The sequence below is a fragment of the Cicer arietinum genome, chromosome 6 (assembly GCF_000331145.2).
Source record: "Cicer arietinum cultivar CDC Frontier isolate Library 1 chromosome 6, Cicar.CDCFrontier_v2.0, whole genome shotgun sequence".
Classification (NCBI taxonomy): Eukaryota; Viridiplantae; Streptophyta; class Magnoliopsida; order Fabales; family Fabaceae; genus Cicer; species Cicer arietinum.
Genome location: NC_021165.2, coordinates 55,900,453 through 55,969,007, shown reverse-complemented (window position 1 = coordinate 55,969,007; position 68,555 = coordinate 55,900,453). Strand labels below are relative to the sequence as shown.

General features: G+C 31.3%; 4 protein-coding genes across 7 annotated transcripts in view; 2 read left to right on the top strand and 2 right to left on the bottom strand.

Moving 5' to 3' along the window:
• The window catches only part of LOC140920787 (protein FAR-RED ELONGATED HYPOCOTYL 3-like), a 10,718-nt gene extending 4,967 nt beyond the window's left edge, over positions 1-5,751 (bottom strand). The window contains exons 1-5 of the mRNA XM_073369618.1: positions 5,644-5,751; positions 4,387-5,555; positions 4,123-4,293; positions 3,941-3,993; positions 3,342-3,454 (exon numbers count right to left, since the gene is read on the bottom strand). Coding sequence (XP_073225719.1) covers positions 3,342-3,454; positions 3,941-3,993; positions 4,123-4,293; positions 4,387-5,201 — 1,152 coding nt within the window. The 5' untranslated portion in view covers positions 5,202-5,555; positions 5,644-5,751. The remainder of the gene's footprint in view (positions 1-3,341; positions 3,455-3,940; positions 3,994-4,122; positions 4,294-4,386; positions 5,556-5,643) is intronic.
• Positions 5,752-32,618: 26,867 nt separating this feature from the next.
• Positions 32,619-36,823, top strand: LOC101506830 (autophagy-related protein 3). Of its 3 annotated transcripts, none has more exons than XM_004514462.4 (10): positions 32,619-32,901; positions 33,240-33,310; positions 33,439-33,555; positions 33,646-33,812; positions 34,790-34,863; positions 34,944-34,995; positions 35,386-35,451; positions 35,560-35,687; positions 35,942-36,043; positions 36,476-36,823. In XM_004514462.4, exons 1-9 carry the CDS (start codon positions 32,741-32,743, stop codon positions 36,036-36,038), a joined length of 933 nt encoding a protein of 310 aa, XP_004514519.1. In that variant the 5' UTR covers positions 32,619-32,740; the 3' UTR covers positions 36,039-36,043; positions 36,476-36,823. The 3 variants fall into 3 exon arrangements, with proteins under 3 accessions (XP_004514519.1, XP_073226501.1, XP_004514520.1); XM_004514463.4 differs by having other exon boundaries at positions 32,637-32,901; positions 36,479-36,823; XM_073370400.1 differs by lacking the exons at positions 34,790-34,863; positions 34,944-34,995 and having other exon boundaries at positions 32,635-32,901.
• Positions 36,824-44,854: 8,031 nt separating this feature from the next.
• Positions 44,855-48,334, top strand: LOC101506285 (splicing factor-like protein 1). Of its 2 annotated transcripts, none has more exons than XM_073369718.1 (2): positions 44,855-47,396; positions 47,985-48,334. In XM_073369718.1, the coding sequence occupies exon 1, from the start codon at positions 44,996-44,998 to the stop codon at positions 47,345-47,347; it is 2,352 nt and encodes a 783-aa protein (XP_073225819.1). In that variant the 5' UTR covers positions 44,855-44,995; the 3' UTR covers positions 47,348-47,396; positions 47,985-48,334. The 2 variants fall into 2 exon arrangements, with proteins under 2 accessions (XP_073225819.1, XP_004514517.1); XM_004514460.4 differs by having other exon boundaries at positions 44,856-47,385.
• Positions 48,335-56,984: 8,650 nt separating this feature from the next.
• Positions 56,985-57,470, bottom strand: LOC105852984 (uncharacterized). The gene has a single exon (XM_012719926.1). The coding sequence runs from the start codon at positions 57,468-57,470 to the stop codon at positions 56,985-56,987; it is 486 nt and encodes a 161-aa protein (XP_012575380.1).
• Positions 57,471-68,555: the final 11,085 nt, after the last annotated feature.

The window sequence follows — 68,555 nt, the reverse complement described above, 5'->3', positions numbered from 1 at the left end:
AGAAACTTTCGAAAGTTTCTTGAATTGAAATCTTCGAAATGCAAGGCCAGGGGAAACTTTCGAAATGTTCTGGGAAAGTTTCGAAACACAGGTTCGAAAGTTTGGATCTGGGAAAGGTTCGAAACCCAGTTTCGAAGGTTTGGATGGGAAAGGTTCGAAACGTACGTTTATATATTATTTTTAATTTTTTGAAACGAAATTGGACATATTATTTATATATTATTACATTTATATATTATTAATATATTATTTATATATTGTTACATTGATTTTTTATTGTTTATAATTTTTTTTAATATTTATATATTTATATGTTGCAGTGCCTAGGATGAGAGGTGCTTTCGGCCAAATTATTCGCAATATTGTAGGTGGTGATAGAGGTGGTGATGGTGTTGAGAGAATTCCACCAACATCATCAAATAGACGACGAAACGAAGCAAATCGTCAAATTAGGCATCATCGTCGAAGACAAGACATCCATGATGATGTCCCTGAGCCTCAGATGGAGGAGGATGTCCGCGAGCCTCAGATGGAGTAGGATGTCCCTGAGCCTCAGATGGAGGAGGATGTCCCTGAGCTTCAGTTGGAGGAGGATGTCCCTGAGCCTCAGATGGAACATGCTGATGATGCTGGATTCCCCGGATGACCGATGTTGAGACATGTGTTGACACAATATGAGCACCACGTGGCTCGGAAGCTATGGGAAGGAGAGGTATATTTCAATTTGAGGCATTTTAAGTCTATTTAATTCAAGTGTTTATTGAAATATATTTATTCATTAATTTGTTGTTTATTTAAATTTATTTATTCAATTATTAATTTAAGGTTATTTAATTAAGTTTATTTAATTTGTTGTTTATTTAAATTTATTTATTCAATTATTAATTTAAGGTTATTTAATTAAGTTTATTTAATTTGTTGTTTATTTAAATTTATTTATTCAATTATTTGTTTAAGTTGATTTAATTATTTGTTTATTTAAATATATTTATTGAATTATTTATTTATTTAATTAATTGTTTATTTAAATTTATTTATTCAATTATTAATTTAAGGTTATTTAATTAAGTTTATTTAATTTGTTGTTTATTTAAATTTATTTATTCAATTATTTGTTTAAGGTTATTTAATTAAGTTTATTTAATTTGTTGTTTATTTAAATTTATTTATTCAATTATTAATTTAAGGTTATTTAATTAAGTTTATTTAATTTGTTGTTTATTTAAATTTATTTATTCAATTATTAATTTAAGGTTATTTAATTAAGTTTATTTAATTTGTTGTTTATTTAAATTTATTTATTCAATTATTAATTTAAGGTTATTTAATTAAGTTTATTTAATTTGTTGTTTATTTAAATTTATTTATTCAATTATTAATTTAAGGTTATTTAATTAAGTTTATTTAATTTGTTGTTTATTTAAATTTATTTATTCAATTATTAATTTAAGGTTATTTAATTAAGTTTATTTAATTTGTTGTTTATTTAAATTTATTTATTCAATTATTAATTTAAGGTTATTTAATTAAGTTTATTTAATTTGTTGTTTATTTAAATTTATTTATTCAATTATTAATTTAAGGTTATTTAATTAAGTTTATTTAATTTGTTGTTTATTTAAATTTATTTATTCAATTATTAATTTAAGGTTATTTAATTAAGTTTATTTAATTTGTTGTTTATTTAAATTTATTTATTCAATTATTAATTTAAGGTTATTTAATTAAGTTTATTTAATTTGTTGTTTATTTAAATTTATTTATTCAATTATTAATTTAAGGTTATTTAATTAAGTTTATTTAATTTGTTGTTTATTTAAATTTATTTATTCAATTATTAATTTAAGGTTATTTAATTAAGTTTATTTAATTTGTTGTTTATTTAAATTTATTTATTCAATTATTAATTTAAGGTTATTTAATTAAGTTTATTTAATTTGTTGTTTATTTAAATTTATTTATTCAATTATTAATTTAAGGTTATTTAATTAAGTTTATTTAATTTGTTGTTTATTTAAATTTATTTATTCAATTATTAATTTAAGGTTATTTAATTAAGTTTATTTAATTTGTTGTTTATTTAAATTTATTTATTCAATTATTAATTTAAGGTTATTTAATTAAGTTTATTTAATTTGTTGTTTATTTAAATTTATTTATTCAATTATTAATTTAAGGTTATTTAATTAAGTTTATTTAATTTGTTGTTTATTTAAATTTATTTATTCAATTATTAATTTAAGGTTATTTAATTAAGTTTATTTAATTTGTTGTTTATTTAAATTTATTTATTCAATTATTAATTTAAGGTTATTTAATTAAGTTTATTTAATTTGTTGTTTATTTAAATTTATTTATTCAATTATTAATTTAAGGTTATTTAATTAAGTTTATTTAATTTGTTGTTTATTTAAATTTATTTATTCAATTATTAATTTAAGGTTATTTAATTAAGTTTATTTAATTTGTTGTTTATTTAAATTTATTTATTCAATTATTAATTTAAGGTTATTTAATTAAGTTTATTTAATTTGTTGTTTATTTAAATTTATTTATTCAATTATTAATTTAAGGTTATTTAATTAAGTTTATTTAATTTGTTGTTTATTTAAATTTATTTATTCAATTATTAATTTAAGGTTATTTAATTAAGTTTATTTAATTTGTTGTTTATTTAAATTTATTTATTCAATTATTAATTTAAGGTTATTTAATTAAGTTTATTTAATTTGTTGTTTATTTAAATTTATTTATTCAATTATTAATTTAAGGTTATTTAATTAAGTTTATTTAATTTGTTGTTTATTTAAATTTATTTATTCAATTATTAATTTAAGGTTATTTAATTAAGTTTATTTAATTTGTTGTTTATTTAAATTTATTTATTCAATTATTAATTTAAGGTTATTTAATTAAGTTTATTTAATTTGTTGTTTATTTAAATTTATTTATTCAATTATTAATTTAAGGTTATTTAATTAAGTTTATTTAATTTGTTGTTTATTTAAATTTATTTATTCAATTATTAATTTAAGGTTATTTAATTAAGTTTATTTAATTTGTTGTTTATTTAAATCATTAATTTAATAAACAACATTAAGCATTAATTTTACCTGTACCCAATGATTCTCGTTAACAAATCCAATTGCTAGTAAAGACTGCCCAAAGGTCTCTTTCGATGGTGATTTGTTTAGCGGGAAAAATGTCATATTCAGATTACGAGACAACGACACCAATATGACATTATATAGTGTTGCTATCACGTAACCCAAGTCTGGTAAAGACATCCACTTATCTTTTCCTTGAGCACCCAATTTTGATATTTTCAATGAGTTCCGCACTGATTCAACATTGTCATCAAAAACATTAGAATAAACATCTTTATGTAGACCAATCTCTTTATCCAATTGTGATCGAACTAAAGCCCAAGATTCTTCGGTCCAACCTAGCAATGCTGCAATTGCACGAAACCCACAATTTCCATCAGCCACAACATCTACTATGTCCTCAATATACGGACGTATATAAGTAGGAAATTGTGTCTTAAAAGAATGTTGAGATGATTGAGATTGTTGCCTTGCAGAACGTTGAGATGATTGAGATGGTTGCCTTGCCTTTGCAGATTCTTGAGAGGCATCAACATACTCCCAATATGAAGGATCACGAGGAGTATCAAATTCTTTTTTCTTTTTACCAGCTCCTTTGGTTCTCACTTTCTCTGGTGGTGCAAGTATTGATGTGGTATGTGGAAATACAACTTCACGCACCTTTGCCTTGAATATCCTTTGACTTATAATATCGTGTTTCTTCATGTACGCTTTCATTGCTTCCAACTCTTCAGAAAAGTCATAATCTGATAAAGATTCTTCATCCTCTAATTCATGTGCAATGCTTAACTGTTTCCAAAAATCATGAATGCTATCTAAAGGGATAGCATTACCATTTATCTGCAACTTAGCCAACTCACAAGCACATGGTAATCCATGAGTTGTTCTAATTGAACAACCACATTCTGTTTTGTTAGTACCTACAATCTTCACCCTTTCCAACTGTTTATCAATTAATTTCATACATTTTCTTGATACACAGTGATGTAGATTTTGAAAAAATTGTGAATTATACCCGTGCTCAACATCCTTGATGGTTTTCTGAAAAGGAGACTTTTTCTGAAAAGAAGACTGAATGATACATATTTGGTTCTTCAACATCATATTCACTGCATCCCAACTTTTACACAAATCACCAAAACTAGTTTGAAGCATGTTTTTCAATCTCCAATGAGCAGACTCAACTCTACAAATAAATTAAATAACACAAATTAAAACAAATCACATAAACTAGTAAATCATGTTTGCTAAAACAACACAATTCATATTTTAAAAATACCTGTTAGATGTTGTGTTCCCCAAATGCATCACTCTATTGGTCCAAACGTTGACAAACCTTTCTTTGTAAGGTGTTAACCATGAATCTTTCACATAATCAACAAAAAGAATAATATCGGCACACAATAGCTCAAATTGTTGCAAATGATGATCATACTCTTCCACACTAGTCGAATAGACAATCTTTTTCCATAAATCCATTACTTCTTCTTGTCTATCATTTTTGACATATTGTTTGCATCTTGCCCCAACATTTTTTTCAATATGAAAACGACATAGCAAATGTATTGATGTAGGAAACACAACACTAATCGCATTCATCATGGCAAGATCTCTATCAGTCACAATAACTTTAGAAATCAAAGACTCGGATTTGAACAACATTCGTACCTTTTCAAATGCCCAAATGAAGTTATCTTGTCGCTCTTTTTCCAAATAAGCAAACCCAACTGAAAATGTCAAACTAGTAGAAGTGACACCGACTATTTCAAGTAATGGTAACCGATATCTGTTTGTTTTGTATGTGCTATCACATATCAAAACAAAATGAAATGTGTTTAACAACTTTATACAATCAGGATGCGTCCAAAAAATATCTCTCAAAATATCAGAATTTTCCCGTCTTCTTGTCCAATGCACATAATTTTCTTGTTGTATTAACTTCAACAGATGCTGCATTTCTGTGTACGGACCTCTCAATGATGATCGATAAGTACTCCTTGCTTTATATATTTGATTAGGAATAGTGACATTGGTTTCATTTCTCACTTTCAAAACATTTAGAATGAATATGGGTGCAAGCTTATACTTTATCATATCATTGACAAATTTCCTCTCTTCTTCGTTTAAACACCCCAAATAGGAATGAGTGGTTACAATATCAAGTAATTCATGATTGTGTGTCCCACAACGAACACTAATTTTCCATCCTTCACCGACACTTAATGGTACACATCTGAGAGTAAATGGACAGTTTTCCTTATGAGAGCAAGTTACTGATTTTTTTTATTCTGATTTATATCTTCCACCTCTTTCGCATCCCAAAATCAATTTGTCTTTTCTTCCCCTAATTCCGTTTGCTTTATCTGATCGAATGGTAACAATTAAAATTCCATTTTGTCTTCCAATGGCTTTTGCCCATTCAAATACAGCTTCTCGAGAAGAAAATACCTACAAAATACGTTTCAAATAAAACATTAATTATATAGCTATAAGAAAAATTTAATTGGTGATGAATCATCAGTAGTTATAATAATACCTGATCAGTGGTGAATTTTTCTGTAGAATCTATAACATTTTTTGAAGCAGAAACATCAACTCTACTCATACCTAATTTCAAAATTAGTAACAAATTTAATTAAATATAATATTTTAAATATTTAATTTAAAAAAAAATTAAAAATAATTTCTAACATAAATATTGAATTTAAAAAAAAATAAAATACATTTCGAAACTTTGACTTATTGAAAAAGTTTGAAACTTAAAATACATTTCGAAAGTCTTAAACATTCGAATAAAACATTCGAAACTTTTGTGAAAATCCAAACTTTCGAAGCCCAAATTGCATTTCAAAATTTTGAAAAATTCGAACTCCATTTCGAAAGTTTCGTGAAATGCCAAATGTTCGAAGCATTAGTGTATTTCGAAACTTTCAAATGCAAGCAAATATTCAAATACTGTCCATTTCGAAAATTTGGTGTTTATCCAAAGTTTCGAAAATTTGAAATTTTTTGAAAGAAATTGCATTTCGAAGGTTTTAAAATAACAAAAGGTTCGAGTAACTTACTAAAATTCATTTCGAAACTTTTAAACTTTCGAATCCAACATTTTTTTTCTAAATTTTCGAAAGTGGTGGGGTGTGAAATCAGAATGGTAATTTTTGGAATGATGTTATACATTTTTACAGAGGGGTATATTAGTCTTTAAAAAATACTGGGGGGTGGCAGGTAAAATTGGGGGGGGTGCCTGGTACAAAACCCCAACCCAACCCATAAACCCCAACCAAAAATACCAAAAATCTCACCCAGACAAAACCCATAACCAGCAACAACAAAAAAGTAAAAAGAAAACATATAAAGTGTGGTACCCCAATTTTGTTCAACTAATTAAAAATAAATAAAAAAAAGTAATATTATTCATTTTATTATAATATATCAAATTTTATATTTATCATTATTTTACTTTTCTCTATGAAAAATTTAAGAAAACATAATAAATATATAAAGATGTATATATTTCTACCTTCATAATCATTAATACAATAAGTAAAAAATATATTAAAAAAAATAAAAATAATATAACTAAAATAATAAGGGATGCTCATTTTGTCTCATCATTTCTTAAAACCATAATTATAATAATAATACACAATGATACAATAAAATAAAAATTCCTATTGTTCTCTCTGGTTGTTATGATGCAGAGAGAAGAAGACAAAACTTTGAGTTTAAGTATGAACACAATATTCTACAAAATTAGAGACATATAAAGAAACATTAGCTCATCCAAAACCTACTTTATTTCTCAAACATAAACAAATAATTAACACACTCAGATAAAAACAATTTAAAAAAAAAAAACGTGAATGCATCAGATATGCAGAAGAACTCATATTATGAGCAAAAAAAAAACATAAAGTAGGAAATTAATAGGGAGCACAAAGGCGGAGCATGAAAGCAAGTAAACAAGTGAAAACTCTATAAATACATTTTCATTTGTTTTTAAAAGGGAGATAGACGGAAAAATCTGATACAAACAAAAAACGAAAGAAAAAATAAAACAGAAAAGAAAACTATCCTGATGTTTCTATCGAGCTGCACACCAGCTTCTCTATCCTCACTATGGCTTTTGGTATTTGGAAAGGCATGTACTTTCTCCCTTCTTCATATTTGGTTTTTTTTTCTTTCAAACTTTATGTTACTTAAAAATGTAAACTTGATTCTATTGGAAACAAAAAATTTAAACTAGAGTTTGATTGATTCAAAAGTAAAAGCTTTTGTTTTTCTGTCATCGGTGCTTGTTGTCTGGAGTGTGGTATGGATGTGCTTTGCTTAAAATCTTTTTTATTTGGCTTTTTATTTTGTTTTTTATTTTGTAAAGATATGATACAAGCTGTATACCTACTTATTGTCGTTAGTTAGTAAGTAGCACATATCTTTATAATGCTATCATATAAATACTTTATATCATTTAGCATAAATAATTGTGTTTCATGGATACAACCAACTACTAATTAATAGATACAGCTAACTATTAATTAGCCTCCTTTATTTTCATCCGTAAGAAATTTTAATAAATTTTCTTTTAATTTTGTTTTGTGTTATTTAATATTAAGATAAATTTTATTTCCATTATTTAATTAAAATTGGTGGAGATGTGTATCTTTAGTTTTAAAATGAGTTTTGTTTCTATCACTTTTTTAACTAAAAAGTGTATTAACATAAGCTCCCACTTGTATTTAAAATTTTTGGTTCTATTATTTAATTAAAATTTGTTTTGTTTATTTAATAGATCAAGCTACAAGTTCATATATTTCTTTCGCTGCTATGTTTTTTTATTACTGATTTTTTTTTATAGAATTATTTAAATTTATTTATTATTCAACCTCAAATTTTAATTATCAAAAAGAAAACAAAGTTAAAATATAATCAAATATTAAAAGAATGTAACTTTCTTTTAATTTTTCTGAGTTGTTAGGACACAAGTTGTGACAGATTGGTAATCCTAAAACTCATTTTGGTAAACAAATTAATCAATAAAATTCTTTTTAAATGATTAGTTAGATGTGACATCTTTTTAATCTTTGAGTTGTTAAGACACAAGTTCTATAGCTTGATGGTTTTAAACTCATATCTAAACCGAAAATAATTATTTAAATCAAACAAACTCATTTTTTTTTTTATTTCTCGTCAAAATAACTCATTTTTTTTTATCAACAACAAAATATTTTTGTTTTTCTTCTTTAAAAGCAATCAACGCATCCGCATTTTCTAATCAAGAACTATGTAACTTTGATTTCTCCATCGCACCGGAAGATATGTAGGAGCCAGATCACATTCTTGTCAAGCACATTAATAAAAATTTCTTTTTTTGTCCTTTAGTTCTTAAGCACACATTTATTCCAAAATCATATAAAATAAATAAATAATTGATATTCATATTTAATAATAAGAAGAAATTAATGAATAGATAATTGATATTCATATTTAATAAATAAATAATTGATATTCATATTTAATATTAATAATGCACAATTAATTATAGGTAACCGTATTTTAACGGATGTAGTAGGATGTTAATACATTCCCTACGCATAATCGACTCTTGAACTCAAAATTTAGTTTCAAAGACAATTTTTTTATTTTTTTCTAATTTGAAGTGTTTCCCAAAAAAATTTCTATTTTAAAATAAATTTTGGTGGCGACTCTATTGAATTCATTAGGGACATCTGATGACTCCACTAGGGACTTTTTGGAGAGTCAAGCCTAACATAATTAATTATGCATAATTTTTAACTTTTTTTTATATTTGTTTATTTTTCATTTTCTTTTACTTTATGTGTATATTTTTTCTTAAAAAGTATTAGCTTATAGTATAATACTCATTTAAACTAGTAGATCATTTTTATTTATTTATTTATTTTGTATATGTATATATGTTTTGTAGTATTATGGAGCTATTGAATTATACTTATTTCACACCCTACACTTTTACTAAGACACATACTTATGAGTGGAACCTTATACTCGGGTTTGAACAAAAAGTTTCGAGGTTGCATAGTGGTAGCCTTATGGATGTACATCCTATTTGGTTAGCATGAAGATCTCACCTAGAGTTTGATCTTGTTGAGGGAATTGTCACTCTAAATAGTTTACCTATTGTTGTTGACAATATTCTAAAATAGGATTACTGGCTCTAGGAATCGTGTTTAGAACTATAGCCACCATTGTGTGAGTTTCACTGTATAACCCAATAGTCCCTTTCATAATAAGAATATCCATATTAGCAAAAAAATACCTCATACATTCATTCAAAACTTTATATATTCACAACAATCATTCTACATAATTGCATTCATATCTCATGACATTGTTTCTTTTGAAAAATTAATTGACATTTTGCATCAATTTTCAGGATTGTTGGGGAATCATAAGGACCTTAGTCACATATTAAATTAAAGTGGACAATGGGATTGGAAAAAGAAAAAAAATACTTTTAAAGTTCAAGCAACCTTATTTGAAAAGTTTAAGAGACATAAACAATCAAATGAAAATCATACAACGTGAGAGTTTCTTTCACAGATATGGGAAGATCCTAAATCTCTTGGCAGTGAATGTGCAAACAGGGGCCCTCACGACATTAGCTCATTATTACGACTCTCTCTTAAGATGTTTCACCTTTCAAGACTTTCAGTTGGCCCCGACATTAGAGGAATTTGAACGAATATTGGGTTACTCCATAGAGAAAGGAAACCTTTATCGATATACTGGACAACCACTGAGTTTGAATGCAATTGTTGAAGTGTTGGAAATCGACATAAGAGAGTTGACAAGTAAAAAAGAGGAAAAAGAAGATATTCATGGTTTTTCAAGAAAATATCTAGAGCAAAAGTGCCAGAATTTAGCCGTTAAAAAGGAATGAGGTACTTTTATAGATGTCTTCTTAGCTTTTAGCAAAAATAAACAAAGTCTAGTTCCTGCGGTTCTTGCTGATGTATACTACTCTCTACATATACGACACAAGAAGAAAAGGGGAACAATTTTGTGTTGTGTTCCAATGTTGCATATTTGGTTCATGTCTCACATGTTCAAGAAAGAGTATCATGTTAGAGTTAAAAGTAATAGTGAATGGGCTCAAAGTATTGCTAGTCTTACTGGGGACACAATTTCATGGTATCATAGAGAACATAGGGTGGAGGAAGTAATATGCCAATGTGAAGATTTCCCAAATGTACCTCTCATGGGAACCAAAGGATGTATTAATTACAATCCAACAATATCTCTAAGATAGCTTGGCTACCCTATGTTGGAGAAACCAGATGATAAGCTGTTGGAGGCTTTTGTTTTGCACAATATGGGTACAGTAGACCCACCGATGTTGCGAAGGATAAGTCGAGCTGGAGAAATAATCATTAGAAAAGGAATAGTACTCGGATGCAGAAGTTGTAGTACAAAAGAACCTTATCAACAATGGAAAAAAGAATGCGTCTAAGAAATCAAGTTGCCTTTCCACAGTACACCATCGAGTGAACAAGAAATACTTGAACCTACCCTTGTTACCAATGAAGAAATAGAAGAAATCAAAGCATCATTGTTAAAATCTGAAGAAGAGAAAAAAGAGCTACAAGCGAAGTTAGAAAAAGTATCCCAAGAGAACGAGAACTTACGATCAGAAAACACATGTAAGAGTCAGCTTATTGACAGAAACAACAAGAGGTTGAAAATTGAAAAAGAAAATAAACTTGACATACAAGATTGTTTGAGAGGTGCAAATAAAGAGTTAGATGTGCAAAAGCAAGAAAGTAATGCAACTATTGAAGAAGCCTATATGTGGAAGCAATTGTGGACAAAATCAGCAAGCTCTGAGAGGAACATAAAGAGTTTGAAGATTTAAAGAAACAACTAAAAGAAATGGTAGCTGAGTACGAGAGTCAAGTAAGGAATAAGAGGCAACACAAAGAAGAAATTGAAGAGGAATCAGTTGTGCTAAAATTTACAAAGTCCTATTAAAAGTCTACAAGTTCGTTGAATATTACAAAAATTTGGTAGAAGAAATGGAGGAGAAGATTGGTTGTCCTATTAAAAGAGAAGATTGAAGTACCATAGTCAATGTAGTTTTCTATTTAAATGTGATGTACTCTTTTTCTCATCAATGAAGGGTTTGCTGTTTTGATTTTCGATCCCCATATTTTCTTTACTAATAATTCATCTTCATAATTAACTAATTGATTTCATCTTCATTACATTTATATTTTAATGCGTACTCATAAAAAATTTATTTTTTATTTAAAAAAAGAGAAGAAAAAAATCAATAAAGATGTTTCCCCGACACCCTTATCGGACTCATGCAAACTCCAAGATCATGGATGCACTTGAGCAAAACCAAGAAGTGATAAGAGCGGATGTTAACCAATTGAAGGACAAGGTTGATCGAATTCTAGAAGCTATACAGGCTTTGGTAAGGAAGGAGAATACATATGGGGATACTCCAACTGCAAATGAAGAACACTAAACCGCTCCTTCTCACCCATCGGGCTTTACCCCGACTACCTAACAATTTTATACAATAGCTATACAATTTCCTATGTATGGTCTCCCACCTGGTTATACTTTGTCTATAGTCATCAACCCCATGGACAATAACCAAAACCACTCAACTATCAACCCCGAAAACCTAAACCAATCACAAATCCCATCTCATATGGGTTACGTACCACACCAAAACACTATACCTTTAGAAAATATTCCATATAGTGCACCCCAAGTACCCCATTTTGATGCTAACAGAAATTGGCAACAACCTCACGTTGGGGATGATACACAATCGAAAAAGAAAGTCCATGTTTTAGAAGAGCGAATTAAAGTAATTAAGAGGAATAATGTTTATGGTCTCGAAGCTTTTGATATGTGTTTGGTTCTCGATGTGACTATCCCTTCAAAGTTTAAGGTTCTTGAGTTTGAAAAATACAAAGGCGTCGTATGTCCTAAAAACCATCTGACTATGTATTGTAGAAAAATGGTTTCTCATTCTCATAATGGCAAACTTCTAAGTTGGTATATGCATCTCGAGCGAAATCGAATTTGTTTATGGAAAGACTTGGTTGATGCCTTCTTGAAACAATACAGGTACAACATTGACATGACCACTGATAGGATGCAATTGCAAAATTCAGTGGAAAAGGACAACCAAACTTTCAAAGAATACGAATAATGGTGGAGATATGTGGCATCACAAGTAGAACCTCCTTTATCTGAAAGAGAAATGGTTGGTATGTTTATGGATACTCTTCAATCGCCTTTTTATGATAAGATAATTGGGAGTATGTCATCAAACTTTTCTGACATGGTCATGATAAGAGAAAGGATAGAAAATGGGATGAGGAGTGGCAAGAACGTATGTGCAACAATTGGCGTGAATAGACCCCATACGACATTCACAAAAAATAAAGAAGGGGATGCTAACGCTGTAATGGTAAACACACGAGTCTCTCATATTATCCATTTATGAATTCTTATCGACCCTCAAATTTCCAGCCCCCGATACCCCCAACTCCATACATTCCATATCCATATGTGGTTGCAACCTCACAAGCTTCATACCCTCAATATCACCATTCAAGACCACCTTTTATCAACCACCTCTGGTCAATTCACCACCTGTCGCATTTCCCCCAACAAAATCAACAGAACCAAAATCCAAACCTGAATCAATACAAACCACATGTTAATCGAGAAAAAAAGATAACCCATTTTGACCCAATTTGTGTGACATACAGCCAATTGTTGCCTCACCTACTCCAGAATTCAATGATAGTCCCAAGACCAATGAAACCTCTAGAACCACGATTCCTAAAATGGTATAACCCTAATGCCAAATGTGAATACCATGCATGAGCTGTAGGGCATTCCATCGAAGATTGCTAAGCCATAAAATCTAAAGTACAAGAACTAATTAATGCAAAATGGCCTAACTTCAGGGAAGACGGTCATAACGTAGGGAGTAATCCCTTACCGGGCCACATGGATACCTTTGTCAATGTCATTGAAGATGAGATAGACCAATGTGCAAAAGATGATCATGTGTTGACTATAAAGCCGTATATGGGAAATAATAGATCTTTCCAAAGACCATTGGAAATCCTTTACATGAAAGAAAATATTAAGCTAACTCTTAGAAGGCCAAATGCAATAATTGTCCAAGCACCAACCCCTTCTCCTTACAAAAATACCAAGGCAGTTCCATGGAATTATGAAGTTACCTCCCACTTGCCCAATCATCAATCAAGTGATAATAGTGAATCTAAAGGAACTGATGTCACCAATATTTCAGGGATTGGTGGGATGACTCGGAGTGGTCGAGTATATCCCCTTGGACAACCTAAGGAAAAGGAAGGCCATGGGGAAAAGGAAAATAATTTATGAATCATTGATAGCGTTTCAGCAAGTGTACTGAATCGTTGCAAGTAATAATAAAACGGTAGTACCAAGTGTCGAACTCAAGGATTGCGTTTTACTATTGAATTATATTTAGTTACTAAAATTGAACAAAAAGTTCCCAAGTTGATTGAAATAATATTTAAAATTGACAACAGTAGTAAAAATAAGGGTTTCATCTTGTTACACTCATCTCTAACAAATATAGTTTAGTTACTCATGACAGAGATAAAAGAGATAGAGATTAGAGAAGAATTACAAGAAGGATTCATGAATAATTCTTGATAAAACTGCTCCAATGATGTTAGAAACGGCCGTCTTTGAGTTTCTATACTAGGGCACAAGTCTCCCAACTTCCCAAAATTCAAAAATATCCCTAAAACAGTGAAAATTTGTGTTTTTATGGTTGCTGATGCGCGTCGCGCGCCCCAGGCGTAGGAAACGCGCTCCAGGCGCGCTTGTACAGTGTTGAATGGCTGGAAACGCGCCCCAGGCGCAAAAAACGCGCTTCAGGCCCGCCTGGACAGTGCCGAATGGCTGGAAACGCGCCTCAGGCGCGTCTGGCGCGCTTCAAGCGCTCAACATATGTTGTCCGACATATATTGCATTTTTCTCCTCTTTCGAATCTGTATTTGGTTCCGATGTCTACCTGGAAGTTGTAGCTATGGAGCTTAGCTTGCATTTGCACTTGGTTTGACTCCAATTGGACATCTACAACTCCAGATATGGATAAATTACTCTACATAGGTCATGTTGATTTCTCACCAAAATTCAGCACTGCACTAAAACAAAGTAACAACACAAAACTCCGAAAAATCCCTACTTAATCAAGAAAATAATAACATAAATATTTCATTAAATCAAAGAGCTAAAATCAACAAAATATATCAAATAACTCCTTAAATTAAGTAATGATTAAAGATAAATAAGACTAAAAACAATGAAAAATATGCATATGATGAAGAGTCATCATAACCCCAAAATTAATCTATTGCTTGTTCCCAAGCAACAATTTATTTCAGATTTTGTGCAGTTAAAAGCAAATTTAAATTCAATTTCTCAAATCACATCAATCTCAATTTTCAAAGTTTCAGCTACTACAAAACATTCATCATGATCCATGGTTGCTTACAAAAAAACGACACAATTTGTACACTTTAGCATTCATTCATCAAGTTCAACTCTCTCTTCACACAATGTCACCAAAATTTCTCTCAAGTGTTTAGAAAGGGTTACAAGTTTATCACTCAAATCTGAGAACATACATGACGTTACCATAGGCTTGAAAAAATTCTAGTTAGCAATCATAATGCAACAAACATATACATTTTTGGAGGACTTTCGGGTTGTAATGGGGTTTAGGTAAGGGTCGGACATTTTGGGATAGTAGGCTTTACTACTTGGAGTTCGGCATACATTTCCAAATTATTCTATATTCTTTTTTTCTTCACCTTTTCATTCTGGAGATTCCCGAACATTGACAAAAGAACCAAGAAGATATTATTTACCAAAGTACACAAACTGAATTTTGTTTTTCTTCTTTCTTCTTTCTTTTTCTTCTTTTTTTTTTGTGAGAATCACCACCCCAAACTTAAAATGTTGTTATCCCATGAGCAACCCCAAACTTAGAAATCTCCAATGTTGTCTTCATGGGTGAATGATTTTCCTTAAAAGAACCAAAGTCGTCTACTACATCATTAAAGTCTACCAAATCGATGTTGGAAGGAAGAGTTTTTGTTAAATTGAGAAAATTGTTAGATATACCCAAAAATAACGATAGGTATGGGTTGGTATATGTACCTACTAAAGTTGACAAAGAAAAGGCTGTGAAGGAAAAAGTGAAAAGCAGGATGGCTCGTTTAGAAAATCAGACACTGGATTCATAGAAGATTCCTATTTGTGACATTTGTCAAACCTTTCAGAGCGCTGGAATAATATATGTTAACCAGGTGGTTGTTGCGGAAGAAGAGCATGTTGGTGATGATACTCTCCAATTAGTGTACCCTTGTCTTCTGAATACTAATCTCAACAATTGGAAGATCATCAAGTTTTCCGTGTTTGTTAACTCATGTTCAAAGTGATTTTGCATTTTGGCTCCTTTTGTTCTGCCCAAGGCTATAAGGATAACTAATAGGGCACATGTATTTCAATTCCATACTTATAATCAATAAATGCATTTTTGAATTCTCCAACTATTTTTGTCTTTCTCTTTTCTTTTTTTTAGCAATCTTTATCCATATTTTTTTTTCCTTTTCCTCTTAATTTAAACAATGCAGACTCATTGTTGGTCATCCATAAGACAAAAGGAGAGTGGGAAACTCTAGATTCCAAATTGATTATGTATCATACACATATCAAAGAATTGACTGTACATTTCGAGAAAATCACTTTTCATCATATTCCTCGAGAGGGGAACCAAATGGCCGATGCCCTTGCCACATTATCGTCACTTTTCAAAATAAGCATTGGTCAGGATGTGCCGGTCATAAAAAATCAACAAAGGGATAAACCTGCATATTGCTTACCAATAGAAAAAGAGCCTGATACCATGCCATGGTTTTATGGTATCGAATCCTATGTTAAGAACAGAGAATATCCATCGGGTATTTCAAAGAATGACAAAAGTGTTTTGAGGAGGTTGTCAATGAACTTCTTCTTAAATGGTGATGTGCTTTATAAGAGGAATCATGATATGGTTCTCCTCATATGTGTAGATAAAGCGGAAGTAGTAAAAAACCTTCAAGAGGTTGTTCTTTTGGAACCTATGCAAATGGGCATACAATGGCAAGAAAATTTTTGAGGGTTGGCTACTATTGGTTGACCATGGAGTCTGATTGCTTTAGTTACGTAAAGAAATGTCATAAATATCAAATCTATGTTGATAAAGTACATTAACCGCCCACCTTTTTGAATGTTTTAACATCACTATGGTCGTTTTCAATGTGGGGGATGGAGGTTATTGGACTCATCGAGCCTAAAGCTTCAAATGGTCACTGGTTTATCCTAGTAGCTATTGATTATTTCACAAAATGGGTTAAAGTTATTTCTTATCCCAATGTGACGAGAAGTGTGGTTGTTAGATTCATCAAAAGTGAATTGATTTGTCGATATGGCTTGTCAAATAAGATAATCACTGATAACGCGATCAATCTGAATAATAAAATGATGAAGAAGTTGCGTGATAATTTCAAAATTCAACACCATACTTCTTCCACATATCATCCAAAAATGAATGGGGCTGTAGAAACAACAAATAAGAATATGAAGAAGATCATACAAAAGATGATGGAGACATATAAGGATTGACATGAAATGCTTCTCTTTGCATTACAACGCTACAGAACCTCGGTTCGCACCTCAACAGGGGTAACTCCTTTCTTACTAGTGTATGGAATAGAAGCAGTACTTCCCATTGAAGTTGAAATTCTCTCGATCAGAATCTTGATGGAAACAAAACTAGAAGAGGCAGAGTAGGTTCAATCACGATATGACCAATGTAGTGAATGTACTTTTTTCAATGTTGTCATTCAATGTTGTCATTCAATGTTGTATGATACACTTTTTTTTAAACTAATTCAGTTTCATGTTTGATTGTTAGAGTATTTTGAAATGTTGTTTTATGATAATAAATGTTAGAAGTTGAAATATGTGAAAATATAAAAATACTTTAAATTTTTTGACACTTGGAAAATATATACCGGAAACTTGATATATTCTCAACATGTGTGAGCGCATATAAGAAAATGAAGAATAATCATTTTAAAATAGTTTTTATCTTTATTCATCCATTGAATCTTGTGGGCGTAGAAGATAATAAGAATCAAGAATCAAAGAAATGAACAAGAATTTATGCATAACACACAAAAACCATGCATCTTACCTTCATAACTTACTCAAATGAACTTTACGTCTTTATTCAACAACCTTGTTTTTATATCTTACATCTTACATTCATATCTTATATCTTACATTCATACCTTATTTTTATACTCAACAACCTTCAAAATTAGTTTTCTTCATTTCTATTAAGCTACGCATCGGTAACCAATCTGAAGACGATTATTTTGTTTTTCATCCATGTTGATCTATGCATTGGTAATCAATCCGAAGACGATATTCTTTCATTCCTGTTGGATCTATGCATCGGTAATCAATCCGAAGATGACCATTCTTTCATTCCTGTCGATCTACACATCGATAATAAATCCAAAAACAATCATCACTTACACTCTTGTCGATCTACGCATCGTTAAGCAATCTGAAGACGATCATTCTTTCATTACAATCATTTTATAAAATATTTTGTCGATCTACGAACAGTTGGAGAAGATCATATTTGCGCATTAGCAATTTATCAGTCTACTCGCCTTTGTCTTTTTCTACTCGTTTTCACAGACAAAATTTGGATCCTTATATTTAATTATATTTTACAGCGATAATATTCAGATTTTCAAGTAAAAATATAATTAAATAGGGGCAACTGTAGTACCCCAATTTTGTCCAACTAATTAAAAAAAAAGTAATAATATCCATTTTATTATGATATATCAAATTTTATATTTGTCATTATTTTACTTTTTCACTATGAAATTTTTAAGAAAAAAATAATAAATATATAAAGATGTATATATTTCTGCCTTCATAATCATTAATTCAAAAAAGTAAAAAAATATATAAAAAAGAAATAAAAATAATATAACTAAAATAATAAGGGATGCTCATTTTGTCTGATCATTTCTTAAAACCATAATTATAATAATATTAGAATAATAATACACAATAATACAATAAAATAAAAATTCATATTGTCATCTCTGGTTGTTATGATACAGAGAGAAGAAGACAAAATCTACTTTATTTCTCAAACATAAACAGATAATTAACACACTCAGATAAAATCTACTTTATTTCTCAAACATAAACAGAGAATTAACACACTCAGATAAAATCTACTTTATTATGCAGACAAAATCACGATGAAGACAATATTATGCAGAATCAGAGACATATAGAGAAGCATTAGCTCATCCAAAATCTACTTTATTTCTCAAACATAAACAGAGAATTAACACACTCAGATAAAAACAATTTAAAAAAAAAAAACGTGAATGCATCAGACAAACAGAAGAACTCAGATTATGAGCAAAGAAAATAAAACATAAAGAAGGAAATTAATGGGGAGCACAAAGGCAGAACATGAAAGCAACTAAACCAGTGAAAAATTCTATAAATACATTTTCATATGTTTTCAAAAGGGAGATTGAGGGAAAGATCTTATACAAACAAAAAAATGAAAGAAAAAATAAAACAGAGAAGAAAACTATTCTGACGTTTCTATCGAGCTGCACACCACTGTGCATCGGCGCCTCTATCCTCATCGTGGCCTTTGGTATCTGGAAAGACATGTACTTTCTCCCTTCTTCGTGTTTTTTTTTTCTTTCAAACTTTATGTTACTAAAAAATGTGAACTTCATTCTATTGGAAACAAAATATTAAAACTAGAGTTTGATTGATTCAAAAATAGAAGTTTTTGTTTTTCTGTTATAAGTGCTTCTTGTCTGAAGTGTGGTATGGATGTGCTTTGCTTAAATTCTTTTTTATTTGGCTCTTTTTTGTTTTGTTTTTGTAAAGACCTGTATATGCTATATTCCTATTTTTTTCTCAGGATTTTTTCATGTAGATGTAATTGCGCTGCTCTTCATATACATATAGTGCTATCATATAAATACTTCATACCATTTAACATAAATAATTGTGTTTCATGTATATAGCTAACTACTAATTAATGGATATAGAGCCTCATTTATTTTCTTCGGTAAGAAATTTTAGTCATTTTTTTTTGTGTTATTTAATATTAAAATGTGTTTTGTTTTCATTATTTAATTAAAATTGGTGGAGTTGTGTATCTTTAGTATTAAAATGGGTTTAGTTTCTATCACTTGTTTAACTAAAAGGTGTATTAAAATAAGCTTCCACTTGTATATAATATTTTTTGTTCAATTATTTGATTAAAATCTGTTTTTATTTATTTTATTTAATAGATCAAGCTACAAGTTTATATATTTCTTCCGTTGCTATTTTTATTTTTATTTTTTATTACTCATTTTATTTCATAGAATTATTTAAATTTATTTATTATTCAGCATCAAATTTTAATTCTCAAAAAGAAAACAAAGTTAAAATATAATCAAATATTAAAAGAATGTGACAGCTTGGTAGTTCTAAAACTCATTTTGGTAAGCAAATTAATCAATAGAATTCTTTTTAAATGGTTAGATGTGACATCTTTAATCTTTGAGTTGTTAAGATACAAGTTGTACCGCTTGATGGTTTTAAACTCATATCTAAATCAAAAATAATAATTTAATTCAAACAAACTTTTTTTTTTTTTTTTTTTTGCTTCTTGTCACAATAACTCTTTTTTTTTATCAACAACAAAATAAGTTTTTTTTTCTTCTTCTTTAAAAGCAACCAATGCATCCACATTTTCTAATCAAGAACAACATAGCTTTGATTTATCCATCGCACCTGGAGATACGTAAGAGTAAGATCACATTCTTGTCAAACACAATAATAAAAATTTCTTTTTTTGTCCTTTAGTTCTTAAGCACACATTTATCCCAAAATTGTATAAAAATAATAATAATTGTTATTCATATTTAATAATAAGGAGAAATAAATATACTTAAGTAAATAATAATCTTGCACAATTAATTATAGGTAATTGTATTTTAACGGATGTTGTATGGTGTAAATACTTTCCCTATGCATAATCGAATCCCGAACTCAAAATTTGGTTTCAAAGACCATTTTTTTTTAATATTTTCTATTTTGTAGGGTTTTCCAATATTTTTCCTATTTTAAAATAAATTTTGGTGGCAACTCCATTGAATTCGAGTAACACTCTAAATTTTAAGCCGCGGTCAAAAGATAAAAAAATTGTGTAAACTACAAGTTTTTGATGATGACAAAGATCAACCATTATGGTCAAAGCAACAACCTTAAAAAGAAGTTCAAATATCTTCATTGATAAAGCTTCAAATCCAAATATTAAATGTTAAAATGTAAAGGTATATGATGCAAACCAATACTTCAATTACATGAGAACAAGTCATATTTACATATGCATATAAAGTATTTTCAAAAGTCAAAATAGCATTAACAAAGTCTTAAAACTAATATTTTTTGACAAAATACATAAGTGTATCCGAATACAGCATCCTGTATTCGAATACAAAGCAAGTCAGAAGCAAAAGACTCAAAGTTGTATTCGACTACACATAGTGTAGTCGAATACACATCAAGTCAATGGCCAAAATCGTTATATTTGTATTCGACTACAGCCTTCTGTAGTCAAATACAAAGTAAAGTCAGTGGCAAATTTTTATTAATCTGTATTCGACTATACACATGTATATTCGAATACAAGGTGTAATTTTTGAATATTTTTGAACGTTTCAAAGAGGTGTATTCGAATACACACATCCTGTATTCGAATACAACTGGAAGCAATACAATTTTTCAGATCTGGAATGGCTCCAAATCATTGTATTATTTCATCAAACCTCTTGGGTCAATGGCCACAAATCTGAAGAGATGTTTATGGAGTATAAATACCCCATAACTTCAGATCAATACCCTGAACAATTTTGAACAAAATTCTGATTTTTTACAAAGTACTTGCATTTCATTTTCATATCATTCAAAAAGATTCTCAAGTACTTGAATTGTTATTGGATTGTTTATCAATATATCTCTCCTTATTCTTATTCAAATCATATTGTATCACTTGTAAAAGAAAGTAATACTTTCTTAAAAATAGCTTAATCTAAGATAGTGGTGTGCTATCTTAGAAGTGTTGTTAGAAGTTTGTAGCAAGAATCTCAGGGTGGAAGTTGTACATTTTCTGACAATTAGTGGATCAATCTCTTGTGGTGTGCAAGAAGACTGGACGTACCCTTGGTTATAAGGGGAACTAGGATAAATCTATTGTGTTCATTTATTTACTGCACCTTACTATTAGTAGACATTATATTAACTCAGAAAATTCAACTACCTTATCACTGAAAACAAGAAAATTTACTAACACCTAATTCTTGTTATAAAGGATCCATTTTATTACTGTTATTAATTTTAAATATTATTTCAATCAACTTGGGAACTTTTTGTTCAATTTTAGTAATTAAATATAATGCGATAGTAAAACGCAATCCTTGAGTTCGACACTCGGTACTACTGTTTTATTATTACTTGCAACGATTCAGTACAGTTGTTGAAACGCTACCAAGTTTTTGGCGTCGTTGATGGGGATTGCTATATCACTATTGAATTTAATTTATTTACTTAATTGAAATATTTTGCTCTGCAATAAAATTTTTGCTTTTATTTTTAATTTTGAAAAAAAAAATTGTTTTAAAACTCTTTAATTTCTACATAATTATTTATCTTTCTTTATTTTAAAATTGTTCATTACTCTAAATTTGTCTAACCATGTATGTCAGACCAATCCTCAACTGAAATTTTCTTAAAAAAAAAAAAAAAAAAAAAAAAAAAAAAAAAAAAAACTGCAAAAGCAAATCGAAAAGAGGTTCGAGAAAGGAGACAAAGAGAAATACAATTATTAGTGGAAGAAGAGGATTTGGGGGATTTCTCCATATTTGGAGAAATTGTTGAGCCATTACCACCTGAACGTACCCTCGGCGACCATGGGAATCGAAATAGAAACCGTGCTTGATTGGCTCCATAACATACCGGTTAAAGTTAACAAGTTTGAAGCGAGCCTCTCTCTATTCCAAGAGTTGAAGGAGATTCATTTTTCCGGTAAACATAACGAAGACACCAATAAACATCTCACAAACTTCTTTGAACTATGTGAAACAGTGAAGGTGGATGGTTGTTCTAAAGAAGACAAGATGTTGAGACTATTTCCATTTTCATTGAAAGATGATGCTAAAGAGTGGCTTAATTCCTTTTCTGCCGGTAGCATCACCACATATGGGATGACTTTGAAGATAAGTTATTGGAACAATACTTTCCCCCAGCTATGTTCGTTAGAAAAAGGCAAGAGATTTCCATTTACAAACAGAAAGAAGGAGAATCTCTATGTGACACTTACAGGAGGTTCAAGAGTTTACTAGCAGGATGCCCCAATCATGCTTATGACGACACTGCCCAAATACAAATATTTTGTAATGGTTTAAAGCCTAGCACTAGAATTATGTTGGATTCTATAGCAGGTGGTTCTTTGAATTACAAGACCACGTCAGAAGCATGCATAACTATCGAGATCATGGTGTCAAATGAACAAATGATATTGTATGATACAGGTGGTGGGTCAAAAAGTGGTATGTTAGAATTGAATGTTCTGGATGTTGGGTTGGCTCAATGGAAGCTTCTCTCAAAAAAATATAAGATGTTATCGCCTCTGAGATAAAGAAGGGGATGATAGCTCTAAATATACAACCCCAAATGGCCCCTGTCAAATTATTGAAACATACTGGTTGTGACTTTTGTGGGGGAGCACATAAAAATGGAGCTTGTGATGCACTGTATGAAAATGACATAGAAGAACTAGAAGAGGTGAATTTTATGGGTAACAATGGGAAGCAGAATAATCCCTACTCTAGTACGTACAATTCAGGTTGGAGAAATCATCCAAATTTTTCATGAAAAGATCAACATAGTGGATCTCAAGGTCAACAAGAGCTCAACCAAATCAAGCTCCACCTCAAAAAGCTGTTTGGGAGGGTGATATTGAGAAGTTAGTAACAAACACAAGTTCTTTCATTGAAGAGTCAAGAGTCATCTGGAAAAATAACTCTACATCAATAAAGAATCTGGAGACCCAATTGGGTCAACTTGCTCAACAAATGGCACAAAGAGCATTTGGAAATTTTCCTACTAAGATAGTTCTGAATCCGCAAAATAATATCAATGCAGTGACAACGATGAGTGGCAAGATAAGTGAACAAGTACCACCTAAAGCCAAATAGAGTGGAAGTACTTCAACTTCAACCCACTCGGAGGAAATGGTCACCCCGACATCAATTGAGGAGCAAATCGTTTTGAAAAGGAGGAAGAACATGTGGTACATAAAAATAAGCGCCTGTCAAAGCCTAAAATTCGGCTTCGATTCCCTCAAAGATTAAGAAAGGAAGAAATTGAAAAACAATTTGGTAAGTTTCTTGATGTTTTTAAAAAATTAGAAATTAATATTCCTTTTGCATAAGCACTAGAGCAGAGGTCGACTAATGTCAAGTTCATGAAGGAGATCCTATCAAAGAAAAGAAAAATGGGCGGTGAAATAGTGATGCTTACCGAATAGTGCAGTGGTATTCTACAGAAGAAGCTACCACATTTGGGAAATCCCTGTGTGATCTTGGGGCTAGTGTAAGTCTTATGCCATTTTCCATATACAAAAGGTTAGGCATTGGAAGAGTCAAAGATACACAACTGATGTTACAGTTTGCCGATCAATCAATGAAACACCTATATGGAGCGGTAGAAGATGTGCTAGTCAAAGTGGATAAGTTCATTTTTTCAGTGGATTTCGTGGAACTAGACATCGAGGAGGGCAATGACATTCCTTTGATTTTGGGGAGATCGTTCTTAGCAACAGGGCGAGTTATGATTGATGTAGCGGATGGCACCTTAACCTTTAAGGTAAATGAGGAAACAATTACATTCAATATTTTAAAAGCCATAGAGCATTCAAAAGAAAGAGAAGGATGCAACCGAATTGATATTTTCAATTCGATAGTCGATGAAGAAGTTGAACATCAAGGACCCATTCTGCCGTTAGAAAGAGTGTTATGCATACCCCAAGATGTTATTAAAGATAGTGAAGACCCAAAAGTGAAAAAAGTTTTATCCATGTTAGAAGCATCACAATCTCACTCCCTCCACTTCCATACTAGATGAGAGGAGTTGAAAGGGAATGAAGACGAGTATGTAGAGAAAGAGACACCACTGGTGGGCTCAAACAATTTCCACCTCACCTGAAATATGTATTCCTTGGTAAGAAAGATGATGTGTTCTTTCTGTCATATATGCCACCTTAACAATGGTTGAAGCGTCAAGCTAATGAACATAAAGAAGCGCTCCGTGGAAGGAAATCCACAGGTAGAGATAACTTTTACTTTTTGCAATCTTATTTTTGTTATTTGAATTTTTTCTTTCTAATTGTGTGTAAATGTGCACTATGATGAAAAAGTATTAACAACTTGCATTTGGTCTTAAGTTTTTTGTTTCGGATTTTGAAATTTAAACTCTATTTCTTTGCTCATATCATTGCTCAATTCGATAAGTTTCACTAATGCATGCATTGTTGATTAATGATTGGTTGTCGAAGTTTCACTTGCCATTTTTTTAAAATAAATAAATAAATTTTGTAGTAGCATGTTTGGCATCATTTAGATAGTTCATACTCTTTCTTAATATCCTAGATGTGAGCTTTTGAGCCTAAACACTTTAATTCTTTGTTGTGTGATTATCCAGACATGTGTTATCCCTTCAAAACTTGTACTAATTCTGACTTGTATCACTTGTAATTTATGCATACACTAAGACAATTTTGTTTGGTCGTTTGAGTCTTTCTAACTACCGTATGAAAATTTTATCATTTGCTAGCTCCTTTGAACCTTGCCCTTTTATTTCGGTTACTAGCCACATTACAAGTCAAAGACCTAACTTTAATTAAATCACCTAACTTGGAGTTAGGTAGAAAAAAATTTTTATTGTCTTGATAAAATTCTAAGTTTGGGGTGGTGATTCTCACGAAAAAAAAAAAAAGAATAAAAAGAAAAAATAAAAAAAAAAGAAGAAAAAAATTCAATTTGTGTACTTTGATAAATAATATCTTCTTGGTTCTTTTGCCAATATTTGAGAATCTCCACAATGAAAAAGTGAAGAAAAATAAAAAGTGGTAGAATAATTTGAAAATGTATGCCTAACTCCAAGTAATAAAGCCTATTATCCCAAAATGTCATATTTTTACCTAAGCCCCATCACAACCTGAAAGTCCTCCAAAAGTGTATGTGTTTGTGCATTATGATTGCTAACTATAAATTTTTTCAAGCCTATGGTAGTGTGATGCAAGTTCTAGGGTTTGAGTGATAAATTCATAACCCTTGCTAAACACTTGAGAGAAATTTTGGTGAGATTGTGTGAAGAGAGAGTTGACTTGATGAATGAATGCTAAAGTGTACAAATTGTGTTGTTTTTTTATAAGCAACCATGGAGCATGATGAATATTTTGTAGTAGCTGGAACTTTGAGAATTGAGTTTGATTTTATTTGAGAAGTTGAGTTTAAGTTTGATTTTAACGGTACCAAATCTGAAATTAATTGTTGTTTGGGGACAAACAATAGATTAAGTTTGGGGTTGTAATGACTCTTCATCATATGCATATTTTTCATTGTTTTTAGTCTTAGTTATCTTTTATTCATGAGTTAATTTAAGGAGTTATTATATATTTTGTTAATTTTATTTATCTGCTTTAATGAAATATTTATGTTCTTATTTCCTTGATTAAGTAGAGATTTTTTTAGAGTTTTGCGTTGTTACTTTGTTTTAACGCAGTGTTGAATTTTGGTGAGAAATCAACATGACCTATGTTGTGTATTTTAGCTATATCTGGAGTTTTATATGTCCAATTGGAGTCAAACAAAATGCAAATGACAACTATGATCCATAGCTACAATTTTCATGAAGACACCAAAACAAAATGCGTACTCAAAAGAGGAGAACATGCACTAAACTACAAACATAAGATATTGTGCGCTTCAAGCGCGCCCTATGCGTGCCCCAAGCGCATTTCACGCTGATGTTACTGTCGATCCGCTCCTCGGGAGCACCCCAAGCACATTTTGCGCTGATGTTATTGTCATTCACGCCTCAAGCGCGCGACACGCAGCAGAACACATTAAAACTGATTTTTCTCACTTTTTAGGGATCTTTTTTACTATTGAAAAGTTGGGAGACTCGTGCCCTAGCATAGAAACTCAAAGACAGACGTTTCTAACACCATTGAAGCAGTTTTATCAAGAATCATTCATGAATCCTTCTTGTAATTCTTCTCTAATCTCTATCTTTTCTATCTCTGCCATGAGTAACAAAATCCTATTTGTTAGGGATGAGTGTAACAAGATAAAACCCTTATTTTTCTAATTTGAGTTCTAGTTATATGAATGAGTTATTGAATTATTTTTTTCATCTTTTTGCTTAATGCTTTTTATTGCTTGATCAACATTAAAATGTTCTACGATTCGTATTTTGAAATGGAAGTGGACTTTACGAATGCTTGAGATGAGATATTCATGAATTTGTAGTCTAGACATAGATGCAGGTCATGAAACCAATTAAATTAGTTGCAAAGGCAATAGTTTAACAAGAGAATTCCTATACTGTAAGGCTTAATTCTAATCTTAAATCTACTAAGGAATTAGGGGTTACTTTGGAATTAAAGGTTCTGTCACTAAGACATTTGGGCAAGAATAATAAAGAGAATTCAGTAATAATTCAATAAAGGAATTCAGTAACTAGGATCAAATTAGATACCAAAGTTGGATTCGAAGTGAAACTCATCCCTGACATTTTTCTTATTATAAAGGATCAATTTTATTACTGTTATTATTTTTAAATATTATTTCAATCAACTTGGGAACTTTTTGTTCAATTTTTGTGGTTGATGTTTTTTGAGATAATATAAGAAAAAAAATGAGGTTGGAGAAAGAGTTGTTTATAGAAAAAATTGGGTTATGTGAAGTATGAAAAATGAAGGAAAAAATATTGAGTTGGGTGAAGGAAAATATGAATTGTTGGGTTGATGAAGATGACGATGAAACACATTTTTTGGATTTATGATTGATGAATACGATTTAGATAAAAAATAAAAATAAGTATATAATTATTTTAATATTTAAATTAATATTCTAATTGACGTGCTACGATTGATCCACGTTTTTCTCTGTTTGTCGGTTCACGTTTTTCTAACGTTGACTTAACATTAAGGATTAAAAGTAATGTTTTTTTATATTACATAGATGAAATCTAAACAAAAAAATTTACAAGGACTAAAATTGAAAACTACTATATTTACGAGGACCGAAAATATATTTAAACCTTTATTGTATTTTGCAATGACTAATTGAATACACAAGCTTAAAGTCAATTTTTTTACTGTTCCCTTAAAAAAAAACTAATGATGTTAGGCATTAAGAATTAAAACAAAAATATTTATATTTTACAGAGACTAAAATCATTTTTTTTTTTACATTTTGCAGTGACTAATTGCATATTTAAGCTTATATGAACATTGGTATTCTCTTTTTAGGCTAATATTTATTTTGATTCACACAATATAGGTTGGATTATGTTTTAGTCCCTATAATAAATAAAAAATTAAATTTCACCAATATAATATCAAATTATCCACTTTTGGTCCCTTATTCAACTTTAACCTTTAAAATATATTAATGTGGCATGATAAGTTGTCTTTTTTTAATATATTTTTAATTAAATAAATTAAAGTTGTATGTGAAAATGAAGGAACAAAATTTATAGGTTTAACAAGATGAAACCCAATGGCACCATATTCTTTCGCTGTCTTCTTAACATTCAACCATATATAATTGTTAAGTATGACTCATATCAAGTGAGCAGTGTGCCCCAACTATTTGTTGTGGGGGCAAGTTAGGGTCAGGAGGCAATAGTTCCTCACAGTATGGTTCGAGAATATTGTAATTTGAACCTTATTATTACTATTTAAGAACAATTTGTACTCTGTAAACTCTAATTCGTTCATCTATTAAAAATGAATTACATTTTCTCTATAGTCGAAGACGTATGACATCATTGGCCAAACTTTGCTACCAAATATCTTGCATTTCTATTTGCAATTTATCTCTTTATTCTTTTAATACCATGTTGTTCTTCTAACAATTGATATCAGATGATGAGTAACTCTAGTGAGAAATTTGAGGTGACAATGTTCAACGGAAAGGAAAACTTCACATTATGACAAAGAAGAGTTAATGATATGTTGGCACAACAAAATCTTCAAAAGGCGTTGCGTGAGGCGAAATCGACAGATATGACAGATCGATTGGACATAGATGAAGGATAATGTCACATGGATGATTCGTATGTGTGTATCAGATGAGGTGATGTATCATATTCTAGACCTAACATCTCTAAAGGAGATATGAGAGAAATTGGAAAATCAATTTATGTGCAAAACGCGCATGAACAAACTATTCGCGAAACAACAATTGTATAGGTTGAAGATGTAGAACTCAAAACCACAAAGCAAATCTCCCAAACAAATAAAACAAAAAGATCTATAAAACTTTTTTCGGGAGAATCGAAGTCATAGAGATGAAAATCACTAATTCCGAAATAAGTGGACAAAAAAAATCAGCAAAACAAAACTAGAGAGATGCAAAGTAAACAAAAAACTAACTAAAGACAAAGACAAAGATGAGCCACGATGATGGTTCCGCATAGAACAAAGAGAGTTTCGTTGTGGATTCTCACTATATGTGAACTTCTTCTTCTTCATTGTGAAAGAAAAAATATTTTAGGAAAAATATTCAGAAAGTATATTTTAGGAAAAAATATCGTAGATAAACTAAAGGAAAAAAGGAATTTCTTTTGATGGTGAAGCTATGTATATCAATAGGTTATATCATTTTTTTAATAAGTTGGTATATTTTTATATTTAGTTACTCTAATAATATATTTAGCTATTCCAAATAAATTTATTTATAAAAAAAATTAGTTGAAATAAGACAATAAAAAAGATATCACTCGATTGCTAAATTTATCCGTTTTATTTTGATATTTCTAGTCTCTATTGCAAATACAGAGAGATGTTGTCAACAATGAAAATTGTCAAGATAAAACTCATAATAAAATGGACATGAGTTTCTTGTGAATTACTTGATTGTTTATAATGAAAAAGACATTATTAGTCTTTAGTATAACACCGATTAAAAATAAATTTGACTATTTGAAGCGTTCTCGGATTCAATATTTTTAGAAGCTATTTTATATTTTTCATTTTTTTATACGACTTTAATTTGCATTTATATCAAAATATTATAAATTTATTTGTTTACGAATAAATAAATTTATACATTAATTTTAAAAATATTTTTTTTCTTTATATTTGACCCTCCTAAAATTAATTATAGCTTTACCATTGGTTTTTTTTTTTGTTTTCTACATTCAGAAGATTTTTTTTCTGCTTGCAATTGATTGATAGGTCAATGCTCAATAACCTTTTGTATGCATTGATTTTTTGTTTGTTTATTGTGATTCTTTTTTTCTAAAGTTTTTAAGAGGTTTGGAGGCTAAAACATACATAGGACTATAGGAGTAGCAGTAGTGGATATGTGAGAAAATAAAACTGAATTTGATTTTCTTGAAGATTATTTTTAGCGAGAACTTGTTCATGAATAATGTTTTTAACCTTTCCTCCAATCTTAAATACAATTTTAATTTATTTAACTAGTAAGAGATTTGTGGATTCCTACGGATTTAATTTCTTAATTTAAGACTCGTGTATAATTTTTTGGATAAATTATTATTTTATTATCTGAAAATATTGAACATTGTTATTTTGATCTATACTTAGTAAAAAAATTAAACATCGAATTATTAAAATAGTGGAAAGATACAAATTACATTCATAAAGAGCTTTGAAAGATTAAATTTACGGTTAAAATAATTTATGATCGTTATAATGTCAGATACTATACTAACTGATATTTTGATGATTCGATAACTAATTTGATTTTTTTTGAGTTGGGGACCAAAATATAGTGCCATATACTTTTAGGGACTAAAATAATTGTTTACTATAGTTTTTTTATTTATATATTGAGTTATTATAATTATTATGATTTTTATGTAGATAATATTAAAAAGACATTAATTTTAGATAATTTTTTAAAGACAAATATTTATATCGTGTCTGATTTTAATAATAAATTATAATTTATATATTGTAATTATTCTCAATTTTATTTAGAAGATATTAATAAAAATCAAATATGTGTAATTTGTTACATGTTTTTGTTATAGTTTTCGGTGATAAATATTTATCTCATAGTTTTTTTATATTGATCAGTGCCCAATATTTGTTCCAATTTTTTTTTGTATATCAGTGACAAGTAGTTGTCCCGTATTACTTTATATTTATTAATAATAAATATTTATTCTTTATGATTTTTTAACATTTATCAGTAACAAATATTTGTTTGTATAATTTTTTTAATATTTATTCACATATTTTTTTAATATTTTATCAATGATAAATATTTTTCTCATATATTTTTATATTTATTACTGAGAAATATTTGTCGTGTAAAGTTTTGATGTATCAATGACATATTTTTTTGGGGTTTTTTATATTTATTAGTGACATATATGAATCATATATTTTTATGCATCAAAATTCATATATTTTTTTTGTGTGTTTTATTTATCAGTGACAAATATATATCACATGTTTAATATATCAATTACATATATTTGTCATGTGTAATTTTATATTATCAATAATAAAAATTTATACCATGTTCATCTATATTTAATATTGACCAATATTTATTATGTATTTTATTTATTTATATTTATTATAGACAAATATTTTTCTCGTATTTTTTTGTATGTGTCAATGAAAACATTTGTATCATTATTTTTATTGATGTATGAAACATTATAGTTCTTATTTTCTTTGAAAAAGATTTGTTTCGTGTCTTTTTTAATATTTTTAATGATAAATATTTGTCTAGTACTTTAATTATATTTTATCAGTTACATATATTTTTCCCGTAGTTTTTATATTTATCAATGATAAATATTTGTCTCGTGTTGTTTTTATATATCATGACATATATTTTCTCTATGATTTTTAATATCTATAAGTAAACAATATGTGTTATGTATTTTTTATTTATGTATGTCAAATATTTGTGTCGTATTTTTTTTTTCTTTATATTTATGAGTGATAAATATTAATCTTATAATTTTTTATATTTATCAGAGATAACTATGCATTCCGTATTTTTTTTTTGTACCAATAATATATATTTGTTCGTTTATTTTATATCTATGATAAATATTTATCATTTTTTTATAAAAATTACCAGTGACAAATATGTGACCCATATTTTTTATGTATAAATGATAAATATTTATTTCATATTTTTTATAAGTGATTAATATTTATCGTATGATTTTGATACTTATCAATGATAAATATTTATCATTCACAAATCTATAATTCCATATAAATGACAAAAATGTATCTTTTATTTATTTATTTATATTTAACAGTTATAAATATTTATTTCATGTTTATTTTATTTTTATATTTATCAATATTAAATATTTATCTTAGGTTTTTTTTTAATAAAATTTATTAATAACAAATATATATTCTATAAATAAATATATTAATGACAAATATGTGTCTCATGTATTAATATACAATACAATTGCTTCTTTAGTGACTATTATGATTAAAAAAATGTAATCATCTAAATAAACCTATAGAAATTAAAAATACATTTAAAAATATATTGCATAAGAAAAGTAAAAAAAGAATAAAGAAGACACAAACATATTATTTTGGAAAAGAAAGTAAAAGTACAAAAAGAAAGTATCAAATCAATATAGAATGAGAGAAACAATTAAAAAAATGATTAATTTAACCTCAAAAATTAGAAGTGTAAAAAAAAATAAAAAAGGTAAAGGTAATAAAAGAATTATATAGTATACAACTTTCTATATATATTAGATATTAGATTCAAAAAATATGAAAAAAAGCTAACTCATCATGTCACATCAACATATTTAAAAGATCCAAGTTTAACGAGATATCAAAACTGAATTCAGCTATATTGCAGGAAACCAAATAAGGATTAACTTTTTTTTGTTTTTTGACTAAAACATTGGTATTCTTGGTAAGTTATTACTTAATCATATGAATTAATTAATCACATGCCTTAATGATGATACTAAAAATCGTGGCTTCCGTTATAAAACCTCCGATCTAATCGAAGGTGCTGTTGTATCTATATATTATTATATATATATATATATTGACAAAGAGAGAACAAATAAAACAACACAACACACAACCTCTTCTTTTCCTTTCTCTTAAGATTCTGCCAAAAATCAAAGAGGAAGAAGAGATGGTTCTTTCTCAAAAGCTTCACGAAGCTTTCAAAGGCACTGTTGAGAGAATCACTGGTCCAAGAACCGTTTCTGCTTTTAAAGAAAAAGGAGTTCTTAGTGTCTCCGAATTCATCCTTGCTGGCGATAATCTCGTTGCCAAATGCCCTACCTGGTCATGGTAATTTCAAATTTCCCCCCTTTTCCTAATTAGGGTTCATCGTTTTTCTAATTGGGTATTGGCTATTCTCTATTTCAACTAAAAATCACTTCTATTTTCTTCTGAAAAATCGTAATTTTTTCGTAAGGGGTTTCTAGTTTTGTGGATTTATTTATGTTCAATAATCGTTATACTACAACACTAGGACATGACTTTGATTAGAGATGTCAGTGCTATAGAGATTATTATCTATTTGTACATATAGAAATTTTGTTACTCAGACATGTGAGGTATAAGAATGAGAATATTGAAGATTTTTATTCATGTGGTTGTTTTTTTTTTTTTACTTTGAATGATAGGGAATCGGGTGAGCCAAGCAAGAGGAAGTCATATTTACCATCTGAGAAACAATTTTTGATTACTAGAAATGGTAAGTTTAATGGTTTTAGAGTGAGTGGTTTTTTACATTTTGATTTATGAGTGTTCTCTGTTTCTGTTATTTTCATAAGACCTGTCTTATTTCATGGCTGATTTTTGAAGTTATTTTGTACAAAACAGTGCCTTGTCTGCGGAGAGCTGCATCTATTGAAGAAGAATATGAAGCTGCTGGAGGGGAAGTTCTACTTGATGATGAAGATAATGATGGATGGCTAGCAACTCATGGAAAACCTAAAGGTGCGTATTCAATTGGATCAAAGGCATGGATATTGTGCTGCGCACTTTAATCCTTTGATCTTATTATACCCTTGTAATTTTATTTTTCAGAAACTAAATCTGAGGAAGATGACAATTTACCTTCCATGGAAAGCCTAGAAATCAGCAAGAAGAGTTCTATTAGGAAAGCATCTACGTACATGGAAGGTAAGGAGGATGATGATATTCCTGATATGGCAGAGTTTGAAGAAACTGACAACATTATTGAGATAGATCCTGTAAGTTGATACTTCATCAATTTCAAAGTAATAGTTTCAGTTTTATTGGATCAAATAAAGGGGAATAGAGATATTTATTCTGCTATATGTAGATTGTTGTCTTAGTAAGTTTTGAGTTTATCTTTTCTAGAAATAAATTTTTGGAAAGAAAAGGAAAGAGATCCTGGTACGAAATAGATATTTAGAAAAATAAGTTGGGAAGTAACATCCTAATAGCAGTAATGCTACTGCATATTAGTGTCATTTTAGGGGCCATCACTTTATTATCACAATAACCTTCAAGCATATGATCAAGGGGTTTAAACCCAAATATCTATCTATTTTTTGTATTTGTTTATTACTATGGCATGCTTTTAGAAGGATATATATTTATCTTTCTTATGGCTGAAATCAACAACAATAATCAAAGCCTTTTCTCACAAGGAAGAGTCTGGTTATATGGATCAGACATTGTCATATTTCCTATACTATTTTGTGTCCATTGCGGAGAGGCCAAGATCCATTATTTTTGCCACCATGGCTGCCATTCGATAACACTGAGCCTATCATGAATCATATCCAAATAAAGACCATTTAACTCCAAACCTTTCTAACGGTTGAAATCATTTTTTCAAATTCAGCTGCCATTTACTGTCAAGTACCCATAATAACTGATTCTGTGAAACACAAGCTTCTGGTTTGTTTGCTAACATAGAAATTCTGAACTTGAGACTTGTGTATCTTGTTTTAGCAAGTGACTTTCCAATTAGCCGCAGGGTTTATTCTGAACTCCTCATTCACATATTCACACTTAGAAGTATGTTGATCGAGGCGACCATTTAGGTTAAAAGACTATTTCATCTGAATTTGATCCCCGATTAAATTTGCATTTTAATTTATGATGTTTTTAGATTGCTGCTGTTTGTTTGACACTGATTTGAGAAATGTGATTCATGTCATTTGTTTTTTCCTTGTGCTTATTGGTGGCCACTCTTCAGTCCACATATCTAGTAGCTCATGAACCTGATGATGATAATATTCTACGGACCCGCACCTATGATATCAGCATTACGTAAGATGAGCTTCCATATCAATTTTCATGATTGTCATTTGATTCATGGTACTAAAAGGTGGACTTTGCTTTTTATGCAGGTATGATAAGTATTATCAAACACCTCGGGTGTGGCTTACTGGCTATGATGAGGTTTGTTTTATTCACTTGATCCTTGTAAAAGCTTCATGAGTCACTTTTGACTCGTCTACAAGGCCATGTCAAAGTACTACTAGAACTAGAATTAGCATTATATATTCAAAGTTCAAACTAACATAACCCGGTATATCTAGCTGGAAAAAAAAACCTAATCCTTAACATGAGGATGAATGAAGGTGTGATGTACAGGACAGAATCATTTTCACGGTTTCCCTGTCATCGATTAAGCATGGGGGCTGCAAAAATAAAATAGTGTCTAACATTAGTGCCAAACATAAAATTTTTATGTTTTTTTAATGGTTTGATGCTTTCATTGTTTGAAATTACATACCTTGGAAAACTAGTGTACTTTTCAGTGATTCATTCCATCTCGTCTTGTGACAGTCAAGAATGTTATTGCAACCAGAACATGTCCTTGAAGATGTTAGTCAAGACCATGCACGCAAAACGGTGAGATGTGACATATCAATTGATTATGGACACGCATAAACACATATTCTTATAGAGTTTAGTACAGTTAATGTCAATGTGTTATTTCTAACTTAAAAAATGTTGCAGGTAACAATTGAGGATCACCCTCACTTGCCTGGGAAGCATGCATCTATTCATCCATGTCGACATGGAGCAGTTATGAAGAAAATCATCGATGTGTTGATGTCACGTGGAGTTGAGCCTGAAGTTGACAAGTAAACCCTTTGTTTCTAATGTTGTTGCTTTCAATTCAATATACAAGTGATCCATGTGATGTAAACGGGTATTTTATTTTATCAGACATGACTTCTCATTAACAGTGATTGTATATACCGTTATTTTCACTGTGCTCTTAAATATTGAACACCCCCTGAAGAAAAATGTTCTAGCTTATGACTCTATAGTGCATTTCTGTTCCTAATAACTGCTATATATGAGGTATATAATTGCAGAAACTTTTTTTCTGTAGGTACCTATTTCTTTTCTTGAAATTTATGGCCTCTGTAATTCCAACAATTGAGTATGATTACACCATGGACTTCGATCTTGGTAGCTCCAGCAATTGACTAAGGTAATTCAGATTATTATTTATATTTTATTATCATTTCAATTATGTATTCATTCCTACTATTTAAATGTTTTCTAAGTGATGCTGTAAGTCATGTATATGTGGTGCACTCTACCTATTCAGTGCTCATATATATCTCTCCGCTACTATCGGCAATGTTCTCTTAAGTATTACATGTGTTCTCACTCATAGATGTCAATTATTTATTTTTATGAGTAAGAATGGAACTCAATACCCCAAGATTTGCAACACTCACATACACATATTGTGCAACAACTACTTGCACTAGACCCCATTGGTTATAGAATGAGAATTCATCATGCATCTTGTCTTGTTATCACTATGAGCTGAACTAAATTGTGATGTTATGATATGATTCTATTTTCATGACCAATATAGTCATTTTGATGATATATACTTTTTCTTTTGTTTCAGAAGGTAGCTGCACGTTTGAGTATAACACGGGCATAATCTCTATTACCAACACTTCTTTTTTTATCGCGAATATTGAAACTACATATAATCTATATGAACGTTGCACAGTTATTGTACATGTGTAAAGTCGGTGCAGTTCCTCTCTGGTGAACTGAAATTTCTGGCAGGAAAGAAATTTCTGGTGATTGAAACTTCTAATCATTGGAGAGGATCCGTGTAAATTATGGTCATTTGAATTGTGACTGTCTAGAAGTTGGACAAATTTCCTTTAAATATGTACATAACAAGCCAATGTTGCTCCCAACAATATGAATCAATCATGGCTAATCATTGGCTTGAAGTTCTTTACTCTTCTCCATAGTTAAATTATTTATTGGTTTAATTGCAATTTCACATGTATTGGGGCGGTGCATTTTTGTCTTTTTTTTTTAGCTGTGCATTTGCGTCCCTTGACTTTTACCCTATTTACAATCTGGTCCGTCACCAAACTTTTCTTCCTTTGTTAACCAAAAATTATTGTGGCATTTTTTCTCTTCCCATGTGGCAGAGAATTTGACAGGAATGCAGTGTGGTTTTAGGAACTTAAATAACACAATCACCATACTTTGGAAGATAAAATGTGTAATTGTGTTAAACTAAAAAATGTCACATTTCTAAGTTTGAACCATTGCACTATAGGTTTTAGGCACACACTTGTACCACTAAACTAATGCATATTGATCTACTTTTAACAACCCTATGTGTCTAAAAATTCAATCTTATCTAGAAGTACACATCTTGAGGGGAAATACTAAATAACTCCGTCTGAAATGAATTATTAATAAACAAAAATAGATAAATTACATATATGTTAAAAAATGTCGGTGATCTATTGCTTAAATTGCCTTCATTGATAACAAAATTGGTTATTGAAAGTGTAAAAAGGTATATTAATTAAGGAAGTTTAGATATGTTATCATTACACAGGAGAAAAATTATTGATTTTTGTTTATATTTTATCCCATAAAACATGAACTATATATAGTTTTTAACATATTAATTACTACTAGCATTTATGTTCACATATTTTATTTTACTTTTTCACCTTTAATAGTTTTTTTAGAACTAAAAGTATTATCTTTATTGTATATATCGCTCATCACATTTGAAACTTTTCTTTTATTCTTATAGTGATTTCTGTTACAGTCTTTAAAAATTAATTTAATCAGTTAGATCCGGTTAAACGAGGATTGACCATTTCATTGATTAATTTAATATCACGAGAATTAAGTCACAGTTAAATTGTAATTCATTTAATTAGTTATTATTTCTTATTTTATATTTGTCATTCGGTTAAACTGATTAAACAAGTTGAAGCATGACCCTTGAGATCACCAATTTGATTTTAGATTTGTTTTTTAAAGCATTGTTGTTTATTTGAGAATGGTATTTTACAATTTTATTTTTTATTTTTTATAGCAATTACATATAAATAAATAAAAGTGTTGACTTGGCTCACCTAAATCCTGGCCATAAATACGTATATGAGACTACTCCAAAATATGCATCCAACTAACATCAAATTAATCATCAAAGTGCAACTAATTAAGAAAATAAAATGAAGAATCCCTCCCTTTGCTTCTTTGTCAGATGTGGGAGACTCCAATGTAGTATTTTAATTAACTCTCCAATTCCCTATAATACTAACTTTTAACCTGATTTCATTTGTTTTTGTTGTTTACAATGATAAACATACAAAGAAGAAGGAAGAAGAGAAACAACCCTATCAGAATTTCATAACATAGAATGAACAAAAGTTTGAGGTAATAGAGTTACAATGAGTATACATACAAAAAAATATAAATGTCTAAAATACTCTTATAGTAATATATAGTAATATTATCTAACATATCCCTTCAAACTCACGATGCATTAACATGGAGCGTCGAGAGTTTGTCGACTAAAAAATGAAAATATTTAATGGAAAACATATTTGTGAACAAATCAGCAATCTGTAAGAAAGAATTGATAAACGGTAATGTAATGGTTCCATGCTGAAGATGATGACGAGTAAGATGACAATCAATTTCAAAGTGTTTGGTGCATTAATGAAAGATCGAATTATGAGCAATTTGAATAACATTCTTGTTTGTAGTGCATCAGAGTTAGTTCAGAAAGAGAGATACTCATATCAAACAAAAGTCAATGCAACTAAATTATTTCAGTAGTAGTGAATGACATAGCACGATACTCAACTTCTGTAGAAGAACGAGAGACAATGTTATGTTTCTCACTCTTCCAAAAATAATAAAGCCTCCAAGAAAGATAAAAAAAACTCAGTGGTGGACTTACGATTTGTGGTGTCACCAACCCAATCAACATTAGATAAGCACGTAACTCCAATGAGGACCACGATGAAAAGAGAAGACTTTGAAATCGAGTTCCTCGAAGATAAAAAAGAATACGAAGAACCGTTGTCCAATGTACTGTAGTGGGAGAGACAACAAATTGACTGACAACATGAACATCATAAGCAATTATAGGTATGGTAATCGTAAGATACATCAAATTGCAAACCAAAGTACGGTACAAAATGGAAGCTGGTAAAAGAACACCACATCCTATAGTGCATATTTCACATTCAACTCATGAGGAGTATATGTTGCTCAAGTATCAGAAATATGAGTCTTTTCAAGAATGTGGACAACGTACTTGGATTGAGAAAGAAGGTAGCCTCTAGGAGAGTAGGCAACTTCAATCCACAAGAATCCACAAGAAATAGCGAAGAGTTCTCAAGTCCTTCATCTCAAACTACTTGGCTAACATTATCACTAACATTATCACTTGTAATAATCATATCATCAACATACAAAGAAATTATAATGCGACCATAAGTGGTGGATCTTATAAACAATGCAAAATCATGTTCACTAGAGCGAAAACCAAGAGAAATGACCACAATAGAGAATTTCTCGAACCATGCTCGAGGAGCTAGTTTAAAACCATAGAGCCTTTTTTAACTTACACATTTTCCCCTAATCATGAGAAACTCCTTGTGAAAAGACCATATAGACTTCTTCATAAGCTCACCATTTAAAAAATTATTTTTGACATTCATTTGAGAAATATGCCATTGACGAATAGATGCAACTACAATAATAGTACGAATAATGGTCATCTTGGCTACCAGAGCAAAAGTTTCTTCATAATTCATACCATATTGTTGAGAGAATCCCTTAGCAAAAAGACGTGCTTTGTAGCTCTCAATCGATCCATCAGACTTAGTTTTGATTTTATAAACCCAACGAGACCTAATAGCATGTTTTTTAAGAGGAAAAGGTACTAACTCCCAAGTATTTGTTTTGTGCAATGCAGAAAGTTCTTCTGCGATAGCCTGCTGCTAAAAAGGATCAAGAATAGCCTCTTTATAGGAAGAAGACTCAAACAAATTGTGAATCAAGGTTAAGCAAGAAGCAAAAGAAGCTGAGTAAGTGGAATAGACAAAATCAGGTAACTGAGTAGACTTACGGTGATAGGAAGGGTAATGAAGATGATCAACAATCGTATGAGGCGGTTGGACAACTAAAGGCATAAAAAAGATGTCATCATATGGAGTAGTAGTATTTGTTCTGCAATTCTCAACATTACAGTCACTAGAAGTATTACCATTAGGACCAATATGAGTTAGTTATGAACTTTTAGTAATATGAGAATTAGAGGAAATAGAGTAAAAAGGGATGTGCTTAAGAAAAACAACATTACGAGAAACATAAAGTTTTCTTACATGAGGATCATAACAACGATAACCCTTTTGATCATCCCCATAACCATGAAAAACACACATTGTTGACCGAGAAGACAACTTAGTGCGCTCTACTTGTGGACGAAGAACAAAACAAGTAGAATCAAAGACTTTCAAAGAATAGTAATAAGGGATATAAGCATACAATTTTTCAAAGAGACACAAACCTGATATGATAGATGATGGAGTTCTATTAATAGCATAAACATCATTAAGAACTGTTACTCCCCAAAACTCACTAGAAACTGAAGCAAACAACAAAATGGAACAAGCAGTCTCAATAATATGATGACGTTTCCTTTCAGCAACTCCATTTTGTTGAGGAGTATCAATACAAGATGTCTGGCGGAGGGTGTCATCATAAGAAAGTAATTCAAAGAATTAATGAGAGGTATATTCACCATATAAGTACAATGAAATCACTTTATAACATCATTATATTGAGTCTTGACCATGACACGAAACATATGATAAATGTAAAAAAATTCATACCGATTTTTCATAAAATAAACCCAACAATAACGAGTGCAATCATCAATAAATGAAATATAGTATCTAGATCCACCTTTGGTGAGAATAAGTGATGGACCCCAAACATCAAAGTGAACTAAATCAAAAGGGGCATATGAAACTTAAACACTTTTACGAGAATGCCATAAATAAAAACTTGAAGACGAAGAAATCAAGCGAAAATTAGATAATAAGTCAATAGTGGTTGTTAAGGTTGAAGTATCTGGGACTCACAGGTCATCCAAATCATAAAGTACCCCTTGTATATGGTATGTCCCAATAAGCCTCCTAGAATATGGATTCTGCACACAATAATAAGTGGAAGAAAATATAATTGAATAATTGAAATCACATAGTTGACTAATGAAAGCAAGACTCAAAGTGAGATTAGAAATATTATAAACATCAGAAATAGACAAGCTTGGTGTGGAGATAGAACCAATGCATGCTAATGGCATAAGAGTGTCATCAATAGTCATAACCGATATAGATGAGACATGATTCACAAACACAAAAGATTTATCACCATATGTCTTATGATGAGATGCTCTAGAATCAAGAATCCATATGGAATGAGATATACCTGACATACTAGAATAGTTCAAACCTTTAGTAAAGGAGGCAGACATTGCATGTGATTGAGCGAAAAAAAGTTTTTAAAGTTGTTATGCAATATCAGATATTTGGGAGGTAGTCTTAGATGAGTATACATAACCAATACTAGAGCCAATGGTAGGAGAAGTAGAAACAACAACATTGGACGATGGTCCCTAAAATTATTCTTACGTGTTCTCCCCAATTTCAGACAATGTGCTTTCTAATGACATTTTTCTTTGCAAATAGCACATTTGTCATTACCAAGCTCAACTCTCTGTTGAGCTTTTCCTTTTTGAACAAGAGAAACAAAAATTGGTGGGAGAGTTGAGAGAATTCTCTTATCTAACACAACAGAGTGAGTCTTAAGTCTAATTTCTTATGCAAAAAATTCACTAACTATTGATTCAACAGTAGGGAGAGGAGAACGATGAAAAATCCCCGCACGAAGACCCACAAAATCATCGTGAAGAGCCATTAAAAATCAAACCAGACGTTGCGCCTCTCTCAGATCAATGTATGCTTTGACAGCTTTCAACTCAGTTGATTCCATAAAAAGTCAATTGATCCCACAAGTTAGTCATTGCCGAATAAAATTCTTGAATAATCATATTGTTTTGCTTAAGAGCCTTAATATCGCATTCCAATTGACACCGTTTTACAAAGTTAGACTGAACATACAAACGTTTCAAGTGATCCCAACTTTCTTTAGCAATATCACATTTTGCTAGTTGCACATTTATAGATAGCTCAATAGAATTATTAATCCAAGTAATGATTTTTGAATTACTAACATTCCATGTTTTAAAATCTTTTGCATATTTAGCTTCATTATTTTTTCTTTCTGTAGACTTCATAGAAAGTCCATCAACATAACCTCATGTATCATTTTCAATCAAATTTTTTTTATCACATCTTTAGCACCAGCCATAACAAATAACAACTTGAACAGATTCATCCTTAGCACCAGCCATAACAAATAATGACAGGAAAATACGACGAACACAATCACTGAAACAAAAGAAATTAGGGATAACATGTCAATAGCATTCAATCAGAAATCAAACAAAATCGTGCTGGAATTAGAAGAGAAGAACCACGCCAAAATCAAAAGAGAAGAATCACGTCGAAAACATAGAGGTAGAATCGGGTAAGAAACGGAGAGAGCAAATCTATATCGGTCATAGAACGGAGGAAGAAAAAGAGAAGAAGAAGAAGAAGAAGAAGAAGAAGAAGAAGAAGAAGAAGAAGAAGAAGAAAAACAACTCTACTAAAGTTTCATAACATAAATTGAACAAAAATTTAAAATAATAGAATTACAATTAATATATATATATATATATATATATATAAAAGAGAATAAAATATATAAAACATCTTTATTATTAATATATAATAATATAACACTTGTCACATCAGAGATACAATTTTAATTGCATCAAATGAATTAATTACCATGATCATTTGTTTACTCTTCATTAAGGAAGTATCCAGATGCAATAAGATCTTAATAAAAATAATTAATTGGTCTTCATTAATATGTACAAGAGTTTAATAATACACAAACATTCAATCTTATTTTACTATAGAGAATTATTTTTATTTTTTATATAGAAAATGACAGTTTGAACCACCATACTTTATCCAAGATCTACTGTAAGAACTCCTTTATTTTGACACAGAAAAATGTGACACTGTATTAATCCCATATAAAATAGAACATGAGTATGTGTTGACCAGTTGTTTGAAGAGAGAGACAAAATTCTATTAAAAAAAAATCGTATAAATATACAGAATTGATATTAAATAATGTGTCAACAAAACATTTCTTCTACTACAAATATGATTATCATTCGGTATAAAATAACAGTTTTATGTTAGTAAGTGGTGTAGGTCACTAAAAGATACAGCTATAACCCCATAATATACATGTTTATTCAAACTATAAAAAAAAAATGTTTTCAGTGACAAATTTAGAGGCCAATGAGGTGTCTTTAAATTAAACAAACACTCCCTCTAATTTTTTAGTAGGCAAAAACTTCCCCTAATTTCTTTCAAAATTTATCACTTGACACCGTTTGTTATTCTGTAAAACGGTGGTGTATGACTGTGTTGTGCAACATCTGTGTCTCTATGGTGATTGTGCCACCTCAATTATTACACCAATTAAGGGATTATTAACCTAAAATAATCTATTATTTCTTCTAAAATGTTTCTTGATCAACACTTAACGTAATTATGGGGTTATAATCACTTAATTGATTACTTCTATTTAAATAATCGATTATTACTAATAATATTTCAATATTTAATTGATTAATCAATTATTACAAGTGATCTTGTTGTTAACATTTTATCAATTTTTACTTCATTTAGTCGATTAAGCCGATTGTGTATACTAATTGATTAACTAGTGTGTCAGAATGCAAAATTATCATCATTAACTTAGAAATTATCATCATTAACTTAGAATTATCAACTTTATCATCATCAACTCATAATCAAACGTTTAAATCAATGATAGTATTAACCACACTTGTAAAATATGGTGTGTGTTATTAGTCACATATAAAATATTGTTGGAGGTAATGTGATAACATGGTGGATCAAATAAGTAGTCAAAAGATCGAGTGTAAAAGTATAATATTGAGTTAGGGTAGCAACAACTTACAAATTTAGGAGATGTCAAGACAACAAAAAATAATTTGTGATAATCAAGTTGCATTTCATACTGCTTTCAATTCGGGCTTTCATGAGAGAACGAAACACATAAAGATCGATTGACACTTTATAAAAAATATAATTCATTTTAAAGAAATCTTAACTGATTTTGTTGGTTCAATCGATTAATTTAATAATATATTTAGTAAGTGTCTTAAATAATATATAGTTGGATCTATTTATAACAAATTTGGTACATATGAAATATAAACTTCGACTTAAAAGGAAGCATTAAAATTGACCACACACATGTAAAAGATGTCTAAGTAATAGCTGCTAATGAAATTGAACTTAACAATCATATTTATAGTAAATACATTATAAATACAGCTTTGTATATTCTCAAGACACATGTAAATTACTCAAATAACAATAACTAAAAAGATTAATTCATCAATAGCAAAATCATCACCAATAATCAGTTAACAAATATTAACACATATGCTATATTTGATTAATAAATATTTATTAATAATAAATATAAAAAATTACTTGACAAATATAAATTACTAATACATAAAAAAATAGCAAATATTTGTTATTTATAAACAAATACAAAAAATGATGAAATAAATATTTATTATTAATACATATAAAATACAGATAATATTTATTATTAATATATATAAAATACATGATAAATATCATCAGAAGAAAAATAAAAAAGAAGAGTGTTTTTTCTTTAAAAAAAAAAACGAAGAGAGGAATCCTTGTGGAGTCGAGTAAGCTTGTGAGAAATAAAGGTAATAACAGTATATAACTAAGCTTACCAAACAGATAGGTCACGTGTGTTACGTATTGTTCTTCGATTTCCTTTGCATCACTACAATTTTCTTCTTTCTTCTTCTTCTTCCACCTCTTCTTTTTTAAAACCCTAACCCTATCTCTCTCTCTCTCTCTCTCTTCAATCATCCATGGAAGCTCTCGATTCGAACCCTCCCAACGATCTACCACCACAACCCGATTCAACATCAGACTATCAAAACCAATCCCAAGCCCTAATCCCCCAAAACGGCACCAATGGAAACCCATCGGAGAACGGCCAACTCGCCGCCGATACCGGTTCGCGGCCACATATTACAAAACCACTTCTATCCGAGAATGGTCTGACTGGTAATACCCGAAGCGGCACCACCGACAAGGATCAATCAGGCGGCGAAGAAGAGACAACAAGCAAACGCCGCCGTCGAAGTCGATGGGACCCACAGCCAGATTCAAACGATCAGGCTGGAGGCGAATTAGGCGCCGGAACGAAGAAAAGGAAGTCGCGATGGGCAGACGATGAGCCGAAACCGGTAATTCAACTTCCTGATTTCATGGGCGGTATTGAATTCGATCCCGAAATTCAAGCTTTGAATAGTAGATTACTTGAGATTAGTAGAATGTTACAATCTGGTTTACCTTTAGATGATCGTCCTGAAGGTGCTAGATCTCCCTCACCTGAACCTATATATGACAATATGGGTATTAGAATTAACACTAGAGAGTATCGTGCTCGTGAGAGATTACAAAAAGAGAGACAAGAAATTATATCTCAGATTATTAAGAAAAACCCTGCATTTAAGCCACCTGCTGATTATAGACCACCAAAGCTTCAGAAGAAGCTTTATATACCAATGAAAGAATACCCTGGTTATAATTTCATAGGGCTTATTATTGGTCCTAGGGGTAATACTCAGAAACGTATGGAGAAAGAAACTGGTGCTAAGATTGTGATTCGAGGTAAAGGGTCGGTGAAAGAAGGTAGGTTGCAACAGAAGAGGGACTTGAAACCTGATCCTTCGGAGAATGAAGATTTGCATGTTTTGGTGGAGGCTGATACCGCTGATGCGCTTGAAGCTGCTGCTGGTATGGTAGAGAAGCTTTTGCAGCCTGTGGATGAGGTCTTGAATGAGCATAAGAGGCAACAGCTTAGGGAGCTTGCAGCTTTGAATGGGACTATTAGGGATGAAGAGTATTGTAGGTTGTGTGGGGAACCTGGTCATCGCCAATATGCGTGTCCTACGAGGACTTCGACTTTTAAGAGTGAAGTTGTTTGTAAGCATTGTGGGGATGGTGGTCATCCTAGTATAGATTGTCCGGTGAAAGGTGCTACGGGGAAGAAGATGGATGATGAGTATCAGAATTTCTTGGCTGAGTTAGGTGGTACGGTTCCTGAATCTGCAATAAAGCAAACCAGTACTTTGGCAATTGGGTCGGGCAATTCTGGAAGCAATCCACCTTGGGCTAACAATTCTGGTTCGGCTGGTAGTACACCACAAGCTGGCTTAGGGGTTGGTGCAGTTAAAAAGGAAATTGATGATACAAATTTGTACATTGGGTATTTGCCACCCACTCTTGAGGATGATGGCTTGATCCAATTGTTTCAACAATTTGGTGAGATTGTCATGGCGAAAGTTATTAAGGATCGACTGACAGGTTTGAGTAAAGGATATGGGTTTGTGAAGTATGCTGATATCACAATGGCAAACAATGCGATTGTGGCCATGAATGGTTATCGCCTCGAGGGCCGAACCATTGCAGTGAGAGTTGCTGGTAAGCCGCCTCAGCCTGTTGTACCTCCTGGCCCACCAGCTTCTGCTGTGCCGACTTATCCTGTTCCAAATCAGCAAATGGGTGCCTATCCATCCCAACAGTATACTGGTGGTGGTCCCCTTGGAAGTGCTCCTCCTGGGAGTTACGGTGGTACCCCAGTTCCATGGGGACCTCCTGTTCCTCCTCCATACAATCCATATGCTCCTCCTCCACCTGGGTCAACTATGTATCCTCCTATGCAAGGTCAACCTATGCCTCATTATGGTGTTCAATATCCTCCTCCAATCCATACGGGTCCTCCCGGTGCTACGTCCCAGCCCATGAATTCTAGTGAAATGCAGCAGAATTATCCTCCTGGAGTGCAGTCTGATAATAATACATCTTCTCAGTCTGTACCGGGCAACATGTATGGGAACACAGTACCATCAATGCCGCCAGCAGCTCCACCAACATATCCTGCATCTTACGGATATCCTCCTCCACCTTACTACAATGCAGTTCCTCCACCACCTCCCCCATCGGCCCCTGCAACTTCAGACCAATCCCACAGCATTGCAAATGCGCCTTGGGCTAGTAATCATCCTGTCCCACCTCCTGCTGCTGACAAGACAACATATGGTGCCGATCAATCCCAGAGCATTGGAAATGTGCCTCCTCCTAACTCATCAGCAGAGAAGACATCATATGGAGCTGATTCAGAGTATGAGAAATTCATGGCAGAGATGAAATGATATAGTTTCATTTTCATCGTTCTTCAAACTTCTGAAGGGTATGTTTGTGGTCTGTCTCTCTCTCTCTCTCTATATATATATATATATGTGTGTGTGTGTGTGTGATATAAATAAAGATGATTTTATTTTTTTTATTCAATTGAATTTAAATCCATTTTGAATTGTTGGAATCACATTTCTTTTTAAGAGACAAGTTCTTGAAGAAGTTACTATCCATGCTTATAAATGCCAATTTTAGCTCTTCTTTCAGCCCTTGAGCATCCGTGATAACCATGTGTTGCTTCTCTTTTTTGTGGTGTCCATCGGAGCAGAAACTGGTTACAGTTTTGTGGTTCAGATATAAAATCCCCTTGATGAACTAAAAAGAAAAGGAGCCTCTAGTTTTTTGTGTTGTTTTATTGATATCTATATGATAATGTATGTATGTTTGGATGCATTGTTTTACAGATTATGTCCCATGAATTTCATTTGTGGTTCTCAAAAATCTGTCTCTGTTTCTTAACTCGTGGGTGTCTATTCTCATGCTGTCATTATGCATAAAATCATTACTGGCCTTCTGTATGTTTACTTTATATTTTATCATCATGATTTTACCTCTCTCTTAACTCTTCATTGTTATGATGTAACGTTGTGACAGGCCTGATGTTTCTTGGAGCTCTTGTGAACCTGATTTCTTAACCTCTTGCCATGTCTTTCTTGGAAGTTTGGGACTCACTTCTTTAACCTTGCTGTACTGTTATGAAATTTGCAGAGAATTTGGGCTGGAAGTTGAGAAACAATCTTCATATAGTGGGAGACAACATCAAAAGCTCATTATTATTATGATGATGACCTTTATTAATCTTTTTTGTTGTGTAGGACTTAATACTGTCTGCATTTTTTCTGTGGCGTTTTATTGATTGACACCATAATGTCTGGTTGCTAATGTTTCCTTTTGAAAGCTTGTTTGAACTTTTATGGGAGCTGGTACCTGGTGTTTTTTGTTTATGTTCTTCTATTGTCACTTTCAGTTGATTTTGTTCATTAAGAACTGATTCTCTAACTTATAGTTTTGGTGATGAGTTTAAATCTTTTTTTTGAGGACTAATTCTCTTTATCACTTGGTGCTGAAGCTGCCTTTAATCACACATCTTATCCCGAAGGTAATCATGCCTTGCTATTTATTTTAGGCATTTCGGGTTGGTATACGAGATTTGTTTTTTTAACAATCCATGTGTGACAGGTAAAAGACTTGCAACAGATTTATATTTCTGGCATTATATATGTCAGACCTTGGTGGCGTTTTTACATTTTACCTCTAACTAAATAAGCTGACATGGTGTTATGAACACCAAGTTCTTGTATCATGATACAGGCAATTATCAAGTTTCTCATTTGTTTCTGAAGTGATCATGTGGTCCTCTGTTGACACCATCAATGTTTTGGGCATTAGATGAAGGCTGAGGTGAAAACCGTTGTTGGTAGTGTTTGTTGTTGTTAAATGCTTCGTTTAGATGTGTTGCTGGGTGAAGTTAAAATAGATTATTAAGAATTTGAGTTGTAGAATTTTGATACGTTTTCTTGTTGACACCTGCTCCTTTTTTTAATCAAAACATACAGTTCTGTTGTATTGGCGTAAGGGAAATATCTTAAGTTTTCTAATTCAACAATGCAATATTAGATTGTGGTAAATATAATATTGGAGTCTTGCTAGTACGCGTTGTGTGCTTGTAAGGATACGGGAAGAATATATTGCTTTAACACAATTTTTTCAAAGCACTTTTAGGTTTAAATTTCTAAGTTTCACTAAATATATGTGGGCATTTGAGTAAGGAAGAGTCATTTAAAATTTAGTCGAATAGGAGTGTGTTTTGCATAGAATGAAGTACTAGATGGAGTTTTGACACTCTCGCTCTAAATATAAGAAAGTTGGGTCAGCAAAAGTTTTTAGATGAAATACATTTTTTTTTATATTTAGAATCAAAGGACCAAAGAAGGCACTTTACTGTCAGATGTGAAGTACTCCCTAGGATTGTCATGGTTTGATGTCAAATCTAAACTTCATATTTATTCATGAAATATTTTCTTGAAATGGGGTTAGGAAGCCTGTTGAAATGTCTACTCCTAAATTGAGCTGATGATGCTTCGAGCCAAGAATGTGTTTTCTATTCTAGAGTTGATTTGGGTTTATCATTTTGTTCTTTTTTTAATAGAATGAACTCGTTGTATATCATTAGAAATAGCACCAGCAAATACAAAGAGGCATACAAGTCAAATATTGGTGACTAAGTGATATTGGCATGTTGTCGAACAAACTTTATTTAATTATTTGGAATTTAAAAAAAATGTTTAGATGAGAAAATAGAATGTTGCTACAGGCCTAAATGAAATTATCACATATTACTTGCCTTGGATGTCTTAAAAATTGATGCCAATGCCAATTCTCCTATGTTGTTGAAAGGAAGAAGTATCAACATTACACTTCAGTCACTCATTCCCTTGCTCCACTAACTTCAGCCACCCTTTCAAAGGCTTACTCTAATGACTTCCATGTGAGGCTTTGTATGAGCTCCGATCTTTTTCATCTCTTTCCAACTTTTCAAAATTGACTTTGTTCTCATTAGAATCTGGAGTTTGATTAAACAAAACCGCTTCTGACCTTGTTTCTGCCGTTTCACACCCACCATAGGTTCATTGCCCACACATTTCTCTTTTGTGTTCAATATTGTTAAATACTTTCTATCCCGATTTTTTTATTTATCTATAATATCATCATCATCTTCTACTATATAATTTTGGATAAGATACCCCTCGTTATATCAAATATTTTTTTGTTTGCTTTGAATGGTGAGAGTTTTGAAAAAGCTTCCATAGACTGACTATTCACTTGAGTCCATGGCTTCTTGTATCACCTTTGTAAGATTCAAAATTCTAACAATTGTTGCATGCATGTGAACATGTGCAAGGTTTATTTGAACTTGGATTTGCACAAGGGGCATTTCAAAGGACATAGCACTCCTCTCTCGCAAAGGGTAAATTTAGGCCACATGAAATTCTTGACCAGAGTGAAACCTCCAATTTTCACACTTCCCTACAATTTCATGGCTCATGAAGGTGATTAGAATCAATTATCACCTTCATATATAATTTTTTTGAGATCATGTTGACTTTACGGTTTAAATTTATTCTGTGGTGTATCCTTAATTAGCGATTGTAGCACCTGTTTTATTATGTAGTTGTTCAATTAGAGAGTTTCATTCCAAATTGTTGTTAGATGAATGAATAATACGCTAAAATATGCATGTTTTGCCCCTACCAAGAGAAATGGACCAACTGGGCATTCCAAATTGTTGTTAGATGAATGAATAATACATAAAATATACATGTTTACAAACTACAACCAAGTGGAGTAGTTTATAGACCAGTTGGCACTTGACAACCTTTGACTTGAGTATTATGTATTTTTTTTATCATTCATTCTATTTTCAATAAATGGCCAATTACAACTCTTCAAAAGGTCACATCAACTAATTCTCTAAGCTAAAGCATTCTTAAGCTGTTTTAAATTCATAATAGATCTTTCATTTTTATTATGTTATGTTAAACCTTTGCTTGTTCTGTCTCTAGCAAAGCCATTGATTTTTCAAACACTACAAAAAACCTTTTTAGTAGTATTAGTAAATTTGTTGTTCATAATTTCATATTTAGAGATGTAGATGGATATATAATTGAACAGTTAAGTTAAAGCACACTTTGTTTTTCTTGCAACCATCAATATCAGTTATTAGTAATGATTTGAAAAACATTTCGGATCGGCCAGTTCAACTAGTGGAACCGGGAAACGACCTCCCATTTTGTTCCATTGATCCTCAAAATTGCCCAGATAATAGAAGCGGTCTAGGTTTAGTGGTTCACCGGTTCAGAGTGGATTGTTAAAATAAAAACGTATTTTACTTATAAAAAAAAATTCAAAAACGATGATTTTTATATTTTAAGTTTATTTGCCGTCTTGGTCTCTCTATTTTTACCTATTCACTAAATTGGTCCTCCTATTTAAAAGTCGACAATTTTGGTCTCGCCCTCAAATTTTTGAACTAAAAAATAAGACCTTCTATATGCACTAGTTATTCACATGTCATTAATTAAATTACAAAAATAAAAAAATTGAACTTGAGAGTTAAGTTTTTAAAGGATTTTATTGCAATTTGATGAATGTTAATCATTATATATTATCATATCATATGTCATGTTATTCAAAACATGTCAGATTGTTATTTTTTAGTTAAAAAATCAAAATTGATGATTAAAACTGTCAGATTTTATAGTAGGAATACTGATTTCACAAATTGATAAAAATAGAAAAATTCAAACTGCAATTAAGCTATATATTTTCAAGATGTTTTTCACTTACTTTTAGTGACCATTTATAGGCAAATTAATGATAAAACTCAAATATAAATATACATGTTGTCGCGACTTAAAATTTCAAGTGTTTTTCGAATTCAATGAAGTCGTCACCAAAACTTATTTTAAACTACGAAAAATATTGAGAAACCCTTAAACATAGAGAAAAAAAATGGTATTTGAACAAAACTTTGAGTTCGGGAGTCGATTATGCGTAGGAAATGTATTAGCACCATACGACATCCGTTAAAATACGATTATCTATAATTAATTGTGCAAAATTAATATTAACTTAAATATATTTATTTCTCGTTATTATTAAATATAAATATCAATTGTTTGTTTTTTGAATGTGATTTTGAAATAAAAGTATGCTTAAGAAAGAAAAGTAAAAAAAATTAAAAATTATTAGTGTGCTTGACAAGAGGGTGATCTTGCTCCTACGTATTTTCCGATGCGATGGAGAAATCAAAGCTACTTAGTTTTTAGATAGAAAATGCAGATGAGTTGATTGCTTTTAATGACAATGTGTTTTGTTGTTGATAAAAAAAAAATTTGACGAAAAAAATTAATTTGTTTGATTTGAATGATTATTTTGGAATGTGAATTTTAGGACTTTTAAGTTGTACAACTTGTGTCTTAAAAGCTCAATGAGTAAAGAGATGACACATCTAATTTAATCATTTTAAGAATATTTTATTATTTTTCGTTTTAAAATTAAGTTTTAAAACTGTAAAACGGTACCATTTGTGTCTTAACAACTCAAAAATTAAAAGATGTCCCACTTAATTTAATCAAATTTTAAAATTTGATTTTAGATTAATTTAAAAAGACTATTAGAACTATCAAATTGTCACAACTTGTATCCTAAAAGATTAAAAAGATGTCACATCTAATTAATTAATTAAAAATAATTTTTGTATAATTTTAAATTTATAAAAAGATAAAAATAAAAACAAATTTAGAACTATTATGATATAACAAATTATGTCAACACATGACTTGAACCAATATTTTCTTGACTTTATTTTTGGCATTTTTTTTTAAAACTTGATGAAAATGCAAGTTGTGCCTGTCTAGTCTATTTCTACCTTGCGTAAAAAAAAGAGATAAAACATATCCCTTGCTGTCAAAAATAAAAACTTGTTTAACAATTAATAAACATTATTCCCGAAGGCAATGCTTTAATAGCAAATACATTGCAAAGATAAAAAAAAAAAACTAAGTAATCCATATAACACAAAAATATGAATGCATAAAACACAGCAACCAAATGAGTATTGGACGTGTCTCAAGTTTCTATACCTCACTGTAGCTATAATCCCTCAACTTTGAAAGAAAAAAAAGTTAAAAGGTACCACTCTAAAGCATGAGATCAAACATTTTATGAAGAACCAACAAATATGAAATTTTCAGCAAACACACAACAAAACGAAATGCAATATTAAAGAGATAGAGAATAAAACAAACGTAAAAGACGCGAATCATTGTATAGCAGTAAAGAAGACAGCAACAATGGTCCGTTTTCTGGCGACGACTTCGTCGAAGATTTGAGTTTTTAGTCTTATCATTTTTGCTTTCTCATTCATAACTCATGTTATAAAAGAGAAGAAAAAAATATATACATATCTTAACTCTTTCTTATTGTTTATCTTCTTCTTCTTTCTTCTTTTGGTGTTTGTTTAAAAGAGATAGTATCCGATTTTTCTTTCAAGAAATGCCCCCCGTTGTTGAAATCAAATGAAGATCTATTTATAGATTTTTTTCCACTTGTTTAGTTGCTTTATTGTTTTGCCTTTGTGCTCCCCATTAATGTCCTTCTTTATGTTTTATTTTCTTTATTCATAATCTGAGTTCTTTTGCTTGTCTGATGCATATCTAAGTGTGTTAATTCTCTGTTTATGTTTGAGAAATAAAGCAAGTTTTGGATGAGTTAATGTTTCTCTCTATATATGTCTCTGGTTCTGCAAAATATTGTCTTCATGCTTCTGTTTTAAACTCAAAGTTTTGTCTTCTTCTCTTTGCATCATAACAACCAGAGAGGACAATAAAAAATTTATTTTTTATTAATTAATTAAATATGTATCATTGTGTATTACTTAGTTTAATGTTATTATAATTGTGGGTTTAAGAAATGATGAGACAAAATGTGCACCCTTATTATTTTTAGTTATATAACTTTTATTTTCAATTTATATTTCTTTTTTTTTTTTTACTTTTTTGTATTAATAAATATGAAGGCAGAAATATATACATCTTTATATATTTATAAATTTTTTTAACTTATCATAGAGAAAAATAAAATGATGGTAAATATTAAATTTGATATATTATAATAAAATGGATATTATTACTTTCTGATTTATTTATAGTTAGTTAGATAAAATTGGGTACTACAACTGCCCCTATTTAATTATATTTTTACTAGAAAATGTGAATATCATCGTTGTAAAATATAATTAAATAGTAGAATCCAAAATTTGTCTGTGAAAATGAGTAGAAAAGGCAAAGATGAGTAGACTGATAAATTGCTAATGCGAAAACATGATCTTCTCTTCGGATTGTTATTGATGCGTAGATCGACAAGAATGAAAGAATGATCGTCTTCAGATTAGTTACTGATGCATAGATCGAAGGATGAAAAAAAATGAATGTCTTCGGATTGGTTACTGATGTGTAGATCGACACGAATGAAAGAATGATCGTCTTTAGATTGGTTACCGACGCATAGATCGAATGATGAAAAAGTGATCGTTTTTAGATTGGTTAGCGATGCGTAGATCAAAGGATGAAAAAAAATAAAAAATGAACTTATTCGGATTGGTTACCGATGCATAGGTTGACAAGAATGATCGTCTTTGGATTGATTACTGATGCGTAGATCAAAGGATGAAAAAATATGATTGTCTTCAGATTGGTTAGCGATGTGTAAATCGAAGGATGAAAAAATGATCGTCTTGTCTTCGAATTGGTTACCGATGCGTATATCGAATGATGAAAAAAATGATCGAAGGATGAAAAAATGGTTGTCTTCCTATTGGTTACGATGCGTAGATCAATAAGAATGAAGAAAACTAGTTTAGAAGGTTGTTAAGTATGAAAACAAGATATGAAAGATTCATGCTTGTTATGCATTATGCAAAGTTGTTGAATATAAGTAAAGTATAAATGAACACGCATGGTTCATGTGACTATAAGTAAGTTATGAATGTAAGATGCATGATTTATGTGTGTTATGCATAAATTCTTATTCATTTCTTTGATTCTCTGATCCTTTATATTTTCTACGCCCATAAGATTCAATGGAGATAACAACCGTTTTTTGCATGTGACTCTAGTATATCTTGTGTGACCCATTTTAAAACACAACTCATTGTGTAAAATGATTATGCTCCATTTTTCTTATTTTTCCACATATTTCAAATTCTAACAATTATTATCATAAAACAACACTTCAAAATGGCAAAGCAATCAACCATGAAACTGAATTAGTTTTAAAAAGAGTGTAACGTACAACATCGTATGACAACATTGGAAAAAGTATATTCACTATATTGGGAATAAATCAATTAAGGTTACAATGTACGAATGAGTATGTTTAGTTGAAGGATACCAAACGTTATTTATACTTGTAATTTTGGACTCTTGCTGGCCAGCTTCTAAGAATAATAATTACCTCAGTTTGAACCATTTGAATTTTTTATATCCCTAACTTTTGCATGGACCACTATTCCAAGTTTTCAATCCATCGGGATGCTCTAGTTCTTGCCTATGCCGCCTTTTCTTGTTTCAACCTAGCGAGTCCATTTTTTAATTATTTTTGTTTTTAAGCATAATAGTTTTTGGCTGCATCTAAGTTGACATGAAGTGGAAACTCTTTTCCATCCATTTCTGTGAGTATTAGAGCTCCCCAGATAAATCTTTTTTCACAACATATGGTCCCTCGTAATTATGGGTCCATTTTCCACGAGAATATTTTTTTATGAACAATATTTTCTTTAACAGGTATCCTTCTTGAAACTCTTGACGACAGACTTTTTTCTCCTATGCCTTTTTAAGTCTTTTTTGGAATAGTTGGCAGTGGCACAAAGCTATCATTCTCTTTTCTTCTATGATATTTAATTGGTCAAATCGTGATTGAACCCACTCAGCCTCTTCCAGTTTTGTTTCCATCAAGACTCTGATCGAGGGAATTCCATACACCAATGAGAAAGGAGTTGCCCCTGTTGAAGTACGAATAGAGGTTATATAGCCATGTACTGCAAAGGGCAACATTTCATGTCTCTACCATCTTTTGTATAATTTTCTTGATATTCTTATTTGCTGCTTCTACAACCCCATTCATTTTCGGACGATATGGCGAATAATTATGGTGCTAAATTTTAAAACTATCATACAACTCCTTCATCATTTTGTTATTCAGATTGGTCGCGTTATCAATGGTAATTTTAATTGGCAAGTCATATCGACAAATCAACTTTTTCTCGATGAATCTGACAACCACGCTCCTCGTCACATTGGCATAAGAAGCAACTTCAACCCATTTTGTGAAATAATTGATAGCTACTAGGATAAACCGATGTCCATTTGAACCCTTAGGCTAAATGAGTCCAGTAACATCTATCCCCCACATTGAAAATCGCCATGATTAGGTTAATACATTCAAAGAAGTTGGTGGTACATGTACTTTATCAACATAGATTTGACATTTATGATATTTCGTTACATAAATAAAGCAATCAGACTCCATGGTTAACCAATAGTAATCAACCCTCAAGATTTTTGCCATTGCGTGCCCATTTGCATGGGTTCCAAAAGAACCTTGATGAACCTCTTGAATGAGTTTCTCTACTTCCATTTTATACACACATCTTAGGAGAACCATATAATGATTTCTCAAATAAAGCACATCACAATTTAAGAAAAAATTCATTGGCAATCTCCTCAAAACCCTCTTGTCGTTCTCTGAAATACCCAATGGATATTCTTTATTCTTGACATAAGATTTGATATCATAACACCATGTCTTACTATCATGCTATTCTTCTATTGATAAGAAATATGTTGGCTTATCCTTTTGTTGAATTTTTATGACTGACACATCTTGACCGATGCTTATTTTGAACATTTATTACAATGTGGCCAGGGCGTCTGCCAATTGGTTTCCTTCTTAAGGAATATGGTGAAAAGTGATTTTCTCAAAGTATTCTATCAATTCTTTGATATGCGTATGATACATAATTAATTTGGAATCTCAAGTTTCGCACTCTCCTTTTGTCTGATGGATGACAAACAATGAATCTCCATATACCTCAAGAACTTTTACTTTTGATTCAATGGTTGTTATAATGCCCATGACACATGCCTCATATTCTGCAATATTGTTTGTGCAATCGAAACACAATCTAGCAGTAAATGGAATGAAATGGTTTTTTGAGGAAATCAAAATGGCCCCAATTCCATGTCGTAATGCATTAGAAGCACCATCAAACACCAACATCAATTTTTCTTTATCAAATGATCCAGCCTCTTCAAACAAAGTTATTATGCCTTCGTCGGGGAATTCAAAATGCATTGATTGATAATATTTTATAGGTTGTTGGGCCAAATACTCTGCTAGTGCGCTTTCTTTGATAGCCTTCTGTGTAACATAAACCAAGTCGTATTCTGATAACAACTGCCAACGGGAAATCCTTCCAATAAGAGCAGGTTTCTCAAAAATGTATTTAATTGGGTCCATCTTAGACACCAACCAAGTTGTATGACATAACATGTATTGCCTCAATCGATGAGCAGCTCATGCTAATGCACAACATGTTAGTTCAAGCAGTGAATATCTTGTTTCACAACTAGTGAACTTTCGGCTCAAATAATAAATATGATAATCTTTCTTACTAGGTTCATCATGTTGCCCCAACACATAATCCATCAACTCATCAAGTACTTTCAAGTACATAATAAGTGGTTTCCCAGGATCTGGGGCTAGGATTGGAGGTTTTAACAAGTACTATTTAATCTTCTCAAAAGTTTTTTGACAATTCTCATTCAATTCAACCTTTTGGTCTTTGTGCAACAAATTGAAAATTGGCTTGCATGTTGCAGTTAGATTTGATATGAACCTGACAATGTAATTCAATATACCCAAAAAGCCGTAGACTTCTTTTTACGTGCGTGGAGTCAATATTTCTTGTATTGCTTTTACTTTATATGGGTCCACTTCTATCCCTTTTTGGCTAACGATAAACCCAAGTAAATTGCCCAATCTTAATCTGAAAGTGCATTTAACAAGTTTTAAATGGAGTATAAACTTCATTAGTCGCACACATAATATTTGAAGATTAACAACATTGTCTTCTTCGGTTCGAGACTTTTCTATCATATCATCCACATAAACCTATATCTCCTTATGCATCATGTCATGAAAGAAAGTCACCATTGCTCTTTGATAGGTTTCCCCGACATTTTTCAATCGAAATCGCATCACATTATAACAGAAAGTTCCCCATTGTGTGATGAATGTGGTTTTTTTCATATCTTCGGGAGCTATCTTGATTTGATTTTACCCTGAGAAACCATCCATGAAGGAGAAAAGAGAATATTGAGCAGCGCTATCTACTAAGACATCATTATGAGGCAAAGGGAAATCATCTTATAGATTAGCTTTATTTAGATCTTGATAATCAACGCACATTCGAACATTTCCATCCTTTTTTGGCACATGGACAATATTAGCAACCTATTAAGGATATTTTGCTACTGTTAAGAAACCAACATCAAATTGATTCTTGACATCTTCTCTAATTTTAAGTGACATATCAGACATCATCCTTCTCAACTTTTGTTTAATTGGAGCACATTCAGGCTTGAGTGGCAGCTTATGTTCAACTATGTTAGTATCTAGCCCAGACATATCCTGATATGACCATGTTTAATTAGCTTTCATCGCTCAGTTTCTTTCATAGACATGTCAATCTTAATTTCTTTCTTATCATATTCAGTCCCCAAATTGATCACCTCAACAAGTTCTTGATAGGGTTTGATTATCTTAGTTTTCTATTCCACTAGTCTTTCTAGTTCTGGGGGAGGCTCATAATCGTCTTCACAATCCTCATCAGCCTGATTAATTGGGAATTCAAACTTACAAGAAATGATTATAGCGTTTCTATTTTTAACTTATTCATTTTCAACTCTGCATTGTTTAAATTAAGAAGAAAAAGGAAAAAGGAAAAATGAAAATATGAATGAAGATTGCCATTTCAAGAAAAAGAAAAGAAAAAAAGAAACAGTTGGAGAATTCGAAAATCCATTTATTGATAAATGCATAATGATTTTCCAATTGTTGAGATTGTTATTCGGAAGACAAGGGTACCAATTTGAGGGTATCATCACTAACATGCTCTTCTTTCACAACATCCACTTGGTCAACATATATTATTCTGGCACTATGAATGGTTTGACTAATGTAACAAATAGGAATCTTCTGTGAATTCAGTGTCTAATTTTCCAGACGAGCCATCTAGCTTTCCCTTTTTTCCTTCACAACCTTTTCTTTTTCAACTTTAGTAGCTACATATCCCAACATGTACCTATCGTTCTTTCCTGGTATATCTAACAATTTTCCCAATTTAACAAAAACTCCTCATTCCAACATCGATTTGGTAGACTTCAATTATGTGGTAGACAACTTTGGTTCTTTTAAGGGTGATCCTTCACCCAAGAAGACAACATTGACGATTTCTAATGTTTGAAAGGAAGTCTCTATGGCTTCCTCTGTGCCTTTAATGTAGCCCGTAGAAGATAGATGGTTCACTATCATATCTTTTTTCCCATATATTATCACCAACTTATTGTTCACTATAAACTTTAGCTTTTGATGGAGAATGGATGTCACTGCTCCAACAACGTGAATCCACAGTCTCCCTAAAAGGCAATTGTACGCTGACTTTATATCCATCCATTGGAAGGTTATTCCAAAGTTATAGGATCTGATTTGAATCGGTAGGTCAATCTCACTAACAACTTGTTTCCTAAATCCGCCAAACGCTTTCACCACCATAACACTGGGATTCATACATGCCATCAATAAACAGTTTTGATAATGTTGATTTTGGCATGACATTTAATGATGGACCATTATCAACTAATACTCGTGCAAGAATATGATCATGACACCTGACATAGATTTGTAGCGCTTTATTATGCATTGTCCCTTCTGTTGGTAATTCTCCATTGCTAAAACTCAAACAATTATTAGTGGTGATGTTACCGACAACCCCATAAAATTGGTAAGTAGTGATGTCATGAGTAACATAGGCTCGTTTAAAAGTTTCATTAATGCCATTCTATGCGCTTCAAAGTTTAATAATAAATAAAGAACAAATATCTTGGAAATGGGTTTGATTTAGTTGATCTACCACCTTATAGTCACTCTGCTTGGTAAACTTCAAAAATTCATTAGCTTCTTCTTCAAGCATTGTCTTTTTGCAAGTCTTTGGCCCTTTTATAACATGATTCATAACTTATTTCCTTTTCCCCCATGACCCTTCTTTTCCTTAGGTTGTACAGGGGCATATATTCGACCACTCTGAGTCATCCCACTAATCCTTGAAATGTTGGTGACATTTGTTTCTTTAGATTCACAGCTTTCACTTGATTGATGATTGGCCAAATGGGAGGTGACTTCATAATTCCATGGTACCGCCTTGATATTTTCGTAAGGAAATGGGGTTGGTGCTTGGACAATTATTGCATTTGGGCTGCTATGAGTTGACTTAATATTCTATTTTATGTAGAGAATTTCTAATGTCCTTTGGAAAGATCTACTATTTTCCATATATGGCTTTACAGTCAATACATGGTCATCTTTTGCACATTTGTCTATCTCATCTTCAATGACATTGACAAAGGTATCCCCGTGACCTAGTAAGGGATTACTCCATACGTTGGGACCGTCTTCCTTGAAGGTAAGACACTTTGCATTAATCAGTTCTTGCACTTTCGATTTTAGGGCTTGACAATCTTCGATTGAATGCCATACAGCTCCTACATGGTATTCACATTTGGCGTTTGGGTTATACCATTTTTTGGAATGGTGGTTCCAGAGGTTTCATTGGTCTCAAGACTACCATTGAATTTTGGAGTAGGTGAGCCAACAATTGGTTGTATGTAACAGGAATTGGGCCAAAATGGGTTATCTTATTTTCTCGATTTACTGATGGTTTGTATTGATTCAGGTTTGGTTTTTGGTTTTTGGTTTCGTTGGTTTTGTTGAGAAATACGATAGGTGGTGGTTGGACAAGATATAGTTGATAAAAATGTGGCCTTGAAGGGTGATATTGAGGGTATGAAGCTTGTGAGGTTGCATCTACATATGGATAAGGAATGTAATAGGTTTGGGGTATCGAGGACTATAAATTTGGGGGTCGATAAGAATTCATAGATAGAAAATAGAAGACTCTTGGGTTTACCATTACAATGTTAACATCCCATTCTTTCTTTTTTGTGAATCCCGTCTAGGGTCTCTTCACGCCACTTGTTGCACATACGATCTTGCCACTCCTCATCCCACTTTCTATTCTTTCTCCTATCATGACTAGGTCAGAAAAGTTTGATGACATACTCCTAATCATCTTATTATAAAAAGGCGATTGAAGAGTATTCATAAACATACCAACAATTTCTCTTTCAGATAAATGAGGATCTACTTGTGATTCCACTTTCTCCACCGTTGTGCATATTATTTGGATGTTTCATTGTCCATTTTCAACGAATTTGGCAACTGCATCCTGTCAGGGGCCTTGACATTGTACTTGTAATGTTTCAAGAAAGCATCAACCAAGTCTTTCTTTCCACGAACGAATTAAATTTCACTCGAGATGCATATACCAACTTAATGATGCCCCACTCAAATTGTCTTGAAAAAAATGGATGAGAAGTTTGTCATTATAAGCCTGAGAATCCATTTTTCTACAATACATGGTCATATGATTTTTAGGGCATGTGGCACCTTTGTATTTGTCAAACTAAGGTACCTTGAATTTTGAAGGGATAGCCACATCGGGAACCAAACATATATCAAAAGCTTCGAGACCATAGAAATGATTTCCCTCAATTGCATTTATTCGCTCTTCTAAAACATGACATTTCTCTTTCAATTGTGTATCACGACTAACGTGAGGTTGTTTCTAATTCTCGTTAGCATCAAAACCGGGTACTTGTGGTGCACTGAATGGAATATTTTCTAAGGGTATAGTATTTTGGGGAGGCACGTTGCCCAAAAGAGATGAGATTTGTGGTTAGTTTAGGCTTTGAGAATTGATAGTTGAGTGGTTTGGGTTGTTGTCTAAGGGATTGATGACTAAAGGCGGAGTATACATAGGAAATTACATAGCTGATGTACGAGACTATTGAGTAGTCGAGGTAAAGCCTGATAGATGAGAAAGAGTGGTTTGATGTTCTTCATTTGCAGTTGGAGGATTCCCATATGTATTCTCCTTCTTTGTCGAAGCCTGTATAGCTTCTAGGATTTGATCAACCTTGTCCTTCAATTGGCTAACATCTGCTCTCATCACATCTTGGTTTTGCTCAAGTTCATCCATGATCTTTGAGTTTGCGTGAGTCCGATAAAGGTGTTGGGAAAACAACTTTATTGATTTTTTTTGTTTTTGTAAAAATAAATAAATAAAATTCTATGAGTATGTATTAAATATGAATAGAATGAAGATGAAATCAATTAGTTAATTATGACAGTTAGATTATGGGGAATCATAAGCCTTACATAAATTTGTAAATCAAAACAAATTATTAGTGAAGAAAATATGGGGATCGGTAAACAAAACAACAAATCATTCATTGATGAGAAAAAAGTACATCATATTTAAATTAAAAACTACACTGACTATGGTATTTCAATATCCTCTTTTAATAGGACAACTAATCTTCTTCAATTCTTCTACCAAATTTTTGCAATATTCAATGAACTTGTAGACGTTGACTAGAGTATTGAACGGATGCATTACTGCATCAATCTCTCTTAGATGCTTTGGAATTTTTATGGTTGCTTGATTAACTAGCATTTCCAATTTTGAATAGCAGTCTTTCCAATGATTGTCTTTATCTTCCAACTCATTATAGTGAAGTAAGGAATGAGAGGCAACACCAACGAACCTCCCCATGTAATTATTCAACTCACTAAAAGTCTCTTTTCTTCAATTATCCAAGAAACATCATAGATCTCTTTTCTTGATAACCAATGTAATTATTCGACTCACTAGAAGTCTCCATTTCTGTTCTTAGTGCGTCTTGATGTTTTGAGAGTAATTCTTCAATTTCTTCTTTGTGTTGCCTCTCATTCCTTACTTGACTCTCATAGTCATCTACCATTTCTTTAAGTTGTTTCTTTAAATCTTCAAACTCTTTTTTTATGTTTCTCTCAAAGCTTGCTGATTTTGTCCACGACTGCTTCCACATATAGGCCTCTTTAATAGCTCCATTCCTTTCTTGCTATTAGACATCTAACTCTTCATTTGCACCTCTCAAACAATCTTGTTTGTCAAGTTTATTTTCCTTTTCAATTTTCAACTTCTTGTTGCTTCTCTCAATAAATTGATTATTGCAGGTGTTTTCTGATCGTGTGTTCTCGTTCTCTTGTGATACTTTTTCTAACTTCGCTTGTAGCTCTTTTTTCCCCTCTTCAGATTTTAACAATGATAATTTGAGTTCTTATATTTCTTTATTTGTAACAAGGGTAAGTTCATGTATTTTCTGATCACTCGAGGGTGTACTGTGAAAAGGCAATTTGATTTCTTGGACTCTTTTCTTTATCCATTGTTAATAGGGTTCTTTTGTGCTATAACTTCTATATCCGAGTACTCTTCCTTTTCTAATAATCACTTCCCAAGCTCGACTTATCCTTCACAACATTGGCGGTTCTACTATACTCGTATTGTGCAAAACAAAAGCTTCTAGTAACTTATTATCTAGTTTCTCCAACATAGGGTAGCCAAGCTGTTTAGAAACTACCGTTGGATTGTAATTAATACATCATTTGGTTCCCATAAGAGGTACATTTGCGAAATATCTATATTGGCATATTACTTCCTCCACCCCTTGTTCTCTATGATACCATGAAATTGTGTCCTTACTAAGGCTAGCTATACTATGAGCCCATTCACGATTACTTTTAACTCCAACATGATACCCTTTCTTGAACATGTGAGACATGAAGCAAATATACAACACTGGAACACAACTAAAAATTGTTCCCCCTTTCTTCTCGTGTCGCATATGTAGATAGTAGTATACATCAACAAGAGTCGGGGGAACTGAATTTTGTTTATTTTTGTTAAAATCCAATAAGACATTGATGACAACAAAATCTACAAAATTATCAAGGTTTGAGAATAACACAATACCATAGATAATGAGAGCCAAACCATCTATAAGAGTACCTCATTCTTTTTTTACGGCTAAATCTTGTCACTTTTGCTCTAGATATTTTCTTGAAAAACCATGAATAACTCATTTTTCCTATTTTTTTACTCGTCAACTCTCTTATGTCGGTTTTCAAAACTTCAAAAATTGCGCTCAAACTCGGTGGTTGCCCAGTATATCGATAAATATTTCCTTTCTCTAGGGAGTAACCCAATATTCGTTCAAATTCTTCTAATGTTGGGGCCAACTTAAAGTCTTGAAAGGTAAAACATCTTAAGAGAGAGTCGTAATACTGAGCCAATGTCGTGAGGGACCCTGTTTGCCCATTCACTATCTAAAGATTTAGGATATTCCCATATTTATGAAAGAAACTCTCACATTATATGGTTTTCATTTGATTGCTGATGTCAAATAAAGTTTCAAAGTAAGGTTTTTTTTTTTTTTTTTTTTTTTTTTTTTTTTTCTGATCCCATTGTCCACTTAATTTAACACGTGACTAAGGTATATATGATTCCCCAACAATCTTAAAAATTGTTCAAAATGTCATTTCATTTTTCAAAAATGATGTCATGAGATATGAATGCAATTGTGTAGAATGATTTATATATATATATATATATATATTTTCCAATCCCAATGTCCACTTAATTTAGCACGCAACTAATGTATTTATGATTCCCCAACAATCCTGAAAATTGATGCAAAATGCCATTTCATTTTACAAAAGAAATGCTGTCATGAGATTTGAATGCAATTATGTAGAATGATTGTTGTGAATATATACATACATACATACATACATACATACATACATACATACATACATATATATATATATATATAATTTTGAATGAATGTATGAGGTATTTTTGTGGCTTATATGGATATTCTTAAGATGACATGGTCGATTGGCTTATGTAGTGAAACTCTCACAAGGGTGGCTCTATAGTTCTAAACACGGTTCCTATAGCAATAATCCTATTTTAGAATATTGTCATCAACAATAGATAAACTATCTGAAGTGGCAATTCCTTTAAAATGATTAAACTTTAGGTGAGATCTTCATGCTAACGAAATATGATGTACATCTAGAAGGCTACCACAACGCAACTTCAAAACTAAACTTAAGCTTTGTTCAAACCTAGGTGTAAGGTCTCACTCATAAATATGTGTCTTAGTAAAAGTGTAGGGTGTGGGATAAGCATAATTCAAAATCAAACACACACACTGTAACACCCCGATTTTAAACAGTGAGCATATAATTTAAATCAGAGTAAAATATTTAATTGTAAAATTCTTTTTCAAAAATGATGATTATAATTTTTGTTGCATTATATAAAATAGTTTCGACACAAATAACTTACTTACAACTGAACAAATTACATTGACCCAAACAAAATCACAATTATTTCAGATACATAAAATCCATTACAACAACAACATTGCAATAAGGAGCGGAGAATAAATAAAACCCTTAATTAAAATCATAAACTCATCTTGAACTCTAACTGAGGATGACTGGATAATCAGGGTCCACGGGTGACATCAAGCCTTACTACTTCCGATTGCCAATCCAAAATCATTGCTCTGTCACGTCTTCGACATCGTTACAATTCTCGAACGACACAAAACTCTAAGAACCTGGGGCGTAAGCCCGATCCACAATATTAGTAGAGGGTCATGATCTAAAAACAACATACATACAATAATACAAAGCACGAAAGATAACATGGCATGACATCAATTGATAAACAACCATGCATATAAATATTATCATATAACAAACATGAATCGTGTGACAAAGTACCATAATACAACGCTTATATGCTAATGCACATGATTCATAAATTTCTTCACCCTCCTTGAGGGGCGTAAATCATAAATGTACCGCCTCTTACATACCAGTACTAATTACCGAGGTTCCACCTATCACAGATCAACATGATTTGCTAGAGTGTTGTCTATCACATACCTACACCTCCTCGAGGGGCGTAAATCATAAATGTACCGCCTCACACAGACCAGTACTAATTACTGAGGTAACACTTATCACAGATCAACACGATTTACTAGAGGACAATCTATCACAGATCTACACGACTCCAAAATCCTTGTAAGGATAAGGTGGACCAATCAACTCAAGGAACCACATCATGGCCCATCATGGTCACCACTAACATTATGGCCCATCACGGTCACCACTAATATTGTGGCCCACCACCGTCACCACTAACACTGTAGCCCATCACGGTCACCATTAACATTGTGGTCCATCATGGTCACCACTAACTATGAAATGCATGAGCATGCTCTTGAAGTAACAATGTCGATTTACAAGGAATGGAGGTTTGAATTGTAAATGCACCTTTTAAAAATTCCAGTTAAAAACTTAAGAAAATAACTCAAGATTGATCTTGGTTGTGAAAACAGAAAACAGAGAACGCTCTTGATTTTAACTAGAAAACAGAGAATGTTATTGGTCAGTTAAAATCAGTAATTTAGTTTATGTATTTAACTTGATAATTAATCAAACTGAACGTAAATAGATAAGGGAAGAGATACCACACAAAGATATATCCTGGTTTACCCAACTCGGGTTACGTCCAGTCCTCACAACCGTGAGATTTTCCACTAAGTGTTTAAAACAAAGAACTTTCTTGGTTTTACAGCAGGGAGTTCAATCAAGTCACCTTGATAGGATTTCTTACAATCTACCCAAACTATATTAAACTCTTATAGTTTGAGTTTTACAATAATGATGAGATTACTTTGTTAGAATCTGAGAAGGCTCAACACTTGTTTGAATTCTGATTCTTTAACAGAAAAATACACGAGAATGATTCTAGGAATCGAATGGGAAAAATCAAAATTGATTCAATGTATGTGTGTGTGAGAAATTCAAGTATGATTGAAATGAGTAATGAATTTTCTTAGTTCTTAAAGCTATGATTTTTCCTTAATTTTGGTCTTCCTTTTATAGGCTTTTTAAAGTATTTAATATTTGGTCAAAAAAGCTGTTGGTAGTGCTCTGTCAGATTTGACCAAAACCAATATATTTGAATACAAATATTTCAATCTTTGAACATAATTTAAACTTTGTTGACTTGGTTGGTTTCTTTGTTCTTGATCAGATTTATCTTGTATTTAATGATCCTTGAAGCTTCATATGTAATTATTGATGTTACAGCTTCGATCTGGAGCCTTGATTCTGTCCAAAATAGTTTGGTTAATGATTATAAACTTCTGCAGAAGTAAGGAGATCAATGTTGTAATTCTGCAGAAACGGAGATTGATAATCAATCTGGAGACTGGTCTGATCATTCTGGAGAAAGATGTTTGCTGCTGAAGATCAAGTATAACAAGCTGGAGAATGTTTATCAGTCTGGAGGCTGATGTTGCAGTGCTATCCAGATTGATCATAATGATGTCAAGAATGTTTAGATATGTCTGATCTTGCTAATTCGTGATCTTCTCGCTTTGTGATTCGAATGCCTTCTTTGACTAGAATGGTTCCTACTTGTTCCTTGCCAAGTACTGATAATATATATGTAAAATCTAGAGGCTAAAACTTCTTTTAACTAGTGGAGATTGGTAGGTTTTGGAGTTGTGATGATCATTCCACTGTTGTCCAGATTGATCAGAATGTTTTCAAGAATGTTCAGATCTATCTGGTCTTGCTAATTCGTGATCTTCTCTCTTTGTGATTCGAGTAGTTTCTTTGAATCTAATCATCTCAGTTTGTTCCTTGCCAAGTGCTGATGATATAGATGCAAAATCTAGAGGCTAAAACTTCTTTTAACTAGGGGAGATTGATTGGTTTTGGAGCTGTGATGATCATTCTAAAACTGGAGAACATTCTCCGTTTTCCAGATTTTACTAAGGATTTTCTCCTTTCTTGTTTGTTCAGATTTTGCTTTTCATGCCGATTTATTCTTGCTTTACTTGAATCCTATCTTTGATTAATACACTTAAACACACATGTTAAATACCACAACACTTAGAGTCATAATTAACATTCTTAATTAACTTTATGTTTGTTTTCATCAAAACATTAAATTGAGATTTTGTCTCAACAATCTCCCCCTTTTTGATGATGACAAACATGTTAATTTAGATGTTAATTATGATTCTAATTTTAATCAAAGAGAGCTTAAAAGCTCCCCCTCAGAATATGCTTCAGATTTTTGAACCAACATAAAATCTAAACATAAAATCTAAAATAATTCTCCCCCTTTGTCAATACAAAATGATTGGGGAATACAAAGGAAATGTATACTACACATAGAAAACAATGAGTAGATTCCAGTTTTAAGAAAAATAACATTTTCTAAAAACTCTCCCTGAATATTTTGAAATTGATATCCTTCAAAATTCCAAAACACAAGCAAGATGT

Excerpts from the sequence above, each read along its gene's own strand:
- LOC101506830 (XM_004514462.4), top strand. The coding sequence starts at position 32,741 with ATGGTTCTTTCTCAAAAGCTTCACGAAGCTTTCAAAGGCACTGTTGAG. Across the intron at positions 32,902-33,239 it reads AAATGCCCTACCTGGTCATG|GGAATCGGGTGAGCCAAGCA; the intron begins GTAATTTCAAAT and ends TTTGAATGATAG. Across the intron at positions 34,864-34,943 it reads ACCTATGATATCAGCATTAC|GTATGATAAGTATTATCAAA; the intron begins GTAAGATGAGCT and ends CTTTTTATGCAG.
- LOC101506285 (XM_073369718.1), top strand. The coding sequence starts at position 44,996 with ATGGAAGCTCTCGATTCGAACCCTCCCAACGATCTACCACCACAACCC.
- LOC105852984 (XM_012719926.1), bottom strand. The coding sequence starts at position 57,470 with ATGGACCCAATTAAATACATTTTTGAGAAACCTGCTCTTATTGGAAGG.